The sequence below is a fragment of the Manduca sexta genome, chromosome 27 (genome assembly GCF_014839805.1).
Source record: "Manduca sexta isolate Smith_Timp_Sample1 chromosome 27, JHU_Msex_v1.0, whole genome shotgun sequence".
Classification (NCBI taxonomy): Eukaryota; Metazoa; Arthropoda; class Insecta; order Lepidoptera; family Sphingidae; genus Manduca; species Manduca sexta.
The window spans coordinates 6,493,977-6,556,872 of record NC_051141.1 but is presented as its reverse complement, the minus strand read 5'-3'; the positions used below and the strand labels follow the sequence as shown (position 1 = coordinate 6,556,872).

Sequence of the window (62,896 nt, the reverse complement as noted above, 5' to 3'; positions counted from 1 at the left end):
AATCTGCAAATGGAGCGAATCGAATACGCCCTGGCAGCTATCGGGAAACGCCAGAGCTTTCCGCACTTTCAAAGGGACGATTAAAGAAATTGCAGACGACAGCTTATATCCTACTTCCTCTTCCTATTAGTTTCTAGTTCTATTACAGTACTGGTTGTGAATGTTTATTTGAGAAGTTTTTATGTTTAGATGTCAAGATGATTTGTAGAATTATACTCGTGGGCGGTTGAATGAATTTGGGTGGATTTTTGCAAAGAGGTAAATAAGGTTTTAGAGTAACATAGGAATAATAATAACAGCTTACTTGAAGTATAAGATTTGACTATGTTTTCACAAAAATCACTTTCAGGATCCACGTTATATTTCAGACAGCCCTTAAATTTAAGCTGGACGTGTTTATTCTTATTGTCTCCTAATTTTGGTGGAAAAGCGGTGTAGCGTAATTAAGATCCCATTGCCGTATATTGACTATAAATATTTTGATTAAACAAATAATTATATTATGTAACTTTTTCGGTATCATAAGAATTTACAGTCGACGGCAAACGAAATTGAACAAAATGTGCTTAATTTCAAAAAACCTTTAAATTTTTGTGTCGTCCATAATAGTTTTCTTCACTTACATGAACTTCAAAGGGTTAAGTTTATTTTAGATAAAGAAACACGAATTTAGGTTAAAGTAATATGTAAAACATTTTGAAGTTTCAATATGTGGAGCTATTTTTGTGGTAAACAGTACATCGGTATTGAACCGAGCCACCAGCCCGAGCAAATCCTACCTTAATGGGTTCAGCTATATCAAAGATTAACCGAAAGCATGATACTGGAAGTGGAGACAAATATTTAAGTTTAATATATACATATATAGGTTGACCAGGAAAATAAAACCCCTGATTTGTGTGCGCCATATTATTTTTACAGATAACGTTATATCCATAAATTAGATCCATATCTTACCAAAACTATATTATGTATACACTTACATGTCACAGCAGGGTAGAATAGCCTCGTCGCGCTCGTTCCGCCTGGGTATCTTTTTTAAGCAATAATTATTATGTGCTTGCTAGCAATAATCGACCCGTGTAAGCGGCTTGAAATACCTCCGCATTCTCCTCAGAATTCCGACGCTACGTGATGTGGCAGTTATTGACGCCGTTGTAATATTTTCGATTCGTTTTACAGTTAAACATCCTTAGCCAGGATTCATTATGCGACGATAATTTCAGATTTGAGAATAAACGAAGATTTTTACACGTAAACATAACATATAATTAATTAATTGTTATAAACTTTTACATTACTGACGATCTCAAAACGTTAAATATTTATTTACTGTATTATATAGTTTTGATGAAAATTGCAATATTCGCTCGACGCGCGAAATTCCGTAAATATTTTAGACTAGTCTTTTCCAATTTTCAATGTAGCAAATAGTGGATATTTTTGTACAGTATTTTTATTCAATACTTTTTATTCGTTGTAATTCACGCCTTTACTCTGCCTCTATTGTGTCTATTTATCAAGTTTTATACTCTGCGTATAAACATTTAATATTTATGTTTAGTTATGCTATTTCTCTTTTTTTGCATTGAATGACGAGACGAGTTTGCCGTCCGCCTGATGGTAAGCGATAGGACCGCCCATAAACAGTACAAACACTTCAACACCTTGAAATACAAAGTATTGTTTGGTATTCAATTGCGCTTCTCATTCTGAGAGTGAGATGTTAAGTATCATTATGTCAAGTAATTACGCTGGCTATAATGTCCTTCAAACGGGAACACAACAGTGTCTACACACTGCTGCTTGGCGGCAGAAATAGACATTGCGGTAGAACCTACCCAGGCAGACTCTTACATATGAGAGACCTACCATCAGTTCTCTCTCTAATATGTGTTCTGTGAACCTTACTATTAGATAGTAGGTATACATTTAAATTAAAATATTAATTTTATATTAAAATACTATTTTTATTGTAAAATAAGCAACATTTATGATAGACTGCTGGACAAAGTAGAGAAAAGTTCACAGTGTAATTTAATTTTACTTGAAAATTTGATTTTTTTTTTTACTTTTTTATTGTAATTCGTAGTTAGTGTAAATAAATTTTTATTATTATTATTTTCAAAGATTTATTGTTGTTTTGTACCCACTAATTTTAATCTCGAAACGAGGCTCTGTTCTGTTTGTTACAGTATTTTCTGATCTTACTATATTTTGTATTTATGTAGATACTATTTGTGTGAGAATGCTATGCATACCTTTAATAGTCGTACCTATGTGTTAGAATTTGTCTTATTATTTATTATTTTTAGACATATGTTTATGATATCCTTTATGTAAGTATTCCTTTATGTAGTAATCCTTTATGATACACGCATGCTGTCAATCTCTGACAGTAATTTCCAAAAACTGACAGTTATGTAAAATATTGTCGTTAAGTTTTTTTTTAATTTTTTAATGTGCCGCTCACTTTTCTTAATTTTTTCTTTCATAAGAACCTTCTCCTGGCAATAAACAAAACAAAAAAAATAGGGCAAATGTTCCATCCATTCACGCGTGATGCGATAAACTAGGAAAATAGGGATTGATTTTTATATTTTGCCATAGTATGCAATTTATAATTTGGATTAAAGAGAATATCGTATATAATATAGACGTTTTTTGTTAAATATAATATTTTAATACTTACTATTATAACATAACTGCTTTCCACGTTATGAATATGTAAGTTTTTACTTTAGCAGGAAATATGAAATTGCCCAAGATTAAATATTTTTAATCATACTATGTTATTATTGATAGCAAATTCGAAATGTTTAAATGAAAACATTTTAAAATTTAATCATTTTAATCTTTCGGCATCTATATAATCCGTACATTGCTTGTGACTACGCCAAATGCCTGGGCAAGCTGAGAAATACCATAATGGCCGTCGTGATTTTGCTTAGCAACTATTCAGTACAGTCTTAACATTTTGAATTCGTAAATTACTTTAATCTGTACTAATTCAGTTGATAAGTAAGTAAATTAGGTATTTGTGGTTTCTACTCTACACTAAACAATAGTAATTGTAAAATTCAAGCTTTGATTATGTTTTTATTTACTGGAAAAAGAATCGCTGATTCATAAATCTGAGTTGTAATCATCTACTGTTGACAGGGCGAGCGGTTGCGAGAAGTACTCTATTAGCTTATTCGTCAAAATAATATTTTTAAAATATAATAAATGTATTAAATGAAACGAGTAATACAGATCACATAATTTATTGGATCACAGAACTAAATTTCGTACAATGTAACTACTTGTTATAAAGTTATTCAGTTTGAGCAATATCATTAACCCCCACCAATATCGTAAATTAAGTTTTGCATCGTAGAAGTTTGGAAGAGTACAATACAACTTATATTTTAAACATTTTAATGATTAAATAAATGTTAACTTACACATAGACACAACACTTTTGGTACCTACGTCTTTGTTACGAAAACAAGTATCAATACCGGCAACAAATATTAATAATTTTATTTACTATTTTGAAATTTGGAAAGCGCAATAAACCACATATTGGCCACAGTGTACAAACCAACCTCAAAATGAAGTTATCTCTTGGCAGAAAATCACACCGAATACTATTAAGTCCCCGCCCTGACAAACGGCCTTGAGAAATTCATTCCGTACTCAGCGGCGCGTGGGATACGAGCGGGAATATACTTACAATGATTTACAATTTTTTAAAAACATCTATTTAAAATCTTTTCGAAATGCTAAATTATTTCTTAATAAATTGTTTATATAATAGTGTTAGTTGCAAATTATAATGATGTATGTTTTATGTATTATAAACTCCGAATAGATAGTTTCTAAGTTATGTGAGCTCTTCGTTTTGGCCGGGGGTAGGCCTTAACGATGTTAAATGTTTGTACTATTAATAAGAATATTACGGAACGCTCTCATACAAGTAGTAAATCATATTAGAGCTCTAAGTCGCCAACAACTATATTATTGTCAGTTAGAATTTAAAAAGATTTCGTGCGAGCAAAATTATGGACTTAAAATCTCGTAAAAACACAGCCATCTCCAGCGACTACGGTTGTTTGCACTTCTGTAATATATTTTTAATGGGTGCTGTATTGTTTATTCGTAGTGACCTTTCGTTCGTCAACATAAATATATGAGCAAACGCAATTTAAATAACAATAGAACATTACAATTGCTTATTTTATAATGTAATTGGTACAATTTTGCGACAGGCCAGTCCATTGTTGTCTAAATCGGTTCAACTATCTCCAATATTGGTCCAATTCGATGCATTTTCATGGAACGATATTCAACAAGTGTTAAATATTTATCTCTGTTTGAAATGAAAGATTTTTCTTTATTTATCAGTGTGGTTTTAAATTATTTTTAAGTATTGTTGTTATTTATCCCAGAAATACTTGGCAGTTGTGTTGGTTAGGAATGTGTTTTTATATTTAATATTATGTTATTTGCCTTTACTTTGAATGCCATAGGAGTGATAGATGCGTGTATTAAATTACAATCAATGTTTGAACTATCTCGGAGGCAAACTATGTTGAACATTTAATTTATTTTTGCCCTAATATAATTGGATTTGAATTTAGAATTATAATTTCAAACAATATATCTGATGCTATAATTATTTCTCTGGAGGCTTTTATCAATTGTCAAATCATTTATATAAGATAAATAATTCTGTAATTTTGACTTTCAATTACCTATATAAATAGAGAGAACCTGTTAAAACATCTGTATATTGAAAAATTGGGTGTAAATCCTTAACCATTTTGTATCTTACATACCAGTTTGCTTGTATAACAACACTGGGCAAATACCACTCGTAGTAGCTTACTATACCTATCTTACACCGGAAAGCGGTTAATTCAATGCTCAAAAAAAGGAAAAAAGTGTGTATGTGTGTCCCTATAGACCGAGTCTCTCGTGGAGACATTGTCGAACTATCAGTAAAGTGGCGTTGGAAAAATCTCGAATCAAGTTCAAGCAATCAGAAAAAATGCACTCCAATATGAATCGAATTGAGATTTCAACGGATTTTTGAATCAGTATGATTTAAAAGACACCGAGCTGGAATCCGAACTCGTAGTGCTTCAGTCAGGAAATTAATGCCCTCCACAGATTTCAGATTATCTTTTACTTTCTGAATTCTTATCTGAATCGTCTCCAATAAATTATTTTTATGCCAGAGTTTTAACTTTTCTTTTATGTCAGATCTTTTATCAACTGAAAATTCTTAAGTCTAGGCTCATAATTAAAGGGTGTAATGGATTACACAGTTTTCATATTATTTTATTTAATTTAATACGCATACATTGTATCTATATTTAGAATATTCGTACATTTGAAACTACAAAATTAATCCGAGTACGTTATTATTAAGTAGCGAGATCCATTTTAGAATTAACAAATAAATAATTTACCTTAAATTAATTATGGACACTGAAAAAAATGTTCAAAAACATATATTTTAAATTCATTTAACATTATAAACTTTACAATCGGTCAGGGTTCAACATAAATATATTTTAAGAAGGTTATTTAAATACAGTCTCAAATTTGGCACTAAAATACGTTTCTTCTTCCACTAACAATCGATGAGCATCAATTAATATTCAGTTAACTAATCATGATTTCAAACTGAAGTATTTATGGAGATTATTGATTTATTGATACGTGAATTATCATATTTTATAATATTGTCTATGATTTATTATTCAGGTGCTCCTGCAGGCCTATGTTTAAGATTTTAATCAACTTACAAATAATAAATCGCTTACATACGATGTTCAAGGTTCGTACCAAACATTGTTAACATACATCAATTTTAAGGGGCATGAAATACCACTGTTATTATTTTTTTGCACGTATAACCTACGTATTTAAAGTTTTTTTTTTCTTTCTGAAGTTTTTAATTTTCTGGCAAAAAAAACATGGCCAAACATGTCTTATGTTGGTTATATCAATTGCAACTGCAACATAATAATAAAACTCGTTTTACCATATTATTACGAGTCTTTCTCAGGATTACGTGATATTAGGGTATATATTTCGTCATATCTTATTCGACGCCTATTATAATAAATCATCTTACTTTCTCTAAATTGATTTTACTTTCATAATATAATTTGTTTAATTATTCTAGATTTATTTAAATGTGATTTAGAATTTGGTTTCGCGTGTGAGGTTTGCGGGCGATGCATGCGATGTGTTTGATACATTACACATCAAAATATATTCCAATTGGACTAGTCAAAGGAATTCTTTGCTTTGTGCAGCACTGGAGAGTACGGCTACCGAGAGTGCATGTTGATCCAATTTAGTATATCGAAGCTAGCTCGATGTAGATCGCATCAGCGGCACCGGCACCAGCGCACGCCGCGCCCGCTCCCCAAAACGCCAAGCTACGCTACTTCCTTACTAACTAGGTGCAATATAATGCAAACTTCACGACCTATATAATTATTCCCATTTCATAATTTACATTTATAATCCATAGTTCATTTTGATGTTTAATTTATATCTATAAATTTGGCTGATTGCTGTTTAACAATAAATTAATATTATTTTAAAACATAAACTTAACGCTTCAATAGATTCTGTAAGAATTCTCACCAATAACAAATCTCACACTTGGAAGTACAATTACTCGCCACAAGATAATACAACGTTTTACATAATATTAAGTACATTAATTGTTATAAGCAACGTAACAAACTGAACAACTGACTCAGTCTTCAAATTGTCAGTAGGAATGGTTCATTTAAACACCTCTTCCAACTTAACCAAGGAATCGCTCAAACCTTAAACCTGGAACACTTAGTACAGGGAAGTAAGCGATGTTGAAAACAACAATATTTATCGTCATATATTTTAAATGTATACAAATACTGGAGGCAAATAATGAAAAATGTAATGATATACCTATCTAACCTATATATTACAATTCCTAAACGTTTTAATTACTTATTTGCACTTCCTTATTAAATATAAAAGTTAATTTAAACGACGTTGAGCAAATTCAGAAATAAATAGGAATGATTATAATCAACAGAGATTATACAATCATTGAGTCAACTTAAACAAACACATAAAATGATAGTGAAGTACAATAAACCTTTCATTTAAAACATTTTCAAGATATAACCAAGGCAAAACTATCAAATATACACATAATATAATTTAAATATTAAGTATAATTTAAGTCTTTTATAAAATTTTACAAACTTTGATGTATAAATTATTGTTTATTTATATTGAAAACAAAGTACAATCGTAAATAAGTCACAGCACAAGTAATTGTTTACAACAAACTCGCCAAATAACGTCTCTCTATCGCTTTATTATTGGGCTCATTTAGAAATTACGACATTATTGACAACTATATCTGTCAAGACAGTTTCGGCTATGAGCGCTGACTACAAAACACATCATCTACATACTTCAAGCTTTAGTCAGAAAATAAAATATAAATTGAAACAATGGTTTTAATACTGAAAAATAAAAGGGTGCAAGTCACCCGACAATTATATTTGTATATTATGTTGATATATATGTAAATTTTAAACTACGTAGAAAAAGTGTTCAGTGCACTAGATTTAATATTGAAGTGTATTACCAGTGTATACTTGTAATTGAACATAATAATATTTTTTTATACTAGGGCAATCACGTACGTGTATACTAATCGTATAAATATTATTTATAATTATTTACACACCGTTTCAGCTAAGACCCGTGACTGTGTCGGAGTTACATTGCTTGCTCTACGTTCCGTCATTGGGTATCTATCTATATAGTAAGTAGACTGTAATGTTTCAGTTATTGTGTTGACGCAATGAAGTATTGAATTTCTAACGGACTTAATAATTTATCAATGCAAGAAGAGGCACTAATTATATTAGGGACTATGATCGTCTAATATCTGCATCTAATCAAATAACTACGTTTATGAATGACAATGAATATCTTTAAATTTTATGTAACGATTATTAAAACTTATTTTGATATAGATGACTGCTTTATTTTCATTTTTACTTAATTCTACGTTATTTAATCTATGCATGAATTATTAATTTGTTTATGTTTTGTTTTTATCTTTAAAATTTTCTAAGGGCACCGTTGGCTAATTTTTATTTTCTTTTCTGATTTAAAATTTGTAATGTATGCAACATTATTGAATTATAAATGTTCTATGTTAATAAGTTCTAACAATGATAGATAACAGTGCTAGAAGACAAACTATATGCTTAGAATTGACAACAACAAAGTTCTATTACTGCATCTATAAAATGCACATTTAAAATCCCGCTAAGCTTGATGTTATTCTAAATGTAGATATGGCAAACATCCCGATATTTTTGAAACGGAAAATATTTTATAGTGCATTATAAAAGGTAGTGCTTATACAAAATAAAGTGTTACAATTGTCAATAATAAATTTTCTAGTTGCATCTGCGAACAAAGATTTACACATATTTCAACTCTACTTTATTATTCTTACTCCCTAAAATAATTAAATGTCTTGAGTGCCACTTAAATATATAACTATTAGATCGTACGATATATGGAATAAAAATGGTTATTGCATATTGCATCCATTCAATAAAGAAAAATTTGATGCTAATGCTTGATAAGATTGTATGAGCGCCAGTGCGATGTAATGAATCCGCTTAGTTTTCTTCGCCAAGTAGAACCAGATCGTCGGCAACAACGTCAGACACGTGCAGATAAATGATCCAGTACATTAGGTTAAAGCAGACGAAGCAAACTGGAAACACGATGCGCGAGTACTTGTCGATGTCCGATGGCGTGGTACCCAGGAGCTTGTTGATGCCCTGGAAATATCATTAAGCTTCACTTTGACGATTAAATTTTAGGTTGTTGTGTATAAGGTCGAGTTCGCTTTGCAGTCCGCATTGCAAATAACAGCAGCTACAATCGCTTATGCACAATAACAATCGCTTTCTATAAGTAAAACAATTACGTGATGTACACTGTGATGGAAATAGGTACCTTTGATGCGTGTAAAAGATGTGGCGGGGGTCCTGCTTCCTCGTCGGGTTGCGGGGCGGGCGGCGGGGCCGCAGCCCGAGCTCCATTTATCGTATTCTCTAACGTGCCACCCTTGGAATATGCTTTAGGGTCGTGGACTTTGAATCGAACTTCCTGTTTATTGAAAAATAAATCATATAGTATTGTGTATATTTTGGAAGTTTCACTCAAGTGGAAGAAAATATTAACAGATTGAATGAATTAATTAATCTAATTTCATCACCGTTTACCTTATTTTTTTAATTATATCTGCTTGGCTTCAGTATTCAGAAGTATTTTTTTTTCACAATAGTTTTTAACGTGTAAATAGTAAATAATTTCATAAAATTCTCAGTACCAATTTTCTCAACGCAGAAGAAAATTTGTAGTCATTGAAATGAATAATAGGAAATGTAAGTTCTTAATTTGTCATAGTTTATGAAAAGGACGGACATATTATGAATAACATCCAGAACAAAAAAAATATGTGTATATTGTTGTAATTCTTACCGAAGATCTACTCGGTGGCGGAGGTCGGTTAAGAGTACTGGTTCGCGGTGGGGGCAATGGCTCAGATGTTCCAGGCGGGCCATCTATTTGCATTTTCTTTTCGGCGGCCATTTTCTGAACAGCAGTGAATCTTTGTTTCCTCATTTGTATACGTTTCGCCATATATCCAACAGTAGCATACTCTGCAATAAAAATAGCAACGTTGATTAAAAAAGTTAGATTGCCTAAGCACACATCGCGAAGCAGGTTCAACTGAGAACCGTTTACACACACACAGAGTCAAGTGTTTGTTTGCTTAAACTAGCGCAACTCTTTAATAAAATGTGCGTATGCTCCGGATAAAAATCGGTGAAGACGTGCTCATTCACAGCATTATAAAGTAAATTATCTTCCATTTGTCAAAGCCGTAATGACGACATTGATTTTTGTAATTTATTGTCGAAGCGTCCTTCCTTTTTTGTTACCTAGTAAACTGGCGAAGACCATCACGAAGCAGGTGCCGAGGTAAACGTCAATAGACTTGACATACGAGATCTTGGGCAGAGCGGCGTTAGTGGAGGACATGAGCGTCGTCATCGTCAATACAGTGGTTACTCCCAAGGACACTCTAGCAGGTGTAGCATTGCGATTCAACCAGAATGAGACCCACGATATAATGACGATAAGACCGGATGGTATGTAAATTTGAATCAAGTAGTAGCCCATGGATCGGACGAATTGAATTTCGCACGCCAACCGTGAATAGTTTCCTGCAAAAGAAATAAAGTATTGTTAACAAGTTCGAAACATAATAAAATAGTACAAAATATATACACCTATTAATTACTAGATTGTATTGACAGACCTATATTTTTGTACAGATTATGTGTCATCGGATTGATGAGGAAGCAAAATAACTTTCCAGGGTCAGGTAAAAAGGAAAGTTGTCATAAAAATGTTAATTTAAGCGAGTGCATGCGAGTCTATCAGTCAAATACATGAAGTACTGAAAAAGCCACCAATCGGTTAGAGTCCTGTAGGAGTGCTCTAAGTGAAATGTGTCGGTGCTCGATACCTGTAGTTAGGGAGATTTCCATAGCTCGCTGACGATGGCCCAGCACCTTGAATTGCGGCAGTGACACTTCGCTCGATACGCCCACTGAATTGGGCCCCTCGTTCCACTTGTAACGGATGTCCCGCATGGTGTAGCCGACTGTACCATGCAGAGATATGGAACGATAATATAAGCACCCATCGCACTGGGTTTTTAATATATTTGTTGAGGTGAATGAGTTGGTCGGTCTACCAATCTACCAAAGGTGAGGTGTGTTCTCATAACAGCAGCGTTAAATACTTCGGACGTACGTCGTTTTAATTTTAGGAAGCATTTTCAAATTTGAGTTAAACTTTAACTACCGAATGTGGAAGCTTCATGGGTCTGCAGCTCAGTTATAACAGAAAGTTTTTTAAAATTACATTTTTTTTTTCATATAAAGCGAAAATCGAGAAGAGTCGGTCAAAGTAAGATTTGATTTTTAAACTTAATAACAAGTGGAAGCCAAATGATCGTCATAATTAGTAATAATGAAATTACTCACAGCTCTCAATTTCGATGTTGCATAATTGACGGTCCATAGGAAAATATTGCAAATCCATTGGGCAAGACGCGGTGATAGTCAGTCTGCAATACAATAAATAACATACCATTTCCATAGTATAAGCACAACAGAAAAATAATCTTATAGCTGTAATAGAAGCATGTCAATTCAATTGTCGCACCTTATGCTTCGTGTAATAGATCCAGAATGATGAATACGAATGAATTCGTTGCTCGTAGTTGCAATGTGGAAATAAGACTGTTTTTCATTTACAAAGAACGTATCTGGCACCCATATATTCCTAATAAATTCTGATCCGACAGACAGAGTTTCAACACCCGTTCTCTTTTTGTAAGCGAGCCGCGGGTCGGTCCAAAACTGTCTGAAGTAGAAATCCAGCGTAAAATCCTGAAACATTTGTTACTGTTGTATTAAATGGCGGCATGTAAAGGCTTCACAGTAAGAACAATGAATGTCACTCAAAATTCAGACGCATGTGCATTAATTTCTCCTTAAAATTCCAAATTGTACATGTTAATTCAGCGTTAACTTGGAATCAAAACGTCCATCACCGCATAACATTCATTGTTTCTGCATCTCGCGTCACAAAAATATATCAGACAACGCATTCGAATGAATATGGTTATTCAATTATTTAATTTTATGTTTGTAAATTCTGATGCAGATGAGCAAAAATATCAGCTTGTCAGATATTGGACGACGAAAAGTATAAATGTTTAAATTATTATTTGCACGGCGTTCATTCGAATTTGTTGCTGGGGTTCTTAGTTACACTATAGATTATTTCAAAATCCTGCTAGCTAGCTCTATCAATAAACTTGAGACGTCACATTAATATATACTGCAAAAAACTTTAGTTATTATCTTTTGCGTACGACAGCGCTGGCACTGGAAACAAAGTTGGCTTTCTGATTTCACGTAAGCTAAAAAAATCGATGATGTTTTCTAAAATGAAACGTACTTAGCTTAAATTTATCGAGAAAAAATTGGCAAACCTATCTTTTATACGTTATAAGTGTTAAAAACTGATCTGCTTTGTTTATTTTATTTTATCGTCTCAGTGGAACTTAATTCACTTTTTCCTGACACTTACGTACCTACTCAGTAAATGACATTGAAATCTACAATTATGCAAAGAATGAAAAAAGATTAACAATAATATCATTAAGAAACAATTTCTAACCAATATTTTAGTTTGTCAGAAGTGTAGATTTTTCTGCAACATGTAAGTATGTTAAGTCTTAAAGTAATATTATTTTTTATTAGCTGCTGACAGAGCGATTGCCCATCTAGCTAATCAGGCGCTGTAGCGAATATGCTTTTCTATAATCGTTAACGCTGATTAGTATGAAAATGATATATCCTAGCGATAGAGTTATCGATAGGATGTCATTCCTACTTTCTATTAGATGATGATGATAATGATTAGCATTAACGATAATAGAAAGTCACTATGACTACGGCCCTAAGAGCATGCAGCAGGAAACTGCCGTCCGCTCCGATTGCGACACCCCGATTTTTCCGATCTTTCTCACAAATCTGGCTATTATTAGGCAACTATTTTTCTAACGTACTTGTCGTGTTAATGAAGTATATGCCTACTGTTTTAATGTGCAAATTCCGAGCGTAATTCAATAAAATCAACAACGCATAATATTTTGAATATAGAAAAATATTAGAGACTACTAGGCGAATATACGCCCAGCTAGATCATACGAAGTCGCTAATGCTGGAGTAAGTGATAATTAGTAATTGAGTATACGTAATTTATTGAACATCAGATAAGTATATGAACAGGTCGTTAGCTCTAAAAAGTGTAAAGTTCGAAGCCGGCGGGTGCTCGCTCGGCGCGCCATGGACGCCGCATATAGCAGCGACAATTTGATATAAATGTCACATCATAGAATAAATCTGACTTCACTGATTCTAGTATTTATAATTTTTATTTTACTTTAGAAATGCCACAGGACTGTTCTACTTATACAGTTTACCGACTACTTAAGGAGTGAATTAAATTCCATAGTAAATAATTATCGTCGCTTCAGTGTTTCTAAATTGATTTGTAACAATAATTAATAATGTAAAAATATTTCAGTACTTTTTAGCTCATTTAAAATATATATTTTCGTAAAATAATTTTAATAACTAATAATAAATAATATTGTCTTTGGAACACGCGCTTAAACTTATATTCACTACAAGCACACATAAGTTTTTAAAAAATTACAAATATCGTATTACAGTGAAAATGACACGGCTATATTATAATAAGATTTTAAATGTTATCTTAAATAATTAAACATAATAGTGTTAAAACAACAAACATAATTTGCGATGATAATTTATCATTTAAACACGATTTTATTGAGTGACATCACAATGTGTGTTTGCAATGAGCTCTATGACTAATTAAGTACTATATTTAACGATCGATCAGGGTCACGTCCTGAAGTGACTTTAACAGTCTCCTTGATTTGGTTTCCACTAGGGGTCATACACCCTGGGGTCATATTGATTTAAACACCTCTTCGTTTTGGAACCGTTATCAAGGCTTACCGGCGTCCAAAATACACAAAACAATCAACACCCACAAATATGTAATGTACCTATTTACGATAGTCGAAGTTCGTAGCAAGAAAAAAGGGTTCCAACTACAAGACTGCCATTTTGTTACAATTAAAAAACATAATTGAAGGGTTGAAATTGGATTTGTACTAAAAAAAAACATAAAACCCAAACAATAAATTTTTGAAGTTTCCACGTTCAACCGGAACTCACTGGACAACGTTACAAACAATAAATACATTCATAGCAAGACTACTAAAGTAAGAAATATTAAGGCGAGTGGCGGATCTGAATTGTTAGACGCCATTTGAGAGACAATAGTAAGAGACCCACAGACACAACAAATACCTACTCAAGAACACAAAAAGCTTAAATAAAAACTTAAAAACAACAATGGAGCAAAAGGTCTTGCTTGGAGGGATGCTTAATGGCAAAGTACATTTTAGTATGTATTTTTGAGTCACGCCCAGAGAAGCGCACAACTATTGCCGACGTTTAATAATTAAAGCAATTTGTATATGAAAGAAATTATTTAAAAATGGTGCGTCGCCGTCCGGGCGATCAGCTCCATAACGCCGGCATGCTCGCAGCCTCGTGATTGGGGCTGCTCGGTCGCATCGGCGCGGCTGCCGAAGCGACCGAGACAAGCGTGAACTGACAGTGGCGAGTACCATGAGCACTTCGGAGACGGAGCTGATAGAGAGCACATACATGGTGACGCCCACCTCCACTGGCGGACCTGCAATCAAGCCCAAGTGTGAGTCGCGCACGCGTCTTGCGCAGTGAAAACCAAACCAGAGGACGGTGACGTGACGCCCGGAATCCCTCGATCGAGCAAAGACCAAGAAAATTTACGTTTCATTGCCAGTCTTGAGGTCCTTCGCTCGACCGAGGGACGCTAACCTAAACGTAGTTATTGTCATTTCTCTGTCTAAAAATGACCATCTATGTAAAAGTATTTTTTATTATTAAATACCATTTTCACTTCAGATAAGGAGCTGATGGAGAGCACGTACATGGTGACTCCCACATCCACTGGCGGTCCTGAAATGTTACATCGGTTACATTACCTGGAGCTACCGTGTTATTAGACTTCTCGTACTGCGTGATTATGTCTCGATTGATGAGATTCCCCTTTAGTATTACTAGACCACACCATTTTGAAACTGTTTATATTTAATCAATTTAAACATTTTAAGCAATTATTACGTAATCGTTGTAACGCGTTCTTCGTCAACGTCCTCAGTAATGCCTTATATTTTCTTGTTTCGATGCCGGCTTGTGAGTATCGACGACCACATTCCATTTAATATTTCCTATAATTTTATGTTTATTTAATTACATTTTATCATCATTATCAGCATAAGCCACATGATGTTTACTACTGAACATAGACCTCTCGTAAAGATATCCAGATCAACATGTAAGCGGCCTGTATCTAGTGATTTCGTTTTATAACCGCATTCAAATTATGAAAGCCCCGAAAATACATTTTTATTTTACCGTTCTTAAGTTTTATTTAAAACTGTAAAATGAAAATGTATTTTACAAAAATGTAATGTCTTCTGTTTAAGATTTATCAGCAGTGATGTGTACATTGACTTCATGAACACTAATCGATAATTTTTTAGGGTTTCACCACCAAAAAGTACTTAAAATGCTTCGAAAACTGGCTAAAGCGGGAACAAAAGACAATATAGAAACAAATAAAATATTGAAAGTACAAACCCCCATAATTCGGCCTGACTCGCTTGTCATAGCTTACGCTTAGAGAGTCCAAAATAGCAGAAATATTGACGTCTCCAAACATCCCTCCTCCGCCCGTTCCACTGTAACAAAACAGCAAAAAATTAGACCATAATATTATACAGCATCTGGCACAAAATCACTTCACACTATTTGTATTTATTATGCAGGAGATTTTACGCGCGCCTTCTTGCGCGTCTATTGCAATAGTCATTTGAGTCTTCACATTCAAAATTTAAAGAATGGCTGCATTTCTGGGCTTACGTTTAAAATATCATTATTTGGTTTATCATTAATCATAATAAAGATTTCCATAGCTAAAAATTAATAAATCGTTTACACGATAGTACTACATATTAATTATCCTAGATGTCAAACATCATACCTAGATATACAAAATCATGCCTCTTAAGTTATAACTTTGCCTTAGTGCCCTGCGAGTATTAATTGAAGCAAGAAATGACTTCTCTGGAGTATCGTGCAGCCCCAGAAATATAAAAAAATACAAGGAATTAGGTTGGAGTGTACGTAACACTTCACATTTCCATGCTTCCACATTATTATAGAATTATGGCACATAAATATGTCGGAAAGAAATATTTGATCGGTTCATGCATTTGTGTTTGATTATCTAGCGGCGGGTTATATTGGGTTTTATAAATTTCAGACATTGCAACTGATTTGTCGTGATTTTTAAGCAAACATAACAATTTGTTTCTTCAAAGATTTAAAACATATTATTAATTATTGTAAGTTGATATAAAATGCATGTGACATTTTATTTACAATTATAAAACTAGGTAAAATACGGCAAAACTCCCCTATTTTATTCTGAAAAAATAATTAATACCAACATATGCCCAATACAAAATTAATATTTTGAATTCACGGAATATTGTAAAGCAATGTGGTATAAAAAGTAATTTACCGTATTGCCACATGGGTAGAGTAGTATTCATGTTTCGACATCACAAACGGATAACATGTACGTCGATATTACTTTTAATCCGGATAAATGGAAGCGATCGTGCGGTATAGATAGTGATGCTGTACGCATCGTCGCTCTCCTACAAGGTCCGCTTAAAAGCCTCTATATTAAAACATTTCATCAAACTGAGATTTTTAGGCATGTGTAGCCGTTGGCGAATGTATCGTGAGTTTCTATATATTGTTGTTATTTTATTACGCTTTAGGAGTATTCGAGTGCTGCATGCCTTATTAGTTAAAATAATAGTTTTTTTTACCACAAACAAGTGTGGTAAATTAATTGTATTCAAATGAAACCAAATAAGTATGTAAATCGTTCGATTATGTACTTTAAAACGACGCGTAGCACCGGATTCGCAGTATTTCAATCTATTTAATAAACTAGCAATAATTTAATAAGTGATATTTCAGTAATGTTCACTCGACTATTGTATCTACAAACAGAATTGTTGTATTTCTTAACTTAAAACTACAATTATCATCATTTTTAAACTCATAGATCGCTCATGTAATGCTAAAAATAATAACTACTCTTATTTGGAGTTATCCTACTAACTGTTATCAATGTTATAAATGCACGGAGTGACGTGATCGATAATGACATGCAAAAAGTGATTTTATTTCGTCCCACTACGAAATGTGCACTTTATACTATAGAAAAAGAATTAAACAAGAAATTAAGCCCTGAGATCGCGGCCTGCATTCTCCAATAAGTACAATAATGGTCAAGGCCGTGGGCGCATGCCACCGTAATAATGTAATTTCTTATGTAAATTGCAGCACTCAGTACAGGGTGCTTCACAACACCCAACCTGCCTGCAGCAAATGCCCGTCTCGCTCTATGTCGCAACGCTACCAGCTTCACATTAGTTTTACAATTATTACTACGTATTCATATATTTATTTAATTACCATACCAATTTATAATAGACGACCGACCGATCATTTTATTGCAGCAGCCTTTAAATGTATAACCTAAATTATATTGACCGAGATCTAAATCAAAATATGAAATGAAAACAACAAAATTATGTTTATAAATGTAGGCATATGAACGCTGTACATGTTTCATAGTTTTTATAAATGTTTTAGTATTATTGTTTTATTTTCGTTAATTTTTAGTTATTGTTAAATACTTTTATGTGGATTTTCTCCGCACTTTTACGGTGATGTGCGTGTATTAGCTTATATAATTAATCAGACTTTGTATAGAAAAGACTTGTTCAAAAAATATATTTAATAATAATATTATAAAAGAATGGACAATTGATGACAAAAAATAAAGCCCGGAGTTTCTTTCTGCCTTTCTTCTTCGGGTAGTCATCGCTTAGGTAGTTAGTGAAAGGCTGCTAGGTTAGCTAGGTTAGGGCTTTTATTGCCCTCACCGGTGAGGATCGCGACGCGTTTCTCCCTTATTGTTTATTTAAAAATACATATATACATCATTTTATTTCTTCTTCCCTGCCAGCCCGAGCTAGCTTCTTCGTTTACTAAGTATATTTTTCATTTATTTTATTTTCAATATAAATTCTCTTTGTTTATATAATAATGCTAATTTAATTAAGTAATAATTAAATATTCTCATGTACTACCTTGACTTATCATAAGTGCAACTATGCTCGCCTACGTGATGAATAAAGCATTTGATTTTATTTTATTAAATCCACCAAATACAGTACACAATAAGGCTATAAAAAAAAATTACTTAGTGCTATGTGTACCAGCATTTTAATTGGATACAACATTATAATAATTTGTGTAGACATACATATAATCTGTTCAACTGTTGAATAAAATAAAATTAAAAGTCAATTTGTTTAAAATATCAAGTTAAACGCAAATAATTATAGTTAATGATTCAGTATGTAAGAATACAGTATAAAAATCTATGAAAAAATATATTCGAATTATTAAGATACTACTGCACTATCAGCTACCAACAGAGATGTCGATACTTGTACATTGATATCAGATATCAGACTGGAATTTATAATGTATTATTTATTGAGTATAATATGATATTTATAGAATAGAAATAGAAAATCAAATATTGTAAGGACCTGATTCATCTAAAATTATACGGCTAAAATTATTTATGACTTTTTTTTTGTATATTTATTGAAAATTATAAACTTGGATGGTTAACGATTCACAAATTATAATTAAACCTGGGCGGAGACATAAGCGAAAAAAATATTCAATTTTATAAGATGGCGTTAGTAACATGACAATATACTGAACCTTTAAAAGTATTACACTCTTCTTCCCAGGGTTTGATAAATTTAATTTCCTGTGACGTTGTATAACCACCATAGGGCGTTTTTAGATCAAGATAAATTTAACAATGCTTCATTGTTCAAATTGATTCTACAATTTCGGCGATCGAATGCAGTGAAACATACCTTTGTAGCTTGTAACAATCAAACGGTTAGTCAGGTAACGGCGCGCTACAGTCCGGACGGCAGCCTGTTCGCGTCGGCCGGCTTCGACGACAAGATCTAACTGTATGATGGAGCTACTTCCGAGCTGAAGGGAGAGGTTAGTTAGATGCTTATATACAGATATTTTTTTTTGGGCATTGTTAAATGACCCCTCTGCATCTGATGCTAAGTGGAATAGAATGTCGACTGACGAGAGATGATTACTCCTCGGCATGATAATTATGCCGGCCTGTTGGAACCAGATATACACAGGCTGATTCCGTAAGGTGATACACTTACGTGGCCCACTATAGTCGGTTTAATCACTTTGTGTACGGTGGTCGCTATCCGGGCGCATATAAAATATATCCCTCCACTCACATGATGATGTGGGATCAATTGTCTATTGATGAGCCTTGGCCCACAAGCTTCAGTCTGTCATGATAAAAACGATGTATTCCCCGAACCTATTGCAGTATGAACTGCTGCTGTAATAAAAATACAATATATATAATTTAAACTTTATTTATATCAATCCTAATAATAATACCAGCCTGTTAGGCATGGAGTTTCTCTACTACTGAGAGGGTCTTGGCGTTAGGCCATCATGCTGGCCTAATGCGGGATGGCAGACTTTACATATCCCCAAAATTCTTCCGGAGAATTCTGAGGTTTGTAGGTTTGATCATGATGTTTTCCTTTACCGATAATTGGTAAACAATGTATTGTTTACCAATTTACCACGTTACTTCGAAAAGTTAAAATTGTATGTGTGGGTTTTTAACCTGCAGACATTCGTCTCGGCTGACCGTTTTATTTCCAACAAGACTATCGTAAACTAAATCCCTATCCCTATCGTAACAAAATACCCTGAAGTAGTATCAAATATTGCGAGGCTTTCTTTTTTATAATATTTGCGGTTATAATTTAATTTAATTTCATTTTTTTCCATTGTAGAAGTTGTATAGACGTAATACGTAGTATTTTCCATCAATCCCATTAAACGTCATTAGAAGGTAATCAAGTGAACTGTCAGCAATTATTATAACATTGTAAACATGTTTAGCCACATTAAAAACCTAGTTGAATGTGCTACTAAGTAACTAACGATGATATTATCAGCCCACATAGAGCACGCGTGAAGAACGCAGGAAACGGCGACGGCGCTGCCCGGAAGTACTATGTAGAGCGACTATGACGTCATTCGTTATAGGTAGCGAAGGGGGCAGATTCCCATAAAAATATATAGAGGTTATTATATTTTGTTATAATAATGCTTTACGCAGTAAAATGACAAGCGATAGGACCGCCAATTGTACGTCCTTTCAGCCATTATTGTTTTTATATTAAGCACAGGGTTTAGTTAAAAAAATATTTGTAGGAAACGAATAAAAAAGATTTAAAAACACTATAGAAGGCAGTGAGTTGCGCGGTCGTCGAAAGTGAGAACCTCTGTTTTTATTCTATAATTATGTCTTTTCTCGCCATAGGGTTATAGAGCATGCTTTGGAAGGACGTTTTTTTTAAACAAAATCAGTAAATATATAAATGTTGAGTTAGGTCACTTTAGTTCTTAGGGTGCGACTTAAGTATATTCATTATTACGTCATTTAAGTATAATCATTTTAAACAGCAAGCCTTGGCTTGTTGCGAACACAAACAATTGCGAAAGGGGAAAACTAACAACCGAAATACGTTTTGTTTGAATTTTCTTCGAAATATTTCATTCTGTAGTCGAAGCCTTACAAAGTGAATCAAGTTTGTTTTTAACTTTTTCGGTTAAATAAAATGTACGCTATCGGGTTTCTGTTCCTTAAACAATCATTTCAGTGAAAGAAATCTTTTTTGAGTTACGAAATTGCATAAAATGATAGCAATGTTTCGTATGTGTAAAACATGTATAAAGTATATAAATATATATGGTGAAATGTTACACATTCGAAATATTTCACCCTATCTTTATTTAAAATAACGTCACAATTGGCGTTTTATAAAAATAAATAAAATTAAAAATAGATTTTAATATACTTTGTGTATACTTTGTGTAAGCGGCGATAGCCTAGCTGGGTGTGGAACGGACTGTCGAGACGAATGCCCGCAGGTTCAAATCCCAAGGGCACACACCTCTGACTTTTCTAAAGTTATGTGTGTATTCTTTGTAAATTTATCGTTCGCTTTAACGGTGAAGGAAAACATCGTGAGGACAGCTGAGAAGTTCTCTATAGAAATTTCGAAGATGTGTGAAGTCTACCAATCCGCACTAGGCCAGCGTGGTGGACTAAGGCCTAATCCCTCTCAGTAGTAGAGGAGGCCCGTGCTCAGCAGTGGGCAAGTATATAATACAGGGCAGATATTATTATTATTATATATACTTTGTAATATTTGTTCAGAACATCAAAACAGAGACAAGAATAGACAGTGTAAACTATTATTATTTTGTATGCATATAAACCATCGATATATATGTATTACGTACTAGATTTGGAGTTCCGAACATTCACTGTGTTCAACTGTTCAATCCATTTAGACTGACTTTAGTATGGTCAATATTGACAGCTTATGGTTATGTACGGAGTGGCGCTCATGATATAAGAACTCGAGTCTAAGTGTAGACTTGGATTTAGTAAAAATATGTCAAATTATTTGTTGTTCAAGTGAATAAATAGGTTATAAAAATTACGTTTTCGTTGCCATTTTACTTTAGATTTTGAACAAATAGTTTATATGGACGTTCATGTCTATAGAATATACGTCAATAGTATAAACAGATTCAATAAAACAACGGAATGGGACAAAACGCATTAGTATATTCATAATTGTTTTAAAACCCGTTAAAATTCAGACACCACCCGCATTGCAAGAACGAGAGTTATACAATTATAAATATTTGACGACACACGGGTAGAAGTTCCACCTAGACGTAATATCAATTATGAAACAGAAATATTGTCACAGTTTCGAGCAAAAAATGGTAAATAACTTCCAACCGAGACCAGCGTGTTGCGGTTATCTACATTAGCAAATGAACAGTGACTGTACTGCTTTTAGCTTTGGTTCGTTAAATGTCAGAGGTATTCTGCATTATTTTTAAATGAATTTAAATGTTAACACAATTTAGTGTTGCCTTTTATCGGACTTGACTATTACAATGATATGATTGTCATGAACTATGCAGGTACATTAAAATATAGCTTATGGTAAAATCGGATTGTCTTTTAGAACTGGACAGCAAATACAGTCCCGTTGTCTTGACGCATACAGTAATTTAGATTACATGTACTGTAAATAACTTGAATGTAAGCATAAACATTTATTTCGTTACGATTTTAAATAGTTTTAATAGTCCAGATTAAGTTTACATTATATTGAATTTTTTATAAAATCTGTAAGCGAGGTTTAGATTAGGAAGAAAACTTCCAGCGGTCGACTTTTGCGAGCAATTTATACCGTGTATACAATTACAGCAAGTTGAATAATGCAAATTTCAAAGCTTCCAGGTCTTGCGGTATGTTGCATATTATGTATAGAAGAACTATTGAAATATTTGCGAGAATGTAAACGAATCTGGAAGTTCCACTGTAAATTTGAAAAAAATAAAATTAAATGGCACAGAAACAAGAGGGAGAAGTTCAAATTGGGATCATTAGGAATTATCGTTATGGCATCTCGTGTCAAATGTGCAAATTTAATAAGCATGCTACATCATATTAATTATCATCAGGAAAAATCTTTCATTTAATAATCTAAAAGCAACAATCTTTAAAATAATGAGCTTTGTATTAATAATATTGAGTAATGCACTTGGTGGATATTTATAGCAATGCTCGGACTTATCGTAGAGATGAGATTAAAATAGAACAGGTAATCAATCATATAACAGCGCTCGTATGATTCCGTTTTAATATTGCTAAAAGAAAAACTGCTACGGTAAAGTTACATTTCAGGGCTGGAATCCCGACGTTGGAACTAAAAAGAATAGATAAAGAAACCAAAGTTAGAAAGCAAAATTTAAGTTAGTTATGATGGTTTTATACATCTACAAATAGGAACGATCTAAAATGACGGGGCAATAATCAATTATTAAGGACCAATATTTCATTTACTACCGCTTTTAATAAACACAAATCTTTAAAGATTGGGCCTTTAATTAAATGAAAAATATTGAGATATGAACTTAGGTGGATTCTTATAGCAATGCAAGGACTCATCGTCGCAATGAGACTAAAATAGAATAGAGGTAATCAATCACAATAATGAATAAACCTAAAACGAAACTAATCTACAGAGACTTTCGTTCCACAGCAGCAAATGAGTCATTATAATATTATCAGTCAATTCAATCAATACTCATTGATGTCAGATGGATAATGTATCACGTATTTTTTTTACCTTCCAATATCAGATTAACTATGTACCCCAATCAGTTAATCTAGCGATTGTCAACCTCAAGCTAACAATTTCTTCCATGACCTTTCTTTAGTATCTACTTTGAGCCTACATACTTTACATCATGACTAATTTCATTGAATATAAATAGGTTACATTGTTGTTCATTTTTACTTCATGCCCAGTTAATGCTTACTAAGCGTATCCTCAAAAACTGATTATATTAAGTTAATTGTATAAATAAATTGTATAAAATCTTTCAATAAAACCTTGAGTACAAGTCACTGCCTGATCTAATTCCAGACTGATTTAATGAACGTTAATATTTCTCATTATATTAGCTTTAGTGACATCATAAATGACAAAAATGATGTAGCGAATTACGCCTTTATTATTGCTAGGTTAAATCACAATATTATGTGAATAAAAAGTGCGCACAAACGCATAGAGTCGCCAATTTTAATAACCAAAAATACTTGAGGATGAAATTATGTTAATAAGTCCCCTACAAAATATTAACTTAAAGTACTTTACCATCCTTGGTATACGCAATAGAACATTGATGAATTAGGTAAGATATATAACCGAGGAAAGTAGCCTAATTGGTTATCTACTAGTATAATTACTGAGACAGTAACACTTCGAATTAACGCGAGTGTTCTCCAATACTAATGCATCCACATGTCTTGTCAATTAGTGGAATAATACAGTTAATTATTGAAATCCTATAAGTGGATTATGAAGAACGATCCGTTAGTTAATATTTGTGATGCATATCAGATGCATGTGCGCATTTGTAATATAATTGTATGGTATTTAAATTATAGATTGATGAATAACATATTCAATGAATATTCAGTAGTTAAACAAAAAAAATTACCTAAGTTAAATAATAAACATATAAAGTTTCAATAAAGCGAAGTCATTTCATTTCGTACAAAGTTGAGAGCAATATTTGAAAATTTGAATAAACTACAGACATTAAGTATCATGAGTGCAAATAATCGAAAAGAAATAATCATAGTAATGAACCAAATTTATGATTTTATTACAATAGATTTTGCTCGTAGCTCAGTCCACGTAAAAGAAATTCTAGGATTAATAAGTCCCACTATATTTTTTGCCCGGATAAAAAATAGCCTACATCCTTCCCAGGGTCTTAAACTATCTCCATACCAAATTTCATTGAAAACCGATGGGTAGTTTTTAATTTTATCGCATCCAGACAGGCAGACAGATGCGTTGAGGAACTATAATATATTTTTTAGAACTTTTCAAGAGGAACAATTCCATGATACATGATTGTTGCGAAACTTTAACCGTTTATGCAACGCACATTGCTCTAAAGAGGAACAAATCTTCCCCGTTTTTACAACATGAGATCGTTTTTTCAGTACGAACTAGTAACTCTAATTCAAACCACCCCTTTAGTTGTAGTAGTGTATATAGATATAATATAGATCATTGATTCCCAAAGTGGTCCGAGTAGACCCCAGGGGTCCAAGGAAGACTTAACAGGGATCTACGTTAGCGTGACCGTGACCAAAAAAATGTGGATCCACAATTCGTAAGATAAGTATTCTAGTTTATCATAGATAAGTGTTTAATTGGTTTCATAGTAAAGTACTAAAATGTTGGCCTGACTCCACTTATCAATGTAAGCGGATAATATTGATAAGGGTCGTAAGAGGCACGGTGACTCCAACATAACCTGCCGCGATGAATGGCCGGTAGTTGTAATGCACTTTCTCTTAAACCTAAAAAAAGATCCACTGTAAGCAGCGAAATGTTGAAAGAGGTCTATGAAAAAAAAGGTTTTGGTATCTGATATAGATAGAGTATAGATTTCGTCCCATTACAACATATTAATTGCCAAAATTAAACATGGAATCGTCTACGTATGATACGATATTGAAGCGTTTGCTCACAACAATCACATTCAAAATTACAAAAATTAAGTTCGATGTTTAATTTAGATTTAGTCTATAAAATAGTAGCAAACCAATAAATGTGAGATAAATAAGCAAATTTTTAATCTGTGTTTGAAAATCAAACCAACGCAACAGAAACAGTTCTCGATATCAAAGCTATGTTGGAAGGGGAATCGACAAATAAACAAACATTGCGGTTTTCGTGAAATCGATTTCGCAGTGGGAACTTCGACGTGAAAAATGAACCACAAAGACAAGAAATAATAAAAATAGTTTATTTCAGAACAAAATATAAATAAAAGTAAATAACGATGAATCAAAAGTGACGGAGATAACCAATCCGTTTGGAACTGGAAAGTAATGTATGGCACAGTTTTACGTTAGCTGAATGTTTTTTTTACCATTTAGTTATAAGTAATAAAAATCTTATCATTTTGGTACCTAACTCACAAATTAGTAATCTTTATAATGAACTGCAAAATAGAGGGATATAGGACCAAATTTGATGTGTAATGAAAAATGAATTCTGTATAATACATGAAAGTAAACCTTCAGATAACTCTGCTGAAACTGAGTCAAAATTCAAATCATACCGTACAAACGTGAGGGTAACTAGCAATTGATCTTTACTATTATTTTTTGGAGGCCTATGTTCAGCAGTGGATATCTTGTAGGTGATGATGATGATGATTATTATTATTATTGCTTTTACACGTCAGCACCAAGACCTTAAATTGTTGATATACCACTTTGAATCGATTACGACATCTGCTATTAGAACTTAAGTAATAATATTTATGAGGAAAGGAAAATTTGTTCATGAGAAACGGCACAAATACCTGCACAGACTGAATAGTCCAGCATTCCACAGTTCCATAGCAAAGTCTTAGATTATTTCCCAATAGATAATAATTAAATTGATGACCAAATTATCTTTGCAATATTGAGTCTAATTTCATAATATAATTGATATCTTTATATTGCCTATTCGAAATTCGAATGTTCTACATGATTATGTAGTCACAACGGACTATTGAATATTGGCTTTTACTCGAGGCTCCCTCCCATGCACATTGCACATCTCGATAATGTACCAAGTATAATCATGACCTAGCGTGATCGTATATAGTATAAAACCAAACATAGTAAGGAAAAGCCTATATCACTTTTAGTGTGGAACGGCAAATGCATACTGACGTGATAAGTACTAAAGTGCAGAATCACCTCATTACCGCAAGTGTAAACTTTGCCTGCACAACCAATACATTTACCGCCGACCATTTAAGTCTTAATAACCGTGTGGGGGCTTAAAATGCGTTTCCATGCAGAAATATTTAACATATTATTATGATATACATTATTTAGTATGTTAGTTTTTACAACAGGTCGTAAATTCGTAATTTTGGTTATAGGTTATTTGTCGCCACAATGAACATCGACATAGCTAGAAGGCTTATAGATTTGTGAACGAATTGTTACGAATGAAAGAATTCGGAAAGGGGAAATCGATTTACAGTCATCCAACTTAAGCTTTTATCATTATTAATATAAACTACAGTTATCAGTGTCTAATTATCTCTCTCCATAAACGTTACATCTTATCAGATTACGTAACGTAATCAACTGTCGCTTCACGACTTATAAATATTAGTAATCTACAGATAATTAATGAGTAAAAGTGATGCACGAACTGACGCTCTTCAGGGGCGGTAGTTGGCTCCGATATTCTAATAAGCCTTAAGAACGTTCCACCCTAAGACCTCTTAACAAGCTGTGCAGCGTTTCAACTGAATCTCTATAAGTTCCCACGAGTTAAGTACAAGGCACTGACGCCAAGTGTTTCAGGAAACAATACGCAGTTAGTTCAGAAAGTACTACAGAGCGTCCTTGACTTCCGGCTTCCGATTCAGTCTCATTAAAACTTGTTAACTGAAATATCTATTAGTTCTTGACTTAGGTTTTGATACGTAAAGTTAAATTGAAAATAGCATCATTGCAAATACTGGTTAAAATAATTCGTTTGTATTACCACGCTTTGAAATAATATTATAATGTAAATAAATTATAATAAATACAGTAAAAAAAGACCAATAATGATTTCGTACAAAGTAGCTTTTTCTGTTTATAAAGTACACATACTAAGGTTTTAGATTTTTCTTTATTGTATGCTGTAAGAAAATTTCATGGTCGTAGGTTAACGGGAAAAACACTACAGATTTTCAAGCCCTTGTGAATTTGTATAATGTGCGTAAATATGAAACATAAACGGTCATATCTTTGCATCGCGTTTATTTGTAGTATTCATTTTTTACAGCTAAAAGAGGCCGTACTCGTTTAATTCTTCTTTTTCGATCTAAAAAAGAATCTTGACATCCATATGGACAACGAAATGATTCCTATAAGAATTTCATTTTGAAGTACAGAGCCTTAAAAAGATTTTGCCGTATTATAACCCGGTAGAATGAACGTCATGTACCCGTAAAAAATGTGTAATATATAAGGTTGTTTTATACATAAAATATAAAAATATATCAGAAACAATACAACCACAAAACATTTGCTACCTTTAATTAAATTTAGTGCACTGTATTAATTCAACACAATCACGCTACGTTGCAAATGGAAGCGCCATTGTCCAAAAAACAGTTTAACGCCTTTGCAAGTTCATAAACAAGATGATACGTACAAAGCATTGCGGTTTCCGCGCACCTACATTAACAAATGAACTCAACTATTCCCCTCACATTTCACTGAGTATTTTAATATAACTTGTTTGTATGAAGAACAATAAGAGAGCTGTAAGTTTACAATGATTCCGGCAATGTACATGGTTTTCTAAATACCGGGAAATTGTATGCATTCTGTACAGTTTCTATTAAATGGAGGTCTGTTTCTGTTACAGACACATAAATTATTATAGAACATCATTTCTTATTCACGAACTAAACAAGTTCGTTACTTGTTTTAATTATGAGAACAGGAAAATGGTAAATGAATTTATTTGGTAGAATTACGAAATCAAATATACTTATGTTGAAACGGATACAGTGTAAGTAAATACAGTGTAAATAAAAATCGGGGCGACTACATTGTTTTACCCCCACCGTACACAAATACAGAAATCCTCTGCCAAAACTGTGGTCGTATCTTTTGGGCTAGAATCGGTCTGATAAGTCACCAGCGTAGGTGTATATCGTATCTCGCATCTTCTACGAATGCTACTTAATCATCTTACGTAGATGTTAATTGCCAATGATGAAATGCAGTGTGTAACAAAAATACCTAGTTAAAATATATATGTTCAAAAGCTTTTCAAACATAAATATTCAAGTCAAATATCATGGTAGCTAATAGTTTTGATTATGAAGAAATTTATACTCAGCTGCATTCATTATGATTTCATGACGAAACTTTATCATATATGCAGAGTGTTGCTCGCGATTTCGCGCGCGTGAAATACTTTACTCTCAACAAATACTAGCGATTCATATGGTTAGCACACACGCAAATTTCAGTGTGTATTGTGAAATGTGAATCCCATAATCAACAACATACAAGAGAAAATCTTAGAAATAAAACGGTAAAGTAATGAATTCTACCCTAGCATAAATCACCATCGCTATAAAATGGTCTCGACAAAGTACCACATTTAAACCATTATAAAAAAATATTCTAAATAAAATACGTATGACTTTGTATTGTATATCAAATGTATCAGCAATTTAAAGAAAATATTTCGAAGCAGCAAACTCATATCGCGCAATCTAAGATAATTTAATTTTTGATGATGAGTTCTATTGTTAGACGGCTCCGGAAGATGAAACGCAAGATGGATTTCTCGACGGAGAGCGCGAGGATTCCACTTGAATATCATATCTATAGAGAAAACCTTATCCGAAGCATTGATTCCGCCGCATGAATCTATAAAAGTATTGAATACTTTCATTGAGTTGTTGCTTATTTTATTACCTTTCACATTCAACTGCCAAGCCTAATTCCTAGCGAAGTTTGAAAATTATTTATAGCTATAAAAATTACAGTGACTACTTTTTTTAATTTTTTAACACGATACGTATTAATTGGACACTATAACACGTTAGAATATTATCATTAAATGAGTTGTAATCAAAATTTCGACAAAAAATAACGAAATTCGTTTTTGTTTTTTATTATTGTAGCCTCGGTTCTAGAACTCATTAATTTTCTCTATAGGATTTTACCTATTCATTAATTTATAGGTATATAGATCACTCTGCACCTACATAATATATTTCCTGTCTTATATCTATACTTAATCAAACAATACCCTCTTAAATTATGTAACACACTTTCATACTCCTTCTATCATGACTATTCCTGTGAACATGCATGATCCACTCTTGTGAACTCGTTTAACTTAAAATTCATATAATTGCATGCAATCACTTCTAATCCATCTTCATAGCAGTCCAGCACCTCGATTCATACTGTATAAATGATATTTTAAATTCCTAACAGCCATATACATACGATCCGTTATTTTTTTTTCTGCATCAATATTCTTGGCACATTAATTCTTAAATTAATGCATGTAATTGACCACCTTTTCTAATAATTATGTTCAAATATTGACATTAGAGTGCGTTCGGCTAATTTCCGACGGTTTCTCGAGGAGTCTCGAACTTTTTTTTTCTCATAAAATATTTAAGCGATACCAACATTTTATACATGAAACTGGTTATTATTAATGCTACTTTATGTTATAATTTAATCATATTCCAATTCTCTCTGTGTGAGCTTAAAAATAGATGATAATATCTGTATATAAATTTAAAACTCTTAGAAAAGATCGGACCTTCGCGGGGTAAGTTCGGACTCCGTTCTAATAATGCTTCTAATGCTAGTATGATAAGGTCCACAAAATCAAACAGAATCCTCAAAAATGTTAAGAAGAGCGAAATCCACCTTTTATGTTTCAATGCATATAGCGCACCCGTTCCCCGGTTAACCGGTCGTAGCATCAACTGTGGTATATAGGGTAGGGCAAAAAGAGACAGCGTAGCCGCCTACATAGGTTAAACTAAAAAATAAACATAGATTCATGGTATTTTTTCGTTATAGGATTTTACCCCGTATCCGGTCTTACCCGAACGCACCTTATACAATGTTTCGTTGGCCCAAAAATGTATGTATTTTTAAAATTCTGAAAAATAAATAAACCTAGACAACCTCGAAGAACGTGGAAATAATGCTACTAACATGTTTTTGCAAATAACACACAAAAAACAAATAAAACTTAGCAAATTTTTTTATGGAATTATTTGTTGATTTATCTGAAATATTTTCAACGGTCGATTTTTCCAGAATGTCAACGCATTGTTGCTTTATCTTCCACATGACATTTTACTCCATATACTAACGAAATATGAGTTTTGACGTTTGTCTATGTGTATAATAATATTCAGAGTACATTAACGTAATGTTCTATGCTGCTTGCCATCCTATCTCGTGAGCATTAATACCTTAATAGGATTTCCTTGGAGTGCAATTGACGTGTCGGCTTTCAGGCTCAGCGACGTGTTCCTAGTTAACACAATCAACATATTAATATTACTGAACATGAATCAATAGCCACCATGTTATAATTACGCGGTGCATGCAATATCTAATAGTTCGTGCTGGATTAATGATACATATTGAATACATGAAATAGATCAAATTTACAGGCGCCAGTATTACAATTTGTAAATACATTTTAACGCTTGATAATTATAATTCACATTTCCCTCAATTTATATATTGAAATAATCATTATATCATGAGCAGTAGAAATATTACATTTTATTTTAAATTTATCTTGTTTGTTTTTATCATTAACAAATTTGTGACATTATTTATTTGGGTAACAATCTTATTATCGTTGTGGTACATAATAATTGATTGATTCCTTCCTAACAGAATTTCGGCAACGGCGATCAATTTCAACTGAGATCAGCCAGGTACACAGGAGATATTATAATCCACAAATGTGTGTGCAATACATAGGTGCACTCTCCGTTAATTAACACTCATAGTCCAGTGAGCAATCCGACATCAACGCAAAGAGATCAGGCGCAGTACCAACGGCTTTACGTTCTGGTACACAATAATTTAAGTCCTTGGTTTTAGTTATATCGCTATACTATTAACCTATTACTACATCTTAACCAATAACGACGACCTGGACTAAAACACAATCATCATCATTTCAAAATAGAAATGGCTTAGTTTTTACAGCTATCCGCCTGTCTGAGCTCAAGCTATTTTAGTGTATAGTCTCCCAAATCCCTTACAAATCGTCTTAGAAAAACCCACGCCCTGTCTCCCAGGATAAGTAAAATGAAATAGCGACTAAAATAGACTTAAAATTTCGCTACACGCAAATAGTTCCTGCGAATTGTGAACAAATACTAATGGTATTTGAGCATATAAGTATATTACAACGTAATTTTGCCGAGTTTCCTCGAACCAGGCTTGTTGATGACTGACCTATTTTATGGAGTTAGACCTGTCTAGACAGTCTGCAGGTACACACACTTGAACTACTTCGAGAACATAGTTTGCAACTGTTTACAAGCTTGGGTGCAACGTATTATTAAAACAATTTTGTCAATTATCACTTTCTGTCTTGGTTTCAACAATTATAACAACCTTGAAGCGTGGATAATATATTTTATGTATGTAAATAATATTTTATTCTGTTACTGTTAAAAGTATTTTTTTCTGTAATTCTGAGATTACGCATTTGTATGTAGATGTCCTACCCGCATAATTTATTTTTCGTCATATATCATAATATTGAAAATAACACATAAAGCCGAAGGTATAACGTACTTTTAAACAAAACAACAATCATTGTTTTAATTGTTGGGTATTTGTAAAACTACACATTTATAATATGTTTATTTAGGTTACTTTAGAACGAATTTAAGTTATCTCTAGGGATTGGCGATACTATGATAACTATTTATATCAGTGTGCGACGTTTATCTTCTTCTATCTATACTTATAATAAATCTGTAGAGAGGTCAATTCTGTACATGAAATATATTTCCAAAATAACTATCAGGGGGTGATTAGGGATCGATACTGATGCCAAAAATGCAATTAGTAAAATTTTTGTCTGTCTGTCTGTATAACCGTTATAGAAACAAAAACTACTCGACGGATTTTAACGAAACTTGGTACAATTATTTGTCATACTCCTGTGCTGGTTATAGTATACTTTTCATCACGCTACAATTAATAGGAGCAGAGCAGTGAAGGGAAATGTTGGGAAAACGGGAGAAGTTACTCCATTTTTTAAGCTTCCGTCGCGTGTGCAAGCTTAATGGTTAAAGCTACACAGAAATCATGTATGACGGAAATGTTCTCCTTAAAATTATGTAAAAAATATCACTTATTTGTTGACTCACAATAACACGTGTAACTCCCGATAGCTTAGCAGTTCGAAGCTTTCTCATTATATTTGTCTATTCTTACGTTTATAACACTCTCAGTCATCCCTAATTATAAAAGTTAACATTATTAAATATTCCATAAAAAGAATCATAGAAATCGGTATAGAAACACCAAAGTTATACATGAAATACGCTAATAATAAGCCATCATGCGTGAATACTGAATCATGCTATAAGGATTATTTTTGTATATATATAAGGTCGCGAACGCACAGGCAGGCGGCTTGCTTGGCACCTAGAGGCTAGCGAATCACCTAGCGAGTAGCTTCGTAAAACGAACATTCTCGAACGTTCGTGACCGGCTCCATTTTTGAAGTCCGAAATCCACGCGGGCGAAGCTGCGAGCGGTAGCTAGTCAGAATTATAATAAATGTTATTGAACATAGGTGTTGTAATATGCTGCTATAATATGATATGATAATATTACGCCAAATATCGGACATGACCAATAAATAGCAAAAAATATTTCATCACAATATAATTTCTTGAGATAAAGATATATTGCTCTTTTATTTGAATAATTTTGCAATTAGCGAGGAACACAAAAAGGATAATTAATTTCTAAAAATATTTTATATATTATTATGAGTAAAACGTTTACGGCAATGCTTTCGTCAATACTCTTAATTTAATACATAATATAGCAATTTATAGGTATAAAAATGGTTTTAATTAATTAACAGCATTAGATTTATATTTAAGGAACTTGAGCAATTTCTAAAAACATTTCCTAAATTATGAATAATTTTATAAGGCCTCACACTCCGTTTAAAGAGTGGGATAGATTTGGGAAATCTACTTTTAACTTTACGTAAGATCCGCAAGACTCAATGTCAGCTGCCCTTTTATTGCTATGAAAATCTGTTAGACAATAAATAAAACTTTATTCAGTCCATTCATAATACCGTTTGTTTAAGGAAATTTTAATTTGAAATATATACTAAGTATATTTTATTAAATTAATTTATATATGTCTACTAAAACATAAATTTACTATTTGGACCAGAGGTTAAACTTTAAGGCCCACATTCAATACGTGTTCATTGAAATCGAACCATTAACTTGCAGTCACCTGCGTGTCAAATTAGTTTTAATATTACAGATTGGGATTAATATCTATGAACTATACAGTTATTTAACAGGACTTTTTTCATAGAACTGAGTAACAATAGGTTAGGGATTAATTATTAAATATTTCACAATGATATCGATATTTAATTATAATATACGTCAATGTATTCAATACATATTTCAGAATACATGCCACCTGTATTTCACTAAATATGAATATTCAAATTGAATTGAGGTGTAGCATGAACACAATTTATGTAATGTGCGTTTATTTCCTGTAATACTAGACTACGGATTAATAAATATTTTGATTGAATTGAATAAAAAAATAATTTTATTTTTTTCTTACTAAGTTAACTTTGGTTCCACCAGAACAAACATTTTCTACAAAAGGCCACGCACACACCATATCACAGCTGCAAAGTTATAAAGTTATTAATTCAGTATAAAAGCGTCACTGATCGCCAGTGACAACCTTTTAATAGGTCGTTGCTTGATAGACATGTTTTTGTTGAAAAATGAAACTGCCACGCATATGGCGCGCAATGCTAGTTAACAATAGGTTTGTAACATTTTGTTGTGCCCATTGTTAGCCAGGCGCATTCAGAAACGATACATTTTCATCGTGATATAAATAGAGATATTAATATTAATAAAATATGTTAAAAGAGCTGTATAATTCATACATACTGCGATCAAATGACTATTCGTTAAATGGAATGCGAGTCAAAACATTTTGAATTATTAAGGAATTGTGAAAAAACTGTAGTTAAATTATTTGTTCATCGAAGAGTTATCAATAAAGACTAAATTTGACGCTGACACAAGTCCTGTTTCTTGGGCATCCAGATGTTAAGAGCTTAAAAACATGTAACTTCAGCCGCATCCATCTTGAATTCTCGCTTCTCATTCATAAAAATGTAAACCGAAACTTTTGCACGTGTACGGTGCAGATAGATATGCAACGTTGCATGAAATTCGCGAATACGCCACTTACAAGGTTAAAAAATATGCGATCGCTAATTTTAATATTCTGATGTTTATTTGCTACTATAATTTTAATTTTAAATTTATACAAACTTTTGTAAATGGAGTGTTTCGGTGGCGTGGTTGAGTGCGTGGATGATTTCCGCTCTGAGCTCTCAGGTTCGGTAGGCGCTAAGCAAAGTGATATTGGGTTTTTCTTTTCAATATTAGACCGGATTTTGGAATTTATACCCGATATGACGATAGGCTCGCTCTCTCGACATCACGGGATCGAATACACTCAAAAAGCGGGTTAACCAAATTTATATTAACAATTACAGAGGTGAACCTCTGCCTACCCCTTCGGCGATAAAAGCGTAATCTGTGTGGTTTATTTGATGTCATAAATAGCACAGTAAGAATCCAATAAACCCATCCTAATATGAGTCAATACAATACACTTTATCAAGTATATTACAAGCATGTTATATTGACGACAGGCTGCCTACCTGACGTCATCATGCAACTTTCAGTCCGCAACTCGTGTTAGAAAAATCTACAAAAAATATTGCTCGACTATCTGAACCACAGCTCAAACAGACCAAGACGGCGGAGGTATATTGTGCCGTAATAGCAATAATTCGATGTCTAATAATGGCGAAGGATCCATGTAACTCGATTCCTATCGGCTTCCCTTTTGTGGTTTATATAAAAAATGGGGGGGGGGGGGGATAATCAGGAAGGCCGCAGTCTTCGGAACGGCGGGAGAAAACTAAAATATTAAAACTGCGATAAAATCCGAAAATTTGTTTTAACTTTGATGTCTAACATTCGCGTAAACATAAGAAATCATTATGATTTGCAGACCTCATTTATACACATTATATTAGTACCTATAAGTTGTGTTGGGTTCCCTTAAAAAAAAAACACCTTTCGCCACTAATGTCTTCATAGGTGAGTGACTATACAACTATTACATCAGATTTAATTTAAAAAAGAAGTTCCGTTTCAGCCGTCCATAAATACTGTACTTGTATTGGATAAGTGGAAATTATACGCGATGGTAAATAACGTCCACTGGGATTCAAATAACCGGTGATGCTTCTGTAATTTACGTAACAATGACGTCGATGTACAATTTTAATAATTATTAATTCTGTAAGCAATCTCCTGTCGCATTCAATATTAAAAAAATACGTGACCAATCTGCATTCAAGTAGCCTCATAAGAATAATGATTTTTTTGAGTCCTGATTAGAACATTTCCTAATATTGTCGCTATTAGTCGCCAAAGGAAAGGTGGATAAAGGAATGTTTGCATATTTGCCTCTATTGCTATTTCTGAATTATGTTGACATGAGAGATATTCACCAGAATAATTTAACGTTAACGGTGGTAGCGAAGTTCACCGACGAGGCGAAAATGTGAATTTAAATAACAAGAAACAGATATTTACGATACACATATGACTACTCTATCTCCGAATGAGTTGCCTGAGGTGCTAGCATGGCACCCACTTTTCACCATATACATATACCGTCCCATGATGTAATAGAAGACAATCCTTTCGGGAACAAATTCTAGACTCCGGGCTGATATTGAATGAATAAAACCACACAACACTTAACGTGACACTGGATTTAAACCAAGTAACTCAAAGCTGTGCTGTACAATATGCGATATAGCCAAGACACACTACGCGAGGCAGTCACATATTTATTATTCAATATTAAATCACGTTTGATAAACATTTCCGCAAAATACCATATTACAAATTAACAGTATCTCTTTGAATAAAACTAGAGCTAATTAAATGTGTTCGAAATACTTGGATCCTTGAGAAAATTAAATATTACACATTTCGATATCACTGCAAAGCTAAAAGCTTGAAATTAAACTTCAAAGAAGCAAAATAAACACGTAGCTTTGAAACTCTACGCTTTCATTAATTTATTTTGAAGTGACTAACTAGAGACACTGCTTCGACATATTAATATAAGGATATGGACAAGTTAAACTAAAATACCGCTGAATTTAATAACAGCATTAATTAAAATCTGTGAGTTATGCGGGCGTTAATTAACTTACCTACTGTGCTACGTTCTTGTGCGCAACCGTTTAGGAAAATTAAATACCAGATATTATCTTCGTAGATGTAAACATTTGTATAGCGAACCTGTCTTATTTTCTTTTACATGGTTATTATGGAATGACGTATTTGCCCTTAGAGGCTTGACATCGCGTAGGTACTTTATAATTTCTGTAAAAATAATAAGTTCATTTTTAATGAAATAATAAATGATAAAATATATTTCCAAAAGCCTATAAATAATTTAATTATCATTTTAAAACGGCAATAAGAGCAAATAATGATCTACTCTCGGTTGCGTAAACTTTAATATAAATAATCTGCGGAATGTTTTTTAAATGCTGTGGTTTTTATACAGCGCAAAAAGAACTTAGTTTTCTAAATATATACATAAATCCATAAAAAAATTGTTTTATAAATATTGTAGTTTTTACGTAGACCGAAAAATGTGAACTAAAACAGCAATCAAAGCTTCACTGTTATATCCTGTTTATTCACTTGAACAACAAATAATTTAACTTATTTGATTAATATTCTTTATCCAAATCCAAGTTTATACTTAGACTCGAGTTCTTATATCATGAGCGCCACTTCGTACACAACCACAAGCTGTCAATATTGACCATACTAAAGTCAGTTTGAATGGATTGCAGTTCAATTCAATTGAACACAGTGAATATTCAGAACGCCTGATCTAGCACGTAGTACATATATATCGATGTTTCATCCCTCTGCGTGTATCGTTATGTTTCAGCTGGAAAATCAATTTATAGATTTGAATTGACTACCCGTTGAACATTGAAGGATGTCTTTATGCACATCTATATTGAGTGTGCTGTCAAAGGGTTTCCTTGGTTAGATAACCCGTATCGGGTGGTATCGTAGCGGTCATCTAACTAAGTGATCTATTCTCCAAGTGAAAGGTGAACGGCGATGTACATCTTGACGCCAACGCCTGACACAGAAGCACTTTCAATTGTCAATCAACTGCAATGGAGGTGATATAGGTCAGGTTTAATTTCGTATTTGGCCTCGATTTACCTAACAACACCTAGTTGATACGTTTAGCAAAATTTATGATATAAAATATTGCACGATTAATATTGGGCATACATTGACGTATATTCTATAGACACGACCATCCATATAAATTATTTGTTCAAAAATATGAACTAAAATGGCGACCAAAACGTCACTGTTGTAATCTATTTATTCACTTGTACAACAAATAATTTTACTTATTTGAGTAATATTATTTATTTATATCCAGGTTTATACTTAGACTCGCGTTTTGATATTATAAATGCCACTCTGTATACAACCAAAAGCATCAATATTAACACCATGCAAAAATCAGTTTGAATGGATTACAGTTCAATTCAGTTGAATACAATGAATGTTCGGAACGCCAAACGACATTAATGTCGAGTAAACAAAATATAAAAATTAAATAGTTTCCATTTCACCGATAGCCCCTTTCATATTATGTTTCAAATAATTTTGGTTCAAACATCAATGTGTAGTAATTCGTTGCGGTGATTGAACGCGGCAATTTCATGAAATGTGTAATTGTCGTGTTGGTGTTAATTGTAATTGCTCATCGGTTCCTAATGAGAAATCATGCATGGCCAACCAGTTTATTACACAAAATATTATTGAAATAAATTTCGCATAAATTGCAGCTTTAGTGTTAAAATATCTATTAAACAAAATACGGTATTACACGTGGTGTTTATATTATTTTGGTAGGATGATAACACCCTTAAATTATACTCCGATCACCTATGAAAACTATATCAGTAGTTTCGGAGATGTTCGCTAAAAACAAACAAACAAACGCACCTCTGACTTTTTTAAAGTTATGTATGTATTCTTTATGAATTATCGCTTGCTTTAACGGCATAGGAAAACATCGTGAGGAAACCTGCATACCTGAAAATTTCTCCATAATAATTTCGAAGGTATGTAAAGCCTACTAACCAGCCAGCATGGTGGACTGAGGCCTAAAACCTTATTAGTAGCAAACGAGGCCCGTGCCCAGCAGCGGGACAGTGTAGAATACAAGGCAAATAGTATTATTATTTTTACATTTCTTATGTGTATTAGTTTAAAATAAATCAACAATATAAGAAAAAATACTGTTACACGTATACACGTGTAATATAATATAATCACACGAACAGTGTATCATAAAAAATAAACTTACTTAAAAATTCACAAAACATGTTTTACCTGTAAGTACTGGTTACCAATATTAGAGTCGGTGCTGGTAATACTATTTATTGATATTATAAAATAGAAATATATATAATGCCTTAAAATTCATAACAAAATATTATTTGATACAGCATTGATTAAATATGAAATAATGAACGCTATTTGAGATTAACCTCATTTTATGAATAATAAACGGAATGTAGAAGCTCGAGCTAAATACGGATTAAAAGCATAATGTACGATGAAATATTTAGCAAAATGAATCTGAATTCCATTCAGATTGTTTAAAATATATTACGTGTTTCCTATACTTCAACTAAAACATATTTATCCGGCTGTTAACTGGAGTTGCTTCAGCATTTTCAATGAAAGTCGGTTAGTTTTACAAGTAGTATAGTTTTTCTCGGCAACAAGATATATGTGTCTGCGCGGAGCCTCAACGGAGAGAGGAGGAATTACTAAAAGTGATGTCTTTCAAAGTATCAATCAGATATATATGTTGCATAAAAAATATAAGTAAACAAATTCCACATTATATCTGTCTACATTTAAAGATGAATGGCACATTCGCGAGACACCGGAAAATGTACAAAGCTAATGCTCCTGTTGTCGTTTCAAAAGATATTTTTCCCAACCAAGAAACCAAGCCGTATTTCTAGTTAATTACGAGTAACTGTGCCGAGATTCAACGGAATACAAGGAGAAATAAATGGAAAAGCTGCCTTGGCAGATGCACCACGTTAAATACCTCAAAATTCACTAAAGGTATTAATTAAAATCTTACTGTAGGCATAATTAAAACATTTATCTCGTTCTTTGAAAGATTAAACCTTGCTTTAAGACTGAGCTAGTTAATATTACTTATAATGTCTATACTTTGGTGGTTGGTTATTTTGTTACATCGGAATTTTTGCTGCTAATTAAAATGCGTAGCTAAGGAAAATTTGTATTCTTTTTTAAAATTCAGAAATATTTTAATGGCTTACGTTGACGTGGGGTGGTATGTATGTTAATAGTTATTTCTGTTTGCGACCATAGCTCTGAACGTAATTAAAGAATTACTGTAATACAGAGATCTTTGCCATTAATTCTGGTAATGAAGATGAAGAGTTTGTTTTTTTGAACTGGCTGAACTCAAGAACTACTGGCTCGAATTAAAAATTCATTATTATAGTATTATTTATCGAGTAAGGCTGTTGGCATAACATTACGCTATGACCAATAGGAGCGGAAGATCAACGAAAAATGTTGCAAAAAAGGGAAAAATGTATTCCTTTTGTGAGCTTCCGTTTCGTGCGCTGCATAAACGGTTAAAGTTTGTTCGTCAAACAACCATGTATGACGAAATTGTTCCTTTTAAAAATTTCAAAAAATGTATTTTAACTCACCCCGCAGCAACTGTGTGTCTCAACGCGATAAATATAAAAAAACTAACCAACGGATTTCGGTGAAATTTTGTATGGAGATAGTTCGAGACTCTTGGAAGGAGGCGTACTTTCTACAAACATATAGCGCGGGCGAAGCAAAACTTAGTAAGTAATATGAGTAAGTGAGTTTCTTTGTGAATTTATCGTTCGCTTTAACGGTGAAGGAAAACATCGTGAGGAATCCTGCACATCTGAGAAGTTCTCTATAGGAATTTCAAAGGTGTGTGAAGTCTACCAATCCGCACTAGGCCAGCGTGGTGGACTAAGGCCTAATCCCTCTCAGTAGTAGAGGAGGCCCGTGCTCAGCAGTGGGCAAGTATATAATACAGGGCTGATATTATTAATATGAGTAAGATCACCAAAGTGTAATTTCATTGATTCCATAATTATTCTTATAGCATTAATTTACCACATTATATTTCACTGTACTTTTAAATCAGCTTCATGATTCATGTTTTCGTAAAACTGACAGCCTCGGTTGCGTGGTTACATTATGATACGTTTGCAGTGCTAAAGTCTTGAGTTGGATTCCTGGGTCAGAAAAGTAATATTCACTTTTTCTACTCAGTTTCAGCCCGGTGTCTGGTATTAGTGCCCAATATAGCGATAAAATTGCCCCCTATAATATCATGGGATGGAATATATGCGGAAGAATTTGCACCTGTTGCCTGTGTCTCTGTCTACGCCTTCGGGGATAATTGGCATGTGTGTGTGTGTGTGTGTGTGTGTGTGTGTGTGTTTTAGTAAAACTTTGAATAATTTCGCACTTTATCAGAAGACATTATCAGACATTATCAGACTTTATCAGAAGAATATTAATACATAATTATTTCACTGATAGCACAATAGGGTAGTTTGCTATTATGTTTTAAATATATTTATTAAAAATATATGTCAACGGGAAGAAAATATAATATAAAAAACCGCGATAATAACTGAAAAATATTTTTATTTTTTTATTGTGATATCATTTAGTTCCACCGGAAAGAAAGAGATAACGCGATAATCCCGTCAACCCCCGGCTTTTACCCACAATATTTCAAATATAAATACTTCTCTGCTTTATGTATCAACCAATTTGGCTTTTGATTTCACAGTAATAGAAATATTTTTCGTACTATTTTCTGTTACATATTAAATAATGTACAAAATCAAACATAGTAAACAAATATAAGCCAAAAGCTGTGATAAATCTATTTTTTTTTATTTTGCTGTTCCAGGCTCAGGTCTTTTAGCACTCTCCGCATTACTTTTGCATTAGATAAGAAATTGCATTAATGAATTCATATTTCTTTATGGATTTATATTACGATATAAAAATTGTACTTATGTCTTGGTAATTTATTAGGACGACTGCGATTGTCATTCATTATTATAAGTAAAACACACACTTGGCATTACGCTTCATTCGGATTCGCGTTTGGACCAAACAAAGATAGATTAGATTTAGATATGTTCGCTTGAATATAATATATATCACATTCCGTCAATATAGGTAGCTAGCTTTTGCTCACGGCTTGATCCGCGTGAAGGAGTTTTCCGGAATATACGTTTTAGAAATAGATCTGAATCCGTTGCGGTGCCAAATTTTATCAAATCCATCGCACAAATTACATGCGTTGAATTTAACATTTGAACACCTTCAGAAATAATGACATTTATAATAAGGATTATGAGAAGGAGAATTTATTATATTACACTAAGTAACTTATGTGAGCTTGAATAGCCGACCAGTAACGGATGTGTCGTATGCATTATTATTTATTTTATTTATTTATTTATTTATTTATACATATATTATAACACCATTATGTCAGCCTGCCTAATCGCTTTAAGTTCCGATTAGGGACCCAATAATATTTCCACTGTCAATAGTTTCTAGATTGACTTACTTGTGAGTATAGATCGAACAAATTTTAATGCATTGTATGCAGTCAGCCGATTCAACTCTTTCCATATAACCTGGAGAGTCTGCACATGACACGTACAGTGCGGCGTCGCCCGCATCACACGCCATCCCGGTATAGATCCGTATGCGGAAATAGAAAAGTACCTCAATCAGATTTGAAGATATCTTTGTTTTTTTTGGTTAATTTGTGAACGATTCAATGTTCATTGTAACGTTGAGCATCAACACTTCATAATTTTTCCATATCATATTAGCATATTTTCTGTAAATCAATTATTTTTGTAATAATTAAGGACGGTATGACATCTTGTCTTACGGACATTTCAAATAAGGCGACAATTTACCTTTTAATAATTTTTGTTACACAAATTTGGCCCAAATGTCCGCTCTATAACTATACGACTTAATATCTTTGTAGAAAGGCGTCTTGGCCACAACCTCTAGCATACAAGACCTAAATAGTTAATTTGTGTAACCCAGCTGTGAAACCTCATGGGGAGTGTTGCGTATCAAATCGAAGTTCCATTCGCCCTCCCCAACACCCAAACGTGAGCAACAACTTATTACTTATTTACTTAGTTATAACATATATAACATATTATTACTTAAAAAATATAATTAATAGATAAGATTGTGAACTAACACGAGAAACACTTGGTATAATCGTTAGCAAATAAAAAATAGTTGGTTTTAACAAACAGGTTAAAACTAACTATTCCTACATGCTAAATCCCTTATACAATTAAAAACTAATGACACAAAAATAGCGTTACCTAAATCAACCAACTTCCATTGCTAATATATTAGTCCTCATATACCTTTCCGATTGACTAATATTCTCTAAAATCGTAATTGGCAACTTATCGCTTCAGTGCACTCCTTACCACCTGCATCGGTCTGATATATCTCACGCTCGTTTTAGCCCCACTTGTAACCTCGAGCAAGCGTGTCTATATTTAGCTTAGAACTTGTGACTGGGGACATCGACCGACGCGGTTGATACAATTTAAACTATTGAATTGATATTTTTATTTCTTAGCTATTGTTAGCGACTGTACGGAACTATGCCGGAATAAAATGTATTAAAACCAGAGGTAAACGTCCGCAAAAGTAATTTATTTTATTATAAAAATACAGTTGAAACCGTGTCATTTTTCAGCTGTGTTAACGTAATGGATGAACAAATGCGAATAATGTATGAAGATGTTTTATTTAAGAATAACTAGCCAAGAAAAGCTTATTTTGCAGTACAAATAACGCTTCAATTTTATTTAATAAATTTGTAAAATAAAAGCTTTTCTCTTTATTACGGTAATTCCAAGAATTCTAATAATATATTTTTCAGTATGTTAAGGTGGAATTTTTTACATAATTTATATATCTTTGTATGCTATTTTACATATTTTGCGATAATTGTTAATTACATTGATACGTTATAGCGAATTATCCATTATTATAGACTTATGCCAAGTTTATTAAGATGTTTTGATGTTTGTAGAAAGAAAAGCACATACGACTGAATGGAAGATTTTTTTTCATGTTAATACAAAATAATCATATTTAACATATCACTTAGTCAGCACTGAAAAATACCATTAAGATTTGTCTATGATGCTATGATCTGATAGATAGACTAAGCAGGTCGACCTATGTCACAGGGTTACTTTTTGAGTTAGACAAGTGCTTATTGCGACATTTAGTCTGAAAAAGTTATTTTACGCGGGCAGATTGTAGCAAAATTCAAACTACATAATATAAAAAAATAAATGTGGGTATGTATGTTCCCTATGTACTCTAAAACGGCTGGAGCGATTTTAATGAATCAGATATCTTCAGGCTACCCCGCGGGTTTTTTGGCAATTTTGTGCCATCATCATGCTTCCCTGATACCTTAAAATGCGTTATCGGGTTAAAATATTGTCGCATGCACTCGAATTATTATTATTTTTATTGCTTTGAATGACGAGACGAGCTTGCACTTCGCGTGATGGTAAGCGAGACGACCGCCCATAAACAGTAGAAACACACTCCAACACCTTAATTTTCAAAGTAATGTTGATGTTAACTCTTATTATGTACAGTAGTTACACTGGCTATAATGTCTTTCAAACCGGAACACAACAGCGACTACACACCGCTGCTTGGCGACAGAGATAGACATTGCGGTGGTACCTACCCATGCGGACTCTTACATATGAGAGACCTACCACTAGCAGAACTTCAAATTCTTTCCCATTATTTAAAGAAATATTATAACGGAATTAGCTCCTAGGCCACAAATGCACACTTGACCTCTTTATACTAAGATTTTGAAACCTTCATACGATTTATTTAGATTAAAGTGATATTTCCCCGTCATTTATGCTAAACGCCTTGAACTCGTCTAACGCCGCTACAGACCTTGACGACGAGTGATCTCATAGGTACATAACAATGCCTAGCTTTTAATGACTTCTTTGAATGGCAACTTAAATAAACAATGTTTCAGCTCAAAGTGAGAATTTAATATTTAAATATTTGATTGTGTTTTATTTTGACTATAGTTATTAGTTAGGTATTTTCGAATAAATGTTTCTAACAAATATACTTTCGTATCAATCGAAAATAAAAAAGTGCAATACGGTATCCATTTTTATTAAAAATTAAACGATTCTGTATTGAACTTTGTGGAATAAGTAATTAAAACATAATTACGCAAATTTTTTACCACAAGGAATGCCGTAATTATTAACATTAATTAATTTATTAAAAGACTTTACCGTAATCTATTATATATATATTTTTTTATGTATAGAGCATAGACTCTGTGCTATTTTATAAAACCGAAGAGTTTGTTTGAACGCGCTAATTTCTACTAGTTCGAATTGAAGAATTCTTTTAGTGTTGGATAGCTCATTTATCAAGGAAAGCTATAGGTTATATAGCATCACGTTGTGACAGATAGGATCGGAGCATCAACGAAAAATATTGCAAAAACGGGAAAAATGTTTTCGTTTTGCGAGCTTCTCTTGCGTGCGCTGCCTAAACGGGTAAAGTTACGTAACAATCATGTTTGGCGAAATTGTTCCTCTAAAAAAGTTTTAAAAAAAATATTACCGCGATAAACTCAAAAACTATCAAACCGATTTTTTTTACAAATAAGAATCTAAATTACTCCTGAGTACCAGTGTCATAGTATAGGTACTAATATGCGTAAATTCGGTGTGAAAATCGTTCTAATGATAATGAGATTCTACATTAACTCTAGATAAAGGGAAGCCGGCAGGAATCGGGTTATATGGACCCTTCGCCACTGCGTGATTCATCATCATCATCAACCCTATATTATATACTGTCCCACTGTTGGGCACGGGCCTCCTCTACTACTGAAAGGGATTAGGCCTTAGTCCACCCCGCTGGCCTAGTGCGGATTAGTAGACTTCATACACGCTCGAAATTTTTATAGAGAACTTCTCAGGATGTATGCAGGTTTCCTCACGATGTTTTCCTTCACCGTTAAAGCAAGCAAGTTGTTTAGAAAAGTCCGAGGTGTTTGCCCTTGGGATCTGAACCTGCGGACATTCGTCTCGGTAGTCCGTGCCACTACCAACTAGTCTATCGCCGCTTTATGTTTACTGCTGAGTAATATAGGCTTTTATGCCGGGAAAATATTAGTCCCGGAAACAATATCACGCGGGCGGAGCCGCAGGTAAAGGCTAGTAAAATAGTGTTGCTTACCTTGCTTACATAATGCAATAATTATAATTAAACCCTTTTAAACAATGCTCATTAAAATAGACGAGAAACAAAAGTATTACGAACGGGATTAATTATATCCGGTGTGTTTGATTAACCGTTCACATGTTTAGTCTAAAATAATTGCCAAAATAAAGTCCAAAGTGAAGTATACATTTAATAATTCTCTTTGGAGGCAATTTCTGATTATCAAAAGAGTCAAGTTGTAACCATCAGTGCATGTGTTAAATTTATCTGTAAAGATAAATTAAAATTTAGAAATAATACTAAATAACTGTTAAAATAAACAATCATCAACTTAGCTCACAATAAACCTTATTATACAATAACCATTAACTAGATAGTATATTTTTCTATAAATTTGAAAGCCGATAGCCACACACGACACACTGGCATTAACATAATGCCCATACATTTTATCTAAGTTCAAAACATTCAACATTGACAGAATCGATATCGTTTTCCGGTACAGCGGACCCGTTCACTGCGATGGCAACGTTACAGATATCGTGGTAGGAAGTGGCCGAGCTTTAGCCGCAGCGGTCGATATCAACGCAGATGACGTTTTGGCGCTATTATTACTTAAACCGCTAAAATATTATTAAATTATAGTTATTTAATATTCGATTTATGTTGTACATTGCTTTGGTGACTGAGGGTTATACGATAATAGTCTTTGCTCGCAGCTTCGCCCGCGTGAAGATTAGAGTCCCCTTAAATAAGTATCCGATTTAAATATATTTATGGCTCACTATTTTGATCATAGTTGCCAGTCCCGGATCTATGGGGGAGCAAGCCGGGGCCCATGCCCCTGGCGGCTAAAGAGGGTTGCAATGGTTTTGGTTTATAGATAACATCGTAAACCAATTAGGTTTACATTTATGCTATAAGAGTTGACATAGTCGCTGATAAAGTATGTTAGTAATATAATGACAATGAAAACGACAATTGATTATTATTGCAGAAGACGCATTAGAAGAAAAAAAATAGTTACTAGGGATTACACAGCGTCTCCTTAATCCTAAATCTCCTAATAGTTTGCGCCTTTCCTAGCCGCAAACTGAAGCAATGGCGATGCACTGCGCTTGTCACTCTTTCGATATTATCTCACTGCGCCCCGTAGCTGCACTGGCAAATTGATTTCACTCATAAATTGCCGGATAGTTTCTCTATTTAGTAGGGCATATTTTTATTATAGCGCATTTATTTTATATGTATCATTCAATATTCCAACCAAAATTAGCTATATAGGTACTATTGAACATACAGGTTTACTCTAAATAGTATTTAAAGGCCAATTAACTTAGTATTTCGCCTCTTCATAACAGGAACTAGATTGAAAAACGAAATTTAAACTAAATCCTATTACACGTACATTTTATGTCCATGAGTTAGCTGAGAACGTAAAAGAATTTACGTGCGAAGTATTCGCGTTACCTCGAAAATATTAATCGCCTACAATTACTGCTCAAGGTACGCAGGTTTCACAACCGTACGACTCCAATTTATGATCCATTCTCGATAGTCAATTAATGGATTAAGTTCATTGTAATATTTTAAAAGCTATGCTCTCTAAAATGCACTGTGTAGGTAGTCACTATATAAATAGATGGGAGATAAAAAGTATATTAAAACTATTTATAGACCATTATCTTCAATAATAAGTCTAAATCCACTTACCGCCTCCGCCATTGTACTTATTTGGATTAATACAATAGGTTCGGAATAACATTGTTTTTAATTTATTTTTTGATAAAGAAACTATGAGGGTAGAACTTTGTTTTCTTACTAAAAATCTCAAACGTATAGTACCTAATTATATATATATATATATATATTATTAATTTATATATATATATATATATATATATATATATATATATATATATATATATATATATATAAATTAATACGGCAATACGACCGCCCATAAATAGTAGAAACACCATTCAACATCTTGAATTACAAAGTATTGTTTGGTATTCCACTGCGCTCGCCATCCTGAGGCGTGAGATATTAAGTCTCATTATGTCCAGTAGTTACACTGGCTACAATATCCTTCAAACCGGAACACAACAGTGATTCCACACTGCCACTTGGCGGTAGAAATAGATATTGCGGTGGTACCTATCACCAGTATAATTCACTAGAATTCGTTTTTCATAAATACAAATAATGTCAATATTCTGTGAAATAGAAACTAAAATAAGATAAGCACCTCTCAACTTTCTATGCTATTTTTGCTATTCAGTACAAACAGTTCCCAAGATACATCAATTGTTATACCAAGCGATATAATAGCGAGATTGAACGGATAGAAATTCATAGAATTTGTAATAACGTTATTTGAGAGACTAACTCACAGCTATATATACTGCAACTAGGCAAGCATAGGCTACAACAATAGGTTGCACGGATCGTGTTTTACGTATAAAAATCCTGGAAGTGCACAAAAGGATATATTCATTCGGTTTCCATTCCTGTATTGCATGTGACTTGTGTTACAAAGGAAATATAAAACCTAAAATCCATTGCGTAAAAATTTTATATGTATCGGAAATTCCACAGTCCGTTTTTAGGTTTCTATTTATTTTACATATTGTTTCGCTCTACAATAGCTATACAATAATAATTTTAAAAGTCTACGTACGAAACTAATAGGACCAGTTTGATAACATATAATTAATATATTTTGTGACAGGCATTGAAAAAACTGCCAGGAATTAGATTATAAAATAAAAAATACTCTAAATAGTACAGCGTCGTAAAACAAATATTATGTTTTATTGACGGTTAAAATTGTCTACAATACAATACGCGAATTATAACGTTTTACTCAAAGTGATCCTCAACTCGTTCACTTAATGGCACTCGTGAAAGCAAAAGCGAAAGCGATCTGCGATGTTATAAGATGGTAAAAAAACATTACCTTCCTGCATTTGTGTAAAAAGAGACCGTCTTAATCACAAGAGGGTAAAAGCGAATAGCTCTCGATCGAGGTGCCCTCGGCGAGCACCCTAGAGCCTCAAGCAGCCTTCCCGACTTTCATCTACCTCTTAAGAACCGTTCGCTCAATTTCCTTAATATCGTTTTAAAGCATTAAAACAGTACTACGCTAGAGATAAACAACTTAATTATTGTTGAGAGCTTGTGTGTAACAAGAATATTATAAACTAATCTGTATTCGCAGAAAAACAGGTTAGGGTACTTTGTAAGAAACCACCGAATTAAGTTTTTATTTGATTTGTATTACAGTCAGTACTTATCTGTTATTATGTTCCGGTGTTATGAACTAATTTTGTTTAAAAGGATAACAATGTTACCATCATCAGATTATACAGAGATCCCTGTACCAGAATACAAGTAAAAATATGAAGCATAGTATATTCGACCAACATTTAATAATATTTGCATGCTTTAATCCTATTATTGTTGGATTAAAATTTTTCGAGTCATTGGCGTTCGAAACTACCGATCAGAATTCACATAGTTCTGCATATCAACGGTCACTAGTTTTGTATTGAAATTAAGTTATCACATTGAATATTAAGATTATTAAGACGTCACACAGGTCTTGCTGGTGGTAGGTCTCTCAGTAATGCGTCCGCATGAGTAGGCACCACCGCAATGTCTATTTCTACCGCCAAAAAGCGATGTGTAGTTATTATTGTGCTCCGGTTTGAAGAACATTATAACCAGAGTAACTACTGGACATAATGAAACTTAGAATCTCATATTCAAGGATGGCGAGCGCAATGGAGTACCAAACAATACTTTGTAAATCTAGGTGTTGGATGGTGTTTCTACTGTTTATAGGTGTTCTATCGCTTGCCATCAGGCGCTCGTATAGTTCATTTCGTCATTCAAAGGAATAAAAAAAGCCCAGGCGTTGTCAGCTTCTTGCACTACACTACAAAGAGTTAACAGAAGCTTCAACAGCTCCAGCGACTTTTAGTTTCATTCAATGTTAGGCGGCAACAAGTTATTGGAGTGTGCACGGCGCCTAACATGGAGAAAGACCTTGAGCAACTAATCAAGAAAGTGCATTGTAGCGCATAAACGATGGGCCCGGTGTTGAACTTATCTTTTATAAATTCAGTTCTCAAGCTCCGCCAATCTGGCATTTTAAATTCTTGATCTCCGGACGTGTCTTCGATGGATCGGGATTTCATCCCAACGGGAGACTATCTTATTATGCTAATCGGATTTTAGAGTTGAACATACTTGGTCCATTTTAGATAAATCGGTAGGAATTAAAGCTTATCTATTACATTCAGGTTAATTTACAAACGTATCGATAACGCATATTGATTGAGAACCGGGTTTACATAAGAAGCAAAACAGTACGTTTTACATCAAGTTAAAATATTTTGATACTATTAGCACACCTAAATATATTGAATAACATGTGATAAGCGTACTAACTATTGATATCCGAAGTCGCGACAGTAGCTGTTTTCTAAAAGTACTGGGCATCGTCGAAGAAGTTAAGTTTGCAGTATAATAGGATATTTATGAAAAACATAAACACAAGCAACGAACAAGTTTGAGCTACCCGCCTGTGCGTCGGCAATGAACATTTCAAGTTGTTCAGTCACCTCACTATTGACAAATAGCTGCGCCGAGTTCTATCGAACTTATGAATTTATGAACGGTAAATGCACGATTTTATTGTTTTCGGTGGTATATCACTCGCTGCTAAATGTTAGTATTAATCCAACGTTTTGTATAGTATTCGCCGGTTGTCAAAGTTCTATAACAGTTATTTAAATTTCGAAATCTACGTCGAATAACTACTATATTTATTTATATTATTTTTACTGGTAGGTCTCTCATATGTGGGAGTCCGTCTGTGTAGGTACCATCGCAATGTCTATTACTGCCGCCAAGCTGCAGTTTGTAGTCACTGCTGTATTCCGGTTTGAAGGATATTATAGCCAGCGTAACTACTGAACATAATAAGACTTAACACCTCATGTCTCAGGATGGCGAGCGCAGTAGAATACCAAACAATGCTTTGTAATTCAAGCTGTTGGATGGTGTTTCTATTGTTTATGGGCGGTCGTATCGCTTACCCATAGAAGAACGGCAAGCTCGTCTCGTCATTGAAAGCAATAAAAAAATAATAATATATATTATACAAAGATTGATTGGTTGACAAAGATGTAAATGCTAATTTACTGTTTTGTATTTATCTTCTCATACGAGATTTTTTCCATCCAAGAAATGAGAACTGCGTTTCAGACTAACACGGAATGCATGCAATAAGATAAACTGGCATAATTATTCACGTTCCCTACATCATTGTTCAATTATATATTTGGCACTGGGGCTACTATAAGCTATTACTGATAGCAGCTCCAGTGCAGTTTTTCCACGCCATGATAAAATAGACCTAATGCTATTGTAATACAGGGGAGGACAGAAGAGGAGTACTCTTTCAAAATAAAAAGTATAAATAATGTATAAATATCTTAACGGAAAGGAATTAAATAGACATACCTTACGTAGCTGCAAAATTCCTTAATTTAATAATAACTATAATAGTACTTCTTTCTCAATTTACTAAGGAATGAAAAATTATTTAAATAAATGTTAACAGACAGAGAAATATATAATGACTAACGTCTGAAAACTTTTTGCATAACAAGTTATTTTATAAAACATCAGTGATTTCAATATTTATAAAAGCACTAGTTACACTAATATTAAGTTTTATTTAAGTGTAATGTTAAATATAATTTTAATTCATCAGCAGCAAATGTACCAAAGCTGTATAAACGATAATAATCAACAAATGCTATTTTTATCATCATTACTGCACATAGCACGCATACGATCGAAATACTTAAATTAAAATTGGCAGATTCATTTGCCCAACAGAGGGACAGTGAAGCTGATTAAACGAATTTACCGCATTTAGCAGTTTAATTGCTTTTACCTTTTGTGAAAGCGGGGAATAATGATAACAATATAATTGATATCAGATATTCAGCTTTTCCAGTGTGACCGGTATTTTGTTTACAAAATGCAATTGGAATTCGAAAATGTAAATCAAATTTTAAAATATTTCAGAAAAAAAGCGAATTGTTAAAAAGGATGTGATTATTTTATTCACCGGTATGTTTCAATTGGACCGCGTGTAGTTAATAAATATCTACTTACTTTTGCTTTGTAGGTCTAATACAAATATGATAATTTGTATAACCTAAATTCTAATTCAATGTTTATGTTTCGTTAAATCATAATCTCATTTAATTTCTGCCATAAGTGCATCCACATCCTTAGCCTGTATATCTAACTTTAAAGTAAATGTACGTACCAAACCGAAAGCTCGTTCAAAGCTTCACTGTTTAGTGTTTACTGTTAACATACAATGGACTCAGGTTGCTAAGTTAGAACCTTATTCAACGCTAATAATACACACGCTTGAAGCGTTGACCCTAACCTATAAATGCCATAGTGGTAGACTGGCAATGCAAACACGCCGTGCTCGCAATGAACCAGTGAACTCTAACTCTCCTTTTCATATTCACGTGACTGTCAAGGTTCACTTTACACGAGTTTCCACTGATTACACTAACGTAGGCGTGTGCACGTACGGCAAATAACTATGAAGGTTATGCATTTGGTATTTTCAAGGACAGAGCGCAATCGGAAAATGTCGCTTTAATTTGTATGCTTGTAATCAATATGGATGAATAGCTACGCATTCAATCCATATACAAAGTAAAATAGGCGGAAGAACTGTACGAGATTATTTTTACGGACTCATTCAAGTGTTTATATCTTAATTATTATATATCCTTGGAGACATACAAAGAAAGATAACTGTAGAAAATTATAATTCTTAATTTTATTTATGACCTATCTAACTGTTATAAATAATTTTAAATTTATGTGCATTCATGCTTTTTTCAAATCAAAAATTGTCTTGAAGTACTATATTGACTTCGGATTTATGTGATTGTCAATCGTATAAAAGCGGCAAAACAACCTCAACGAAATTAGACATTCTTCCTAATTGATGGGATGTATGTAAACTATAATGAGAATTAAATATGGGCATTGGTATATCTACCAAAATTACAAGAAACCTGTGTCCATCGATAACCCATTAATAAATTAAAGGGCTTGATATATCAAAATATTTTCAATAACAGATTCTTTTCAAAGTGTAATCGTTTTTAAGCGGATTAACACGTGCGTTTGTGATTGTATTAGATATTTTGTATTCGATATATTCTACAAGACATCTATGAAATTTGGAATTTTATCAAAAATGGTGATGAATGGTCAAATTTTGGATACGGACAGGTGATGACCTGCCAATGATGATTGGCCATCGCCCTGATAGGTAGCAACAGCAATGATTGGTCACATTGCTTTTAAGAGTCAGTGTGTAAATTTCTAGTGTTAAACGAAGTATAGTAACAGAAAGTATCAAAAAAAATATTTTATTACTTTGGAGTGAAGATTTATAATATGATATTACTCTATCAAGTAATTGCTTCACGCTTCATATCAAATATGCCAATATAATATTTAGTGCCAATATAATAGTTACTGCATGTTAGATTTTTGGGTTGTTTAGATAATATTGTTAAAAATATTATACTTAGAGCACATGTCTTCTAATTAAGAAGGTGCGGGCATCAAACTAAAATTACTATTTTTGTTTTTACTTAGTTAGGAAGGACACAATAATATTTCCTGCCTCTGTGGCGTAATTATAGGACTGCAGCGCTGGAGTCTCTGGTTTGATCCTTGGGTTGGGCAAAATATTAGGATTTTCGATTCTGTATCAGCCTGGAGTCTGAAATTCGTGCACGCTATGGCCAGAATGTAGATGCACCAGTCATGGCGAAAAAATAGATGCACCAGTTGAGCCTCTGACTAACCCTTCGAAGATAAAAGACCTGAGTGTGCGTGTATGGGCACTGGATATTTTTTAGGTTTACTACTAATTTACGAAATTTTCTACGATATATCTCAATCAATTATCTAAGTCTTCTTGGAACTAATTTCTTTAAATCCGTATATAATTTTGTACAAGATTATACATCGTTCAAACAAATTTGAGTAGAATTTATATATTTTTATTTGTAATAAGGTACACCTACAGTACTATATACTACATCATTCAATACAAAAAATCAATAAGGTACAGCAGTGGCGAAGGGTGAAATTGTTCAAAAGGAAACCCGATGCAAAAAAAATTGCTTTAGTTAACATATCGCGACGAAATTAACAGAAAACAAAAACTAAGACAAACGTACATTAACCTAAAAGGGAAGCCGGTAGGAATCGGGTTTTATGGACGCTTCGCAACTGAGGTACAGCATCTGATATGTTTGCTACTAATAGCTTTAATAGAATTAATTAAAAGAGTTTAATCTAATAACATCGTTTTGGTAGTTAACATCTATTGCACGTGTACTGTATAAATAACATCAATAATATAGATATATTATTATATGGTAGGTGCTATTCAATATTCTTCCAATATTAATTATATTTTTAGCAATGTAAAATTCCATTTTTTTTTTATTATTGTTTACTCCAATAAATTGTTTTGACTGCATTATAATACGTAAATGACCATGAATAATTTTAATTTAGGTTATCGAAAGATGTCGATAATTATTAAGTTGACACACAATACCATAACATTATTGTAAATTATTGAATTAAATCGTTATAAGTGCAATCATTTTCAGCCCTGTTCGAGTATATTAAACACTGACGTCTAAACTTAATGGAAGTTTCGTACACAAGTAAACATCCATAATTGGTCGTATCTGCACCTTTGAATATAATGGACAATAAAAGCGAAATAATAAGATGCCAATTAAGCAACAAAAAAATTGCTAAGTCGTAAAGATAATATTTATACTTTATGTGATAGAAATCTGATGTATCATTATGCCGTGCCGTGGTTTGGGACCCACTGACTCTTCCAAGGAATCCTAATACTTAAAACAATAGGTATTTAAAGTATATGCAGATTTTTGTGTATTTGTATATTATAAACGACACAAAATTGAACATTTAAGTATGATTGATTTTAGTACTAAGACTTGTCATATTGCCTATTAGCGTCCTTGAAAAATCACAATGAGATTAACGCAATTGGAATAGCGAAACATTGCTAGTTCTTAAATGATCTTATTCCAAGAGTGAATTATTTAAATGAGTAATAGGATTATAGGTTTGGTTAAGGAATATTTTAAACACATCGGACTGTAACACTATTTTGAAGAAGACGTGCATACAACATCAACACAAATAGAAAATATAATACTTAATTTAATCCTAACTCAGTATTAAAATTAGTATAACAGTATTAAAAAAATTCGTGAATCCAGAGAAGTAGCGGATGCGGCCCATCCCGGTTAGCTGTGACGTCAATAACCAAAAGCCTAAAATGCCGACGGATCAAGATCGAGGAACATTAAATTTCTAATTTTTTTGCTATCTTCATTTTACTTGTAAATACAATTATAATTATACCTACATACATTTTTAAGCTGTAGCTACATAAATCTATATAAATTTATTTGTAAAGTTATCAATGAATATATATTGTTTAGTTAAAACAATTTGATTCACCACTCAATATATTATACCAAATTCAAGATGGTTATAAAAATACGCATAATTATTAATTAGAAGCCTAAAGGAAGAGGTATGACTTCCTAGTGTCCTGTAGTACAAGCCCAATGCACTGTTAATAACAGTGGAATGGGCTAATAACAATTTACTATTATTTCTCGGAATTTAATATCTTCGTAAATAATTAACGCATCTGGAGTACAATGTTTTCTCAAAAGTAAAAGGTCATGTCAGTCTGTCCCTTTTTAGGCGTATGTGATCCTTGTCTAAGGTTTCCATTGCCCTCGATTTGGCTTTCTCGTAAAAATGACAATTATTAATTCAAGTATTCACGTAATGTAAATGTTTAGAATTAAAAAAAACAACACTAATTCTACTAGCACGCTGAGTAGATAAATTAGGGCCTTGATAAAAATGGTTTCCGATGGGCCTAATGGCGGTCCCAATTTCTTCAATATTTTTTTTATGACTTCCGATGTTACTTCTTTGAATTTCTACAATTATTGTTTTTAATTTAAGTACAACGCAATGTTTCACAGAAAACCGTAGAACAAATTTGCGAAATCATTGGCCATTGCTAATTTCCCCCTAGGTCCAAATAAAAATATTGTATTCTTAAGAAGCCATTAATTTTACTTAGTAGTCTGTATGTTTAATATTAGCAACGAGGCCGTGTTATAAACAAATCAGACGCGCGTCAAGCAATGTGAACTCTCGGCTTTGAGAGATTTACACGCACGCTATGGCTTCGTCGATGCGTGAGGGGCGCGCACGGAGCCGACAAGCATCACGCAAGGTGATTCCTATTTTTTTTTTTTTTTTTTTTTTGTCCGACATAATATACTTACGCGGCGTAGTCGGCATGCGGCAACCAGGCAATCGCGAGCGCCAGCACGAGAGCGACGGTATGCACGCCGCGCGGACGGCTCGTATGCATGTTTCGCGCGTCCGCGTGCGCCTGGCGGACGCTGCTGCCAGCGGCCGCGTATAAGGCTGCCGGCGGACTGGCGTGCTCGGTGTTCACATCCCCTACGGTAGCTTTAGGCCCGCGCCTGCGTCCAGACGCCTATCGACCGCAGCCCGGCCGCCTCCTTCTGCTAGCAACGACGACTTCAGATCCTCACTGGGAGCCTTATTGAACGACAAATACTCTAAACTCTCCATCTCATCTCTACAACGCCAACCCATCACCCCACAACACAGGCCTTTAAACACCACCAAATCAATAAAAAAAAATACACGTAAATAAAGCTGGCTCTCGGTCATAGTATATTGCTACGTCCCTCAGACCATCTAGAAATTACGCGGCTTGTAATAATTACTGCCACGGAGAAAAAAAAAATGGTCACTTTTAATGAAACTTGTACATAAAATGTGTAACACAAAATCATACAAACCGCATCCTTAATAATATGTATATTGTCCAATCAACGTCCACTAAAGTGTTCCCAAAGGTACCAACCTATGTTCTACTAGAAAACATACAACAAACCAGAAATATAAAAAAGAAACGCATTACACCATGTGAAACAATCTAAATCAACAAAGGATTATCGATATAAAAGCCGAGCATTCGCGCAATATGATATCCGCAAACGAATAAAAAAGAACCTGAATAATTTATTATAAAATAACCACTACGTCAAACATTAACACTAACAAATGAAATAAGAATAAAATAGAATGAAAACGCAAAACGCAATAAATAAAAGATAAACTTGAGGGCCAATGGTTAATAATAGAATAGAAACCAATACGAGAAGTTTGTATGACGCAATGCTGGTTGTTTACCCTGAGCTCGGTGGTAGCCGTAGCGTGAATTCATTCAAAAGTGCAGGTAATTTAGCGAGCTCATTGTGTTTGATTGTTAGTATTGTGCCAAGGAACATTCATCCGAGGCGGAGACGGGCGCGCTGCGCCTCGACGCCACCCGCCAAATAATTTTATGCAAATATACTCGACGCTTCGCTAAGAATCTATCTCTCGTTTATATTGGATGAATTTCCAGCAATGTTTGTAAAACTCCGATAGCCAATACCGCAATCTGGCTTAGACACAGTTCGCTAGAGGCATCGATAAAATTAATATTTTGATTGCATACCGCCATGCAACTAAGGTTTCCGATCCGTGTCGTTACAAACTTACGATTTCACGTTTCAATAGTTTGTCGGCGCCGAGTCAAAATAAATCACATATACTGCCAAAATATACAACAATCTGACCAAACAGTTATTTGAGACAAAAGAAAAATAATTAAACGAAATATTTAAACAGACTAAAATTGGCTAGATAAAGAAATAATAATCAGTATTTGTAATTCCCTGAATCACGGGGAACGATAATATTTTAAACTACTAATCCCCAAAATTTGTCAAATCTCCAAGCCACAACGTAAATGTTAAAATGAAATGCATAAGTAATAACCTTCGCCTATAAAAACCCACAACGTAAGAAAAAACGTGGTACGTTGCTGACTTTAAAGGTAGACATATAGTCACTGAGAAAACAGGAATGTTAGTTAGACCTCCGACATTACTTCTCACCATACAAAACGCCAAACTCAATCTACCAATCTGTGCCAGTTAACTGTGAGATCATGGTTACCACCGGTCGAGCCGAGCTACTTTTGTTATAAACAAAACAATCTACCACTTAGTGTATTACACAACGTTTCCACTAAAAAGTTGAAATAGAACATTATTACGTGCATAAGTTGTGATTTTTAAAACAAGCTTCGCCTTCAAGTAGCCTCTTTATGAACTGCAATAATTTCTCAAACATTTTCGAATGGCGCATTTTATGTGAAGCAGTAAATGGAACATATGTGCCAGAAACTAAAGGCGCGGTGCGGGAGGCAAGTATCACCAGGCGGCCAGGTCAACTATCAATTTCAGTCACACGTGGTGCACACTGCAAACGTACGAGATTTTAACTACGAAATGACGACGGTTTAGCAATTACTTAAGCAGTGAAGTTTTACAACACATGCGGTTTCATCAGAGTTCACGAATCCCACCGACAACGTTAATCACTCCAAGTGCCATTCACGTGAAACCTATAGTCCGACAGTATCCAGGTAAATTACCTTTACAGCAACATCACTGACATTGACATTGCGTAGTGACGAGCGTCAGCAGCCATGACCTTCAATTCACAGCCACAAATCAATATGTACTCGTACGTAAGTAAACATCGCGAACACGCGCTACACAAAAACAAAATTGGACAGATTAATTACAACATATCTATTCAATATTCCTACCAATTATGGCTCCAATTACTTATATTACATCCATCGTGCTTCATACAGACGGAATGCGCTCCATTCATCAGTTCAAGGTTACCTAGTACAATAACCGGCTTATAGAAGCCGTCTTAGACGATCCACTATCAAAGTTCTAACAGCCCCGCTGTTCTGTGAATAACTCAAGTAAGTGGCTTCTCTGATATAGTAAGACAGCGCGTATAATAGTGGTCCTCTCAGTAAATCTATCAATTCAGCATATTACTTGAATTCAATTTTCGATGCATTCTGCCTCACGTGATAGAAAAAAAGAATAATTTAAAATAAATAAATAAATAAAATTGCACGTAGATTAAAATAGTCATAACAAAAAAAAAAGGTTTTCGGGCCTAAGCCGTCACATTCAACGAAATACTTTTTGTGTTATAACTACTTTTCAATCAAAGCGATGTCCGAAGTGTTTATTGCTTGCCATAGAATATTTCTCATAACAAACTTCACAGAATCAGAGTTATGAAGTATTTATTGAAGTGCCAGCTAGGCAATTGTTTCACGTTAAGGTTTTATATTCGACGATGGTAGTCTATTGAATCTTTAGCAGAAACTAAGCACTTATAAGATCTCTTAACCCAACCATAAAAATATTAACCGCATGAATTCACGCTGCAGCAATATGTCAACAAATGGGACAGTTAGCTTAAAGTATTCTGCACAGCACCGAGGATTCTATAATTTTGCCGCTAAATGAGGGCGCTCTCTATGCCAATTCTGAAACCACAAACCAGTTAAACCACGGGTGAGGTACACGTTATAAAACTAAATTTTGTTGGATATTCGTCAGGAATTACACAAAGGTACTCATGTTATAATCGGGTATAGAATGTGTAAACTTAAACGCAAAACAAAAAATATGTTTGTACGTAAGTATGTACGTACGTAAGTATGTATGATCTATAGATCTGGTGTCAACTAATCTTAAAATCCTCGTCAAGTTTTATAGTTCGTGCAAAATTATTTTAAGCACGTAGTACCACATTCTGCTCCAAATTGTTAATTTAATGTTAAGTGCCGTGTCAGGACATTATGTACCGAACTGTTTACCGAACGCTTGTATTGCGTCAATCAGCGTGTCGGATAGTCAATTTAAATTTTCAAATGAAGTATTTGAAAATATATTTAATGAAATGAATAATATTAACAGAAATTTTATGAATAATGTGTTTAAAAATGCGGAATAATTGGTTGGAATTGGTATTCCAGTTAAATCATGGGCTGGATTTAATAGGTTTTTTTTTGCTTTAAATATCGAGACAAGTTTGCCGTTCGCCTGTTAGTAAGTGATACGACCGCCCATAAATAGTACACCATCCAGCACATTAAATTACAAATTATTGTTTGGTGTTCTACTGCGCTCGCCATCCTCAGACATGAGATATTAAGTAGAACCAGAACACATGAGAATTTAAGTAGTCACACATTAAGTGAAAAATATTAAATGAATCAACAGTGACTACACACTACTGCATGACGGCAGAAAGAGACATTGCGATGGTACCTGCCCAAGCGGATTCCCACATACGAGAAACCTACCAAGTTTCCTGTTAAGTGTAACAAAATATTTTATTTTATTTCTTCAAGGGGCTAGTAAATATTGTAATACAAAAGTAATGCGGCACGTTGTCTATCACATGCGGGCTGCGGGTAGATTAAAGGGCTCTTAGTAATTTCCTATATGAATTACATTATAGTATAGCCGGATACTTATTAAATAATTGAAATGTTCATAACGCTTTTCTTTAAAGTTACTATTGATATTATATTTTTATGGTAACGCAAGGAAATTCTTGTCTCGTTAGTATTTCACTTCCAATCAAAGAGTAGTCAGCGGATTACATTCCGAACAACGGAAATGCGATTAATAAACTTCATTTTTATTAAAGCAAAGAACAATTTGTTTGCAGATAATACTCTCGTTTCAATTGTTATGAAACCGCTGTAGCCATGTGCATTTGTCTGATTAAATTTTATAGAATTCTGTCCATTCTCTTACATCGGATGAACATTAAATAATAAAATATTTATGCCGTAAATTTTCAGAATGGATGCTTTAATAATTTTAATAAAAATCGGTTTCACTCATGTAAATTAACCTCATCCATTCATTTATACTATTATAAATATTAAGGCATTTCTTGGAAAATAATGATAACATTAGTATTATACCCATCAATTATGACGTTCACAGTTTATCAGGTGTTCACATCTCTCTATTGACCAATGTCAAATACTTAAAATAGTGACTTATTTTTTTCTATAATCATTACTCATTATTTGCTAAATGTAGGTCGACTAACTTCAGAAATAATTTCTTAATGTTGTGTTTTATATTTTACATATATAATCAATTGTAGTGTGGTTTCATAGGTTATTTATGTAAGGATTTACAACTTCATTCCGATACAATTTCAATTATCCCACGTCATGTTACGAGCACCAACAGAGCCCATTCTACATAATGCAGTGATTTATCGATCAGTTGCTGAGTTTGCAGGTAACCAAACCAATTTATTGAGACATAGTAAGGATAAACATGTAATATTAATAATTATTTTAATAGCATTATGACAGTGTCTGACCGGCCCTGTGCAGGAAATGCGAAATGTTTCTCAAATGTATGATAATCATAATTATTCTTGAGGATATGTACATTAATTCACATAAATTATAATATGGATTATATACACTTTTGGTACAGTTTTTACAAAATATTACAGGTTCCTCTAACGTAGGTTATAAAAAACCAATTATTTTACATGTTCAGACGCGAGTTTTTAAATTCAACTACTGTTTAGTCCAACTTACACTGCCGCATGTGCTGATCGCCAATCTATTTACCTCGTTTCTGGTTCCTGGAATCGCAGAAATTATCCGAACGTTTCTCGGATACTTTATTAAAGTATAATATTTGTAATGACGTTTATTGATATATAAATATTTTTATATCTTTTATAACCAATTCATATAAAAATATTTGATACGGTTTAAATAAAGACTGTTCCAAGGGATTGCGATGTTAATAGTTAAGTTTGCCGTTTCATTGGAATATTTCGTGAACTGAAAAAGTAATTCCAAGAACTTCCAATGTTTTTAATTGCATAATTTATTAAATGTATTATTTTTTGTATTGGTTATGATGAAAAATTATCAGATATTCAATTTACATTAATCTCAATTGACAGAGACCTTTCATTGATTTACGCAATCCGCGAACTTATACCAGCTGCATCCAACGACTCTACGACCTACATAGCTGCCCATCGCTTATGTTATTCATTGCCGGACAAATTTTCATTCTCGCAGCGTTAAAATTATTCCAAGAGTTTTCACGTACAAAATGCACTTTCATTTTTTTACATTAGAATTTAGTTATATTAAATAGTAATGAAATATAAGAGATTTTTTTTTAAGAGTATATTACGGTGTAGTTGGAAATAACCTGTATTTACACATTAACTTCATCTTGCAACTTCGCCCGAGTGACAGTCACGGATTCCTTCCATTCACTAAGTACCCATGTATTTTCGTATAAAATTCATTAGTTAATGCTCTACTTTCTTCTCTTCATCTGCATCACTTACCTTATGAATCTTCATTACTTCATAGCCTTATGTTAATAGGGCCGTAAGTGGGATATCTTAGTCTTTTTGCGTTCTTCGTGCTAGCCCGTGTTAGTTTTTCCTAAGTTTAGTCATGATTTCTATATTTTATTATTTTCCTTCTCATCATCGCATCTCATCAACCTACAACTGTCCACTGCCTGCCGTGGTTGTTAAGCCAACAACGGTAACATTAACCGTTTACGCAGCGCACGAAATGGAAGCTGTCAAGAAGAATATTTTTTTCTTGGTATTGCAACATTTTTCATTGATGCTCC

At 33.4% G+C, this 62,896-nt stretch overlaps 1 protein-coding gene across 1 annotated transcript; it reads right to left on the bottom strand.

Moving 5' to 3' along the window:
• Window positions 1-8,167: 8,167 nt before the first annotated feature.
• On the bottom strand, window positions 8,168-56,655 carry LOC115446089 (gamma-aminobutyric acid receptor subunit beta). Its single transcript, XM_030172647.2, has 10 exons — window positions 56,567-56,655; window positions 15,471-15,571; window positions 14,719-14,786; window positions 11,338-11,564; window positions 11,157-11,239; window positions 10,634-10,771; window positions 10,044-10,328; window positions 9,580-9,761; window positions 9,052-9,204; window positions 8,168-8,873 (listed from the first exon to the last, which is right to left on the bottom strand). The coding sequence occupies exons 1-10, from the start codon at window positions 56,653-56,655 to the stop codon at window positions 8,709-8,711; spliced, it is 1,491 nt and encodes a 496-aa protein (XP_030028507.1). The 3' UTR covers window positions 8,168-8,708.
• Window positions 56,656-62,896: the final 6,241 nt, after the last annotated feature.

Bases quoted from the DNA above. Each gene is read 5' to 3' on its own strand.
- LOC115446089 (XM_030172647.2), bottom strand. From the start codon at position 56,655: ATGCATACGAGCCGTCCGCGCGGCGTGCATACCGTCGCTCTCGTGCTG. The intron at 15,572-56,566 runs GTAAGTATATTA...GTTTTGTTACAG, and splicing joins CCGCATGCCGACTACGCCGC to TGGAACGGGCGGAGGAGGGA. The intron at 8,874-9,051 runs GTACCTATTTCC...TGATATTTCCAG, and splicing joins ATCTTTTACACGCATCAAAG to GGCATCAACAAGCTCCTGGG.